The sequence below is a fragment of the Kogia breviceps genome, chromosome 3 (assembly GCF_026419965.1).
Source record: "Kogia breviceps isolate mKogBre1 chromosome 3, mKogBre1 haplotype 1, whole genome shotgun sequence".
NCBI classification, from domain to species: domain Eukaryota; kingdom Metazoa; phylum Chordata; class Mammalia; order Artiodactyla; family Physeteridae; genus Kogia; species Kogia breviceps.
In genome coordinates this window covers 61,239,199-61,311,287 of record NC_081312.1, presented here as the reverse complement: position 1 = coordinate 61,311,287, position 72,089 = coordinate 61,239,199, and the positions used below count along the sequence as shown (strand labels likewise).

The window sequence follows — 72,089 nt, the reverse complement described above, 5'->3', positions numbered from 1 at the left end:
GTCCTAGCCTCAACCCCTCCATGCTGAGCTTGGCTCTGATTCTGAGCTCTAGGTCTGGTAAACAGGTCTTTGTTTTTGTCCTAGTGTCTCAGTTTGCATTGCTGAATATCCCAGATCTTAGCCTTCCCAGGAATCTCTTTTTGCCCAAGTGCCTTGAAAACCAAGTGCAGCTGGAAAAAGAAAAGTACTTACAGTTATTATTACACATTTACCACTGAACAAGTGGTAGAACAAAAATAAATCTTTGTTCTATATATTTTGTTAAGGACAGTCTTAAGAAAAATGAGCTTTGTTTCCTAAGATGTATTGCATTATTATTATTTAGGTGAAAGAATAGGGTACATAAACATGGGTATGGAGTAACACAAAGGCCCACCTGTTAACGCTAACACTTTTTGTGGTACGTGGGCCTCTCACTGCTGTGGCCTCTCCCTTCGCGGAGCACAAGCTCCGAACGCGCAGGCTCAGCGGCCATGGCTCATGGGCTCAGCCGCTCTACTGCATGTGGGATCCTCCCGGACCGGGGCACGAACCCGTGTCCCCTGCATCGGCAGGCGGACTCTCAACCACTGCACCACCAGGGAAGCCCAACGCTAACACTTTAGAGCTCGGCTTCTGCTTGATGTTTTGAGCACTTCCTCCTCTTAGGGGATGAAGGACTGGGATCTGAGCTAAAGCTTTTTCTTCCTAAAATATTTCCCAGGCCAACTGCCCAGTTCTGAATTTCTTGTGTTTTAACTATAGTGTTTTTATTTTGAGATTTGTATTTTTATCTATTTTTTATCGGTACAAAGTATGGTACCAGATAGCTTGAACTTTGCCTAGCTACTGTCTTCCCAAATGTAAACAATATCCACTCTGCAATGCTTGCCTTTCCCCAGCTCCCCTTTCTCTTATGGAAATTGTGGGAACATTCTCTCCTTTGTTGCACTGTAAATCATAGTATTGTTCCATATAAGTCAAGAGAAGGAATATGAGTTACCTGTAATTTTGCTAGATCCATGATTGGCATTTATCTTGAAGATAAAATGAATATTTACTTTAGTAAGTTCTTTATCCATAACCAGAATACATTGTAATTTAGTCTTCTGACTTGACTGCTTGAGCAGAGTGGCAGATGCTCTCCTGCGGTTTTTTTGTCATAGGAACAAGATGATTTCACGCTCCAGCAGAAAGCACAGTGTATTAACTCACTTACTGGGGAGTCCAGGGGCTTTAAACTTGGCTGAATCCCAGGGCTTAAACCACATAGTGGGGCTTCTTACTCCCTCCTCTAGGTCCTATGTCTGTTCCTACTAGCTGCCGACATTCTCCTTCTTTCCTACAGATGAGCATCTTCTGAAGAAAATGCACACACCTTCCCCCTCCCCTGTTCACCATCTGTATTTAGCAGTCCAAGGGGAAGGGAACATCTTTCAACTTCTTTTTGCCAGCATCCATATATCAACTCCAAAGAACTCTGATTGGTCTCACTGGTCTACATGCTCACTCCCAGACCAGTTACTGGTTCTAGGAGAATAAGATATTGTAGTTCAATAGGATAGGCCTTTATCAAATGGCTATCTCTGGGCTAGAATGAAGTGATGAGGTCCTGAAACTAAACATGTTCACAGGGTGGGGTGGCAAGTTCCCAGAAGAATGTATGGTGGCCAGTCTTAGGAAGACTTACTTCTCTTTATTTCTGTGTTCCTAGAGGTAACTGTAGTACTTGACCAATAGTGGTAATCAGGGTTGGGTGAGTTGAATTAACTTGAATTGCATTACATTTTAGCTTTCCTTATTATATGGGTCATTATAGTATAGTGTGGCGGTCAAGAGCATCACTCTGGAGTGAACTGACTGGGTTTACATATCGGCTCTGTCTCAGTTTCCTCATCTGTAAAAAGGGTATAATAATGGTACCTGTCTTTTAGGGTCGTTTGGCCAGAGGAGTCAATACAATTAAAACACTTAACATAGTCTGTGGCATATAGTAAGCAGTCAAAAGAAAGTTACACATTATATTTGTACACTTTCATTGTGTGTGTATGTATATAAATATATACACAGAGACTTTCTTATATGTATGTGTGCATATATATATGTGTGTGTGTATATGTATGTGTATATTTGAGTGGATGAAAAACATGCATATGTTTTTTATTGGCATATTTATACCCTAGTAAAGTATCAGACTCTCTGCTAGATTCAGTGGATTCAAAGATGAAGAAGACATATCCCTTGCCCTGAAGGAGCTCATGAATATAGGCATTATGAATGTCATACACATACTCTAATCAAGCTAGAAATCTTTCCTGGGAAATGTTTGTTTGTCATATGTTAAAAAACCGTGACAGAAATGTCAAGTAAACTGGGTTCTAGACCTAGTTCTTCAATACTCCTTCAAGTTTACATTTTATAACTTTTCTGACAATTCAGTTACACTCAATGAACTTGGTTAAACATCTAAGAAAATACACCCATATGGAACAAGCCCAAGCATTAATACAAATGACTTATTTGTAAACTAAACTGAAAACGGGTAGGAGTGGGGTGGCAAGTTCCCCCAAAAAGTGTTATAGCCAGTCTTAGGAAAAAATTTATCTCTTTTTATTTTTGTGCTCCTAGAGCTACATATTAATAAATGTGTGTAGTAAACGTTGGTTGAGTTGAATTACACTGAATTTCTAGCCAGGACTGATTAGAAAGACCATTTAAAGCCATACATTTATACATATATATAATATAGTCTTGTCCCACCCACCTTCTCCAATTTTGGAGATTACCTTTTCTTAATTAAATAGCTTACTTATTTTCCAAACCTTCAGAACATGAGAAATTCTAAATTAGAATAAAAGTAACTTATATTTTCCATTTATAGAAGTATGTATCTGTATATGGTTTAATAAAGAGATTATCCATATATTCTCCATCCAGGATAAGTAGAGCATTTGTCAGTATTTTAGGTGTTTCCCTCTGTGTCCCTCCCCAATTATTGCATTCCCTCCTTATCCCCCACTATCCTGCCTTTTGCAATAAACATCCTCCTGGGTTCTTTACAGTTTTATCACATTAGCTTTGCTTGTTTGTGAGCACTGTGTAAATTGAAACTTATTTAATAGGTAGTTCTGTGACTTGCTCCTTTATTTTGGAGATTTGTTTGTGTTGTGCATATAGCTAGAGTTCATTGATTTTCACTGCCGTTTCGTTGTGAATATACCTTAATGTATTTATCTGTTGAACTGTTTTCTTTGTCAGTTATGTTAATTGAAGCTATCTTCTTCTTACTCTGTGTCTTGTATTTTCCCTCTCTTTACAGTATTTTGATGTACAGAAGTTCTTACTTTAATATGGTTGGTTGAAAAAGATATGGCTATAATTTGGGTATTTTGTGGATTGTTAAAATTTCTTACCCCAAATTCTTCAAAAATTATCTCATATTTTCTTCTAAAAGTTTTGTACTTGTGCCTTTTATTTTAGGTTTTAAATCTAACTAGAGCTGATTTTTCTCTATGTGTGTGTAGGGCAATGGGAAAGAGGTATGGATCCATATTCTTCCCCCATCTTGACCGCATATGGATAACCACTTGTCCCAGAATAATTTATAGTAAAATCCATCATTTACCCACCTGTTTGTAATGTGAGACCATTCTTCATCAATCATGGACATTTGAGTCTGTTTCTAGGCTCTGATTTAACATATTTTTGTCTATTTATTTGCCCCTGTGCCAAAACCATATTACCTTACCTACTATAGCTTTATACTAAGACTTGCTATCTGGGAGAACAAGTCCTCTACTTTGTTCTTCCTCAAGAGCATCACACAGAACCATATGTTTGTATAAAAGTCCTGGTCATGCAAAGTGCGTGTGCCAGCATCCACTGAGGCTGCCATCTCTTACACAACTAGGGTGGAACTCTAGGTTGGATGGCACAGAGCTCTGTCACTGGGCTGACTCCTTCCTCCTTTGAATGTCCTTGTTTTTCCTTCTCCTTCTATCTTGTACAGTGCATTTCTCTCGGCTTTATGAGCTTATTCATGACGAAACTTTATAGCATTTCCTATATAGAGAGAAATTGGGAGAAATTACTTCTAACGATGAAAGCCAATGTTTTCACAGTGAGAGAATCAACTGAAAAATCTTATTTATGGAAACTTACATTGACTTCGTTGCTTAAAAAAATAATGCCTGGATCTGTGGGTAAAGCCATTCATTAATCTTTTATGCACCTCCCTACCCCAATTTGGGGTTCCTTATGGTAGCCGGTGCTTATTCCTTAAGAGCTTTCACAGTGACAAAGCTCAGCCACACTGATCAGAACAACAAGAGTGAGGAATGGAGCGTGGAAATAGCACCAGCCAGGAAATCTGGTCACTGACCCTCCACTGACTTGGAGATGTTTGTTGGTCTCACTCCTACTCTATTTTTAGTTTCTTATCTAAAAAATGTCAATGGCTTGGGCAGTGTAAATTCTATGATTCTAGATACATCTGTAAAATTACAAGAGCTATAGAAAGGAATATTTCTTGTTCGATTTCCTTCATCTCTGATATTTTCTTCCCCTACTCTTTGCCTTACAGACATTTTTTGATTAATCTTTAAATTACGAGGCCAGAACTCTCTTACCGCACTTGATAGGTTTTTCCTATTTTTTTTTTTCTTTTTGCCTGGTTTTCTACACTTGTCAACCAGTGTGATTTAAAAAAAAATTTTTTTTTTAATTATAGGTATAGCCTGTAAACTCATTACTGCTATTTTTATTTTGTGTTGCTAAGAGACAGTCTGAGCAACATACACAAGACCTGAGCACTGCAGTTCAGGATTTCACAAACACAATCTTTCACAAAAGACTCATCGTTTCTTCCCCAACTTTTCAAATTTATTTTTAATAAAATATTTCCATGTTGATTGTAATATTTCCCTGTTAACAGTAGAACATGGTCGGCTATTCCTTGTTTCAGAATGAAACAAACCACAACAATCTCAGGCCATATTCTGTTAAAGGGAGGAACAAAAAAATCATCTGTATTAACTCTTTTAGGCAGACTGGGTACCATTAAATAAATGTTTACTCTAGCTTGGGAAATGTCACCTTGTTGATCTGAAAGAGCTCCTGTAACTCTGGAAGAAAAATGTATTCAACACATATGGGAACAAGGCCAGTATACCTTAAAATAAGGGCAAATGTAAGTTCACCTGAGGATGAATGAATGCCATCATGGATTTGAGTCCTAGTTCTTATTCTTCAATTTCTTACTAGTGTGTGTACGCATGGAAAACAAATAGGTGATTTCTTCCAAAACAACTTAAATGAAGGTAACCGAGGGCATGAACTTGCCTAAAGGTGGAGGTGCTGACCTATCCACCCGTCATCCAACTTTCTACATAAAGCCCTATTGTAATTTTCTAATGACCCCTTAGTGACCTTAAAATATTAATGAAGCTTCTGAAGGAACCTGACTCTCTCCCAGTGATTGATAACATAATCCAGTAAGTCTAACTTTTCTGAATGAGCAAATGAAGGTTACCTTTTTATGAGCTATTTATATACACAAACCAAAGCAGTGAAATTATCCTAAATTATTATTGATCAGTAAAAAGTGTACTGTACCAACTCCTGATCTCAAAGCTAAATGTCAATAAAGACTTCAGTTAGTAAATATTTTCATTATAAAATTGAATTTTATTGATGTCTTTTTTGCACAATCTATTTAATATTAAAATTTATAAATTGAGTCTACATATTTTAGTACCAGTAAAAAAAGCACAAAATGAATTCTCTGATTGCTATTGCCATATTTACAAAGACACCAAGAAGCATGGGGTAAGATTTGCTTTAAATGTGTGAATCCTATTGATTTCCCATTGGGTGTTTGCACATAAACAGCTAAATTATTTGGCAACTGCTTCTGGGGTTTCCTCTTTCCTCACTACCTACAGTAGATTATTCTTTAGCATTGTTCACTTTTCATCTACAGCCTGATTTAATGAAATCTTAAAAAGGGTAGTTTTCTCATTCATTCCAGATGAAAATGGTAGTGTAATTATTACCACTTTCAAATTTGTCTGGCTTTAACTTTCCTCATCTTTATAATCTGGTACATTCAAATGAAATTTTAATTATGCATAAAATTAATAAAGAGCAATTTATATTACCAGTGGGTGTCGACCGGTTGGCGATAAATAGAAGGCTGGATCCTTGATGATTTTTTTTTATAACAGGAAAAATAATTAAATGGCCATATCATCATTATCAAGGAGGAATTATTGAAGTATTGCTTCTTACACAAAAGCCTTTTGTTCAGCCATTTGAAGATGAAAATTGGAAACTTATGCATAAGTAATTGGGATGGGCGGCTGGTTCCTAGGTTTTATGCACCAAAATATCAATCATATAGCCTTTGTATGGGTGTAGGGCTTAAAATATGATGGGAAAAATATTGTGCAAGAAAGAATTAGAAGTACACAGCCCCGGCTCACCAGGAGGCTGTGTGTGAACATTGAAACAACATCAATACACACAGGTAGGGGAGAAATCTTTTAGGGTGAATTAGGTAAAAGGAAAAAACAGATGTCTGTTTCTTTGGGATTTCCAGACTGTGATGAAAAAATGGACTATGTCCACTGAGACAAGACTTGGTGAGCTACAATATCACATCTGTAGTAGAATCAAAGTTTACATTATATTCAAATACAAGGGGTAATACTTTTGTTTTCCTTTTATTTTCTTGTTATGGTTCTTCTATGCATTAGAAGATAGGACTTAAAAACCACAAATTTGAAAGATACAGTTCCAATTTTTAAACATTTTGCCATATGTGCAAGCATATGTATTACCCATTCTGTTTGAACCACTTTAAAGAAAAAGATAATTTGAGAAACACAGTAGTAAGTCAGACTTCTACCAATTGTTTTAAATTTTGGTATCTAGTCCAGGATGTCATACATTTATTCAGTCATGCCCTAGATATATGTTGAGCACTTATTAAATATCAGGCATGCATAGTAGGTTTATATGTATTTATTTCACTTAATTTAAATAACAACGAGCCAGCTAGCTAGGAACTTGTGTTCAAGTGTTAACAGAGCATAGAAAATCTCGTCCCATCTGTGACGGCATAAAACTTGAGAGCACAGTTGGCATTTATATTTTACTTGGAGGAGAGCATCAGAGAGTTCAGAAGATTTCCCCCCCTACCCAGTTTTTGAAATATGTCAAAGAAAGTATACCTCAATGAAAAACACCTACAATACTTATGGAGGAGGATAAAGTAAAAGCATTTGGTAAAAAAGCATTCTCCAACAGATACGAAACAATACTTGACCTTTGCTTTCTCCAAGTCATTAATTCTAAGGTTGCTGCCTCTGCTGGGTCATTTTTATTTCGCATTCACAAACACTCACCTGCTTGATCATTCCAGGCCTGTTTGGCAGGGCTGGAGGCATGGCACCTATGCTGAGGTGCTGGCAGAGGAGAAAGTGTTCAGTCCTCTAACTGCTGCTAGAGTAGACCTGAAACTCTCACCTAGAAGGTCTTTTTCTAGCTCTTCTATCAATCTCTTCCACCTTGACCATTCCTCAATCCAAATGTTAGCTCAGCCCAGTCTGTTTCTTCTATACACGGCTTCTGAGACTAGATTTTAGAGCCATTTTCCTCCATTCCAGGCCATTCTGGAAATTGTTGTTAACCTAATTTTACTTGAATGAAAATGGTGATGGGGTAGGAAGAGGAGTTGTTGCCTTTCTAATACATTTTCCCAGAAAGTTCTAAGTCCTCCTCCCCATCTTTGGGTGGTGGGGGAGGAGTGGTGGCAGGGGAGGGGTGTGGGGTGATGTCAATAAGGTGGGGGGTTGTGCACACATCATAGTAATCGGATGACAGTTTCACCTTTTCTGGCCTGGGCAGAAAGTCAGTTTTATTTTTCTAAGCCAGTGTAGCATATAGGAGAAGTTTTGGCCTCCATGTTTATTTAGAGCTCTTCACCTCGGACATGAGGCCTGGACTTCCTCAGTTGTTAGTGCTTATGGATGTTTTACCAATATTTGATTAGGGAATCTTAAAAAAAAAAAACAAAAACAAAAAAACAAGCCAGAGAAATGAGCAGAAAGACACACACACACACACACACACACACACACACCCCATCAGGTGGGCTAGGTATAAAAAAAATAAGAAAATAAAAAATTAAAAGTATTCAAGAAATCCCAGGAAAAAGAGAAAGCATTCCTTATGCATGTAGGAGCAGAGATTATCTCTGTTCCTGGAGCTTATGTGGCATGTGGATAAAGGTTTTGGGACAAGAGGAGTCTGAGAAGCGTATACATTTTACTGGTGAGTTCTTTACCGGTAGTCTGCTATGAATTAGCTGCATATCCCTAAATAATTCACTGCCCTGGTCTGAGTTTTCTTGTTTGTAAAAAGATGATGTGACCTTTAAGGTTTCTCCTAGCCTTACTAATAATGAGAATAATAATAACTCATAATAATAGCTATTATTTACTGAGAACCTACAGTATTTGATATAATTCTCCCAAGCAATAATCAATATCTCGATTAAAAGATGAAGAGATTGTGGTTCAGATGTCGAGTGCTTATCCACAGTTCTGTATTTTATATAAAAATATTTTAACAAGATGAAATTGTTAAGAGAAATGCATACCAACTAATAATTAGCAATGCATGAATTATTTGTATATTTAAAATTTGTTGCCTGATCTTATTTTAGTAAATGTTTATTTATGAACCTATTATTCAGCAAGCGTTAAAGTAGTAGGGTGTGAAGCACTAGACTAGAAAAATGAGATCTTCCCAGGAATGCTGGGCAGATCTCTCCACCTCTGTGAGCCATTTTCATCACCTCTGAACTAGAACAGAGTTTCTGAATACAGACTACAAAGATGGAGTCATGAAACTCCAGATATTATATGAAACACCATAAAAGTTTGTATATGCTTTGTGTTGATATATCTGATATTTTGAGGAGAGGGCCCCAAACATTTCCCAATGTCTAGGACAGTGATTTTTAACCAATAAAAGTTGAGCACCACTATTCCACATGATCTTGAAGGAACTTTCCTTCTCTGCCTTGGTGTTTAGGTATGCAGATTGTCTTGGTTCTCCATGATTTGCTTTCCATTTGTGAACTTTATTCTTCTGAGAATCATGGTTTTTTGTTTATTTGTATGTTTGTTTTCCAATTCTCTGTCTACAGTGGCCCACCTGAGGGGCACTATATCTGGTATTTCAGAAACATTCTTCTATGTCCTTCCATTGACACTCTTTTGAAACTCCACCTGAATTCTATCACAAAAACCGCAGGCCAAAGAAGTAAACAAGAACACATCAAATATCAAGTCTCCTACAAGGAAGAGTATATCCAACTCCACCTAGTCCTTGCTTCATAATGTAAGGATGCACTGTGGAACACAGTCTGAAGAAACCAGTTAACATGAATCATGTGTGAATCACTGTACCTGCTCCTCTTTTCTTTTCTTTTTTTTTTTTTGTGGTACGCAGGCCTCTCACTGTTGTGGCCTCTCCTGTTGTGGAGCGCCGGCTCAGTGGCCATGGCTCACGGTCCCAGACGCTCCTCTGCACGTGGGATCTTCCCGGACTGGGGCACGAACCCATGTCCCCTGCATCGGCAGGCGGACTCTCAAACACTGCGCCACCAGGGAAGCCCCCTGCTCCTCTTTTCAAAAGGACATATTGATGAATGAAACTCCTCAGATGGGAGGGTAGTATCCCTAGCATATTTGACAACCAGAGCAGATCAGTTTTCAACAAACATTCCTTTATATGGTGAAATGGTTCTCAGTAATAATTATGAAATGAAACATATGCTAATAATGCCAGAAAAGAAATATTCATTACAGTGAAAATAAATTAATTAAATATTAAGTCCAAAAAAGAGAAAGAAAAAAAAGTAATGGATTAATACTATTTAATTATATTAATGTCTTTTTTGAAAGAAAAAGGGGTAGAAACAGGGAAAAAAAAACACAAAACACTTCCAAAGGTTGAAATCCTCAAGATTAAGCAAGTGATTTGCACTTAGAATGACAGGATTGAAGAAACTCACATTTTATTTCTTTGGCTTTATGATCACTGTGAGATATCATTGCTAATTTCCAGTCTACTGTTTAAATACAGAAATATGTATCGATAGTACCACAGGGGTTGCAGACCCAAACTGAGCCTGAAGCAAGTTTAAATAATTCTGATCTCTGACAAACTTATTCTTGTATTGAAAATGTGTGGCCGAGACCTGGAGGAAAAGTATAATTGGAAATTCTCTGAACTAAATTCCATGTAGAATAGAGTTTTTATCAAATGATAAGTAATAAAATGTACCACTATGAACTTTGCAGATATATCAGTAAACTCAGTTGTAACTATAACAATTGTTTGAACATAAACCAACGCAGTAGTTTTTTCAATGCTGAGTATTTTATCACTGACAACACTTAGGACTGTTGGTGTGTGGTGATAATAAAAACAGAGGAGCGTTTTGTTGAGTTTATTACTTTTAAATTAACTACAGTCAGTTCACCCCTTTGATGCTGGCTTATCACCAGCATGGGCCAATACCTGTCCTTGATAGGACAGGAGAAGAAGGAATTACTTTCAGTTTTTAAAAATAATTTACCTTTACTTTAAAAAGAAACATATTATAATTATGTTACCAGACTGCCTTTTATGCTGCCCAGGATGCTAACTTATGAAAAGGTACCAAGCTTACTAAAGCTTTTCCAGAAGGATGGTCTATGAAAAGCATTTGACTTACTTCCGATGAATATATGGTAAATGTCCTCCAAGATCTTAGATTAGCTGATTTTGTAGCAATCAGTTCCTTCTGTTTAGGAAGGTATCAGATAGAAGTCACAACCATATCAAACACTGTTTCTGCAGCTTCTCTGAGCCACGACATCTCTAGAAGTAGACAGAAAATTACGCTTGTCATTCTCTTTTAGGAACAGAGTTAAAATGAAAATGTGTGTCACGTTGACCACTCTCTTCTGTTCCATTGATTTTATCCAGGCATTAGAGTTAAAAGGCAATAGAGGGGCTTCCCTGGTGATGCAATGGTTGAGAATCTGCCTGCTAATGCAGGGGATACCGTTTCGATCCCTGGTCTGGGAGGATCCCACATGCTGCAAGCAACTAGGCCCGTGAGCCACAACTACTGAGCCTGCGCATCTGGAGCCTGTGCTCCACAACAAGAGAGGCCAAGATAGTGAGAGGCCCGTGTACTGCGATGAAGAGTGGCCCCCGCTTGCCACAACTATAGAAAGCCCTCGCACAGAAACGAAGACTCAACACGGCAAAAATAAATAAACTCCTACCCCCCAACATCTAAAAAAAAAAAAAAAGAGCCAAAGCAGCCAAAAATAAATTAATTAATTTTTAAAAAAAGACAATAGAGAGCAGCTCCATTAATGGAAACTATGGTCTCACATTAGTTATATTTTCATTAAGCTTGTGGTAAGTAATTTAGTGTTGCTCCAGCATTTAAGCCAAAAGATATATTATTACCATGATTGTATATACTATACTGAGATAGTTTTGCCTCTGCCCGCACCAATCTCTCCTGCAAAAACAGAATTTCTACCACTGCATTAAAAACCAGAACATAGCTCTTGTTCTGACACTTTGAAAAAAGACCTTTTCAAGCTTTGCTTGGAGTAGGTTAAGACTTTGAAGACTCTGAAGACTTTGTGGGTTTGGGGAGTCTGAACTATTCAGATGCTTGCTCATTTTTTAAAATGGACACCTAGAAAAAAATACGCTAAAATATCTGGAATGTTTTAATAGTTTCAATTAATTAAACTTGTATAATCAAGAGGTGAATAATACAAACAATATGTATGTGTAAATTTGAAACACAATGCACTTAGTCTTTCTTTTTTGAGAGGTAAGATGGTCTATTTTGTTTGCAGAAAATGTGAGTTACATGCAAAAGGGTTTCCGAAAGCAAGCAGTTTAGGGAATATTGAGTTTTTTTAAGGCTAACAGTTTTTTTTCCCTCTAGTTTTACTCACAGCCTTCAATATGCTAATTTTCTTTCAATATGCTAATTACATCCAAGATGGGGATATGGTCTGATGTGTTTCCAAATTGCCTACAGAATTCTTTTTTTCACAACGTATCTTTTGGAACTTAGCATTCCATAGACCCTACCTTGAGAAACTCCTCATCTCTCTTCACCAGGTCTCAGATGGAACCCAGGGGAAAATGGCATGTTTTTGTCTCTGAGAGCTCTATCAGATTCCAAACCTTCTGCTTAGGAATGTGGGTCACATATTTTCCTGATACTACTAAGGGAGATTACCAGACATAATCTGCCTGTTAGGATCAGACATCTCTAACATGTTCCCTGAGGAAATGTGATGCCATGGGAAGAACATGAGCTTGAAATAGCATTTTAATGCCTTAATTATGACTGTCATATCATAGATGTGTAGTAACTATCAGTTAGATCCTCTCCCCAGTTATCTGTTTGAAAAATAAATATTTCTTTATGTTAAATTTGCTTCAAACGGAATAATATTGTGTAATCCTGGAAACTCACTAAATGCTATTTGGTTTTCAGGGGATGTGATTATATGAGCCTCTAACATGTAGTCCAGTTTAGATGAAGAAACATTAAAATGATTTGGTAATAAAACACTCTCATCTATAAGACAAGAGCAATCAGTGGATAGATATTTATTAATCAGTAATATTCATGGAAACTGCCAGTCCTGAGAGTGACTTCCAAGAGAGATTTTGAAAGAATAAATCACAGTTTGACTTAATCATCATTGTCTTGGATCATCCAATTATGCAAAATGAATTTGAAGCTAAGACATTTATAAGAAAAATCATGTTATTTAAAATTATGAGTGACTTACTTGATTTGATGCAAGGGCTTTATGTTTCTAGCTTTTACTCAAAATCTACGCTAAGGAATTTTGATGTGTATGAGATTTGAATTTTTCCAAAATTTAAGATGTATGCCCTGTAATTACTAGCGTTGTCAAACCCAGGTTCGTGTGCCTGATACAGTTAGGCCTAGCAAACCGAAACATAGAAATTTGGAGTAGATATTTCAGGGTCAAGGAAGGAGAATGGGGTGGCTCATGCTCAGAAGACCTGAGCTCCCTGATGGTTTTCAGGGAAGAGTTTCTATAGGTAAAATTTAGGGGGAGGTCTGCAGGGTGTGTGGCTTTCCTCTGATTGGTTGGTGGCGAGGTATCAGGGTGGTGTTCCGGGAATCTCAATTACCAGCCTTCTGGTTCCAGCCAGTGTGGGGTCCAAGTGCTTGAGCTCAGCCTGAAGTTACCATCCTCCACCTGGGTGGGGGCCTTAGCTCCTGCAGAACTCAGAGATACCTTGTTATGTATATAGCCTCAGGAGGAACCAGGACCCAGCTTTATGGTTGCACTATTGTTTCTTAACTGCTTCTCCTTTGTTTCTGCATTCCCTCCCTTCCAGTAATTAGTAACTTTGAATCTGTCCTTTGGAACTCGGGGAAGGTCTAGGAGGCTGAAGCCCTTTCCTACAAACAAGAAAGATGGGGGTGTGGGGAGGTGGACATGGAAAGACTTTTGCACCTGGGAAGGTGCCACAGGGTCTTGCTCGGTTTCAATCCCCCCTTTTCTTTGATTCTCCTCAATCTTGAGGAGAACAGGTGTTGGAGAAGAATGGTAATAATGTTTTGGATAGAGAGGTTAGTCATAAACTCAGCAGAGGAATTCGGTTTTAGGGGGACTCGGTTTCACTTGCATAAAACAGAGGGTGGGCTCTAATGGGAGGGAAGGAACATGGATTGTATATCTCCTATATATGAGGAACATAGATGTTTTAACTCTAACAGCAGCCTTATAGAGGGTCTATTATTATTCCAGTTTTACAACTTGGGCCCACAGATACTAAGTAAAACAACCAAGGTTACATAGTTATTAAGTCTGGACAAAGGATTGGGAACCTAAATCTGTTAGGCTCCAAAGTCCATATTCTTTCCATCAGTAAGTGGTCTTGAAGTAAGAGTAGGATTTTGTTTTATTTTTCATAGTATTTTAAAAACACAATAGTAAAGTTCCAAGTGGATTTAAAATTAGTCAATTTCCAAAAATGAATTTTTACAGGTGACTCTTAGGTAAAACCTGTCATACTAAGACTGTTATAGTTTAGATGGTAAGATCATGCTGCCATTGTTCTTTTCAATTCCCACACATTATGGACACTCAACACATATTTAAAAAACAATCCACAAACATTGCCCACAATGACTGGGCCCAGGTATTTTTAGGTTGTTATATAAAACACTCATTCATGAAGAGTCATGGCAGGTTTAAATTTGCTTAATGTTCACTCTAACTTTTTTCTCTGTCCTTCACATGGCATTTCCTTTTCTTTCATTGTATTTTTAAATCTCAGAAAAATGTATTTCTTTGAATTTAAGAACCTATATCTAGTGGCCTGAAAGTTTTATTATATGAACTAAAAAGGAGAGACAAGAATTATGCACAAGAACAAAAGGAATGTTTATTTAGTGAATCAGAAACAAATTAAGGTAGAGAACATAGAAAATAAATCAGCATTTTTACAGCATGTACAATGTTGCACACATATCTGTCACTTTGAAAAATAGCTCTTAAAATTTGCTAATAGTATTTCCAAATTGCTAAATTGATTGTAATTAAGTATGCAAGTAATAATTTAAAAACTGCTCATTTTGCAATGCTTACTTGAAGCAAAAAAGAGAAACCTATGCAGATCAAAGCATCTCCTAGCATGGGAGGAAGGACCAAGAATAAGATGCATTGTGTCTACTCTCTACCATCCTGACCTGAAAGAAATTGGTTTATAATTTCATTAAATAGAAATTAAAAGCATGTGTTCTGTAATTTATATACAAATACTAAATTAAACATTTATATGTGAAGCTAGGAAATATGTATAATTTCTAGAGAAGAAAATATACTGGGTGATTGAATTAAAATGAGAATGAAATATTACCACGTTTCATCAGTTCTAACTGACAAATTGTCTATATCAGAAAATATTTTGACATTTTAATGTAATATTTGAAGTCAAAGTTTAATACCAAAAACTGTGTGAAAAGATAAAATATAGAGTTAATTCTGATCTGTGTTACTAAAGGACTCAGATTGGTCTAAGATGTGGTAGGCAAATAATGCAGACTCTGTTTTACTCAAGATTTTCAGCTCTCTCCTGCAAAACTCTCACCACAACTAGTCAGTGGTAGCAAATTTAAGAAATGTCAGTTTTATTCTCTGTACTTGTACTTCCCTAGTGAAGGTCCCAATGTTGTTGAAAATCCCCATTCCTGAAAATGTTTGTCCCTATTCTCTTGATCTGCCCAAGGATCACCTTAGACAGGACTTCATCTTCAAGTTCCAATCAAGGGCTTACAGGCACACTCATCTGTGATCATTAAAGACTTCGGCACTTGGCTAAGTCTTCACCTCCCGGTACCCCTACAGTTTCACTGGCCCTGTAGACGAATGACTCTACAACCTCACCAGTGGTTTTGCTTTTATTCCACTCTAGTCACCCACAACCATACTATAGACAGTGCCATTTCCAAGTCTCTTACACTTCTGAAGTCTTAAACACTGGCATCCCCCTCTCTGGCAATAACCTTGTAGTCTTCCATTTGTTTCCTTTTTTTCTTACTCACATTATACCTATTCTTTGACCTCACTGAGACTTCTTATCTTTTCACTCTTTCTTTTCCTCCCAGTTAGTCAATTCCCTACCAGATTCACTTCTTTATGTAAAATAAAACCAAGACTTCATCATGCATAATTTTAATATTTTAGTTGGTAGCACTAGCAAATCCCTTATTCCCTCTTCTTTCATCTGGTGATACTATAACACTGGTTCAGTTCAAATTTCTAGTTTTTCTTTTCTTATATCTAGGCAGATAACCTCTAGAAAACAAGTCATACAAGAAGGTGGACTGATCATATCACAAATCTATGGTGTCCAACATTTGACTGGTATATTATATTAACTCCCTGTCTGATTAAACTTAAAACAACTATAATAAACCTTTGACTTCCTTCTCATGTTTCTGCCACACCAATTTCCTTCTAGTTTCAGTACAAACTATTGTTTCCAATTTCACATAAAAAATAGCAGTCATTAATAAGAAACTAAGCTTTTGGTGTTTCACTGACAAATTTATTTTAATCCACAGCCACATTCCAAGCCTGTTCCCGTTATCTGTGTTCTGGATCCTGTGCTCATTAGGAAGCGTTCTCTATCCCTACTGGTTCCTTTTTCTCAGCATCTAAATGTGGTCAGGTCCCTCCATAATATCTATCTTGCCATTTATAGTCAAGTTCTTTAAAACATTGGCCCACATTTACTGCCTCTAATTCCTTACTTTTCATTCACTCTTCAACTCAACTGAAATGTTGCTTCTGCCTATACCCATACCATTTTAGAGAAATTGCTTTTTTGTCATTTTCTTGATAATTGAATATATTTAAATCCTTGTCTCAGGTGATTTGTCACTGACCTAAAATGGTAGTGTTCTTTACAATTCTCTTCTTGGCTGACTTCTCATTCTGTCCACTTTCCCTAGGTAACTCATTGTCTTTCATAGCTTCAACTGTTAGATATATGCTAGAAGTTTACAAATATATATCTCCTTTCCTCTGAGCTACAGTCTACATATCAATCTATCTACTAGACAACTTTTCTTGAAAAGTTGAACATACAAGGACTTTCATGTTCAAATGAAACATACAATCTTCTCTCTAGATCAATTATTTTTAATATTTCCTATAACTAGATTACTAGTTAACTGAGTGATTGGATTAATAAAATCCTGTTTCCTTCATGTGGTCTTGAAAACTAGAACCCACACTCCTCTCTATTCTCTGAACTCTTTTTGTAATAGAGTATTAATGTTCTTCAATTTACAGTGACTATCATTCAATCCAAGATTTGATCATTTATTATTTTTAAATAATATTATTATATGTATATACATAATATTATTTTATAAATGCTTTATATGTTGAAATCTTGACTCTCCACTAAAGCAGCAAACTCCTCAAATTTAGGAACAATATCTAAAATTATATCTTTATTTTTTGTATAATTTAGGTATTAAGTAAGTGCCTAAGATGTATTTTCATATAAAAAAATGAAATGGGGCCTCCCTGGTGGCGCAGTGGTTGGGAGTCCGCCTGCTGATGCAGGGGGCATGGGTTCGTGCCCCAGTCTGGGAGGATCCCACATGCCGCGGAGCGGCTGGGGCCGTGAGCCATGGCCTCTGAGCCTGCTCCCTCCGGAGCCTGTGCTCCACAGAGGGAGAGGCCGCAGCAGTGAGAGGCCCGTGTACCGAAAAAAAAAAAAAAAAAGAAATGATGTATTAATGGCTCATAGAAGATAAGCAATGAGCTTGGATAAATCAAGTAAATCTGTTCCTGGACAATTTCATCTGTCACTGAGATACTGGTTTCTAATAAGTGAATCAAAACTTATTTATTCACTGATGCATTCTTTCTTTGTTTATTTTATTTTTTTTTAACATCTTTATTGGAGTATGGAGAAAAGATGAACATAAAGGATAAGCAGATGATAAATGTCAGCAGAGAAATTGAAACTCTAAATTCAATTTCTAGAATTTACAAGCATATATCTCAAATGAAAAATTTACTGGATTGGCTTAATAAGAAATTGGAGACTGTAAAGAATAGGTCATTGAACTTGAAGACAGATCATAAAAATTATCCAATCCAAAAAATGTAGAGCAAAAAGACTTGCAATTAAATTAACAGGGTCTTAGGGACCTGTGGGACAAGAGCAAGCAATCTAACAAATGTGTAACTGGAGTCCCAGAAGGAAAGGAGAAAGTTAATAGAGCAGAAACAATACATGAATAATGACCATAAATTTCCAAAACTTGGTAAAAACATTGACTTACAGATCCAAAAACTTAGGAAACCTCAAGTAGAATAAACATAAAGCTAACCATACCCTGGCACGTCCTAATCAAACTGCTGATAAAGAGAAAATATTAAAAGTAGTCAGAAAAAATACACATTACATACAGGCAGACACAGATAAAAATGATGGCTGAGAAATCAGAAAAATGCAGACCAAGAGAAAGTAGAATAATATCTTTAAAAAACTGAAAGGAAAAAAGAAAGAAAAAAACATTAAATAGGATTCTACACACGGTAGAAATGTCCCTCACAATAAGAGTAAAAGACATTTTCAGAGGAGTGAAAACAACAAATTTCATCTCAGCACACCTGCACTATAAGAAATGCTAAGGCTAATGGGAAGTGATACCATATGGAACCATGAATCAATAGGAGGGAATGAAGAGCTAAAATGGTAAATACTAAATACTATTTACCATTTTTTACTAAAAATGGTAAATATGTGGATCCATATAAATAGTTATCTTTCTCTCCTCTTCATTCCTTTAAAAGATTATTAACTGCTCAAAATAAAAATAAATGTATGTGGTCAAATTTATATAATATGAAGAAGTAAAATATATGGTAACAATTGTACAAAGAACTGTGGAATAAATGGAATTGTACTCTGATAGGATTCTCATGTATTACATGAAGTGGGACAATATTAGCTGTAAGAACACTATATTAAGTTGTGAATGCATAGTCTTTAGTGAAATAACTAAAAATCAGTAATACAAAGAGGTTCATTAAGAGTCACATCTCAGACCTAACAAATCTGCCTCGAGATTGTCTTGAAGATACTCTCTGGCAGGTCAAATCAGAGTGCCTTAATGAAGTGATCAGGTTGAACCAGGTACCATGATGGTAGTGCTTTATCATGAAATAGCTGATACGGCTTCCTGGCCTCAGATTGTGTATGGCTTCCCATACAAAAATGGTTGTAACTTTCTTATTTATTTCTGCTAACTGCCATTCTTTTTGCTTCCTGAGAGTGAGAACCATGTCCAAAATAACTTAGAATGAAAAAGTGTCTCTTCTTTGAAGAAAAAGAATTATTGACAATTTCTTTAATCCTTACATTATGTTCTGTGGGAAAACCAAAAAAGTGACCCTAGATGGAGATTGAATAATAGACTTAATGGTATGTTCTAGGTAACTACATGGATTTAACACTATTGTTAGCATAAGAAAACTTAGGGGAATGGTAATCCTTTCTCCTTCTACAGTGATTTTTCTAATACCTTGAAATATTTTATACTCTGATTGCATAAGGGTATTTTACATCCTTTATAACTATTTTTAAAAACGGCAAGCTTCACCTTCTGAAGTGCTATGCTTGTTGACAGAATTCAAGCCTGGGACTTATAACATCAAAAGAAGTTCTGATATCTCCGTTTAACTCTAGCTTTTTATTCACATTCTTTTATGTTTTCTTTTCCAGCCATTCTTTCATTTTTCCAGTGGTAATGAGAGAGATGATTGGTTAGAATAAGTTTGTTAGTCAAACAAATAAGCTGACACCTGCCTTTGAGAGCAGTTTTAATCTTCCTTTGTGCTGAGGTAAATCAGATGCCTGTCAAGCCACGAAACGCTTTACAAATTCATTCATTTTCTCTCCTAGTAAAATATGCACTGGTTTAGGCCTCAAGACCACACTGTAGAGAACTGTGTCCTTCTGAAATCAAATAAATCCTTGAATGCATTGTCATTCAAGGAGTAGAGAAGGGATGCTTTAAAGCAATATTCTTCTGGAGACTTTCCCACTGATAAAAGGAAAACTTTTGCACATTTGCAGGAACAAGAGAAGTTGAAAGATTCATGTTCCTCAAAAAGAATAAGTAAAATCACATTTCACAGACCAAGGCATTTGAGGTTATTACATTGTACAGATCCACATCAAACATAGAGGGATGCATTTACTCTTTTGTTCATCCAACATGAAGACATTGCATATTGCCTGGATTCTGACCTCAAGGGTCTTACCTCCATTGTAGGAGACATACACATCTACAAATACTTATAATACAATGTGAAAAATCAATCATTAGTATAATCCCCTGTGTACTAAAGAATTTAACCTTGCCAAAAGGGAGATCTGGCCTTTTCTCTTGGTTGGCTTCTGGAGATGTTCTCTAAACCCTTGGAATATCATGCCAGGTAAGAGTGTCTTTACCTGCTGGCAAGTCAGATAAATAGCACTGGCGTTTAGGGTGGAGGCTTTGGGTCACACAGTATTAGCTTGATTTCCTGAGGGGCTGGAGCTGGAGATAAGCCACTGATCAGTCAACTAAGCTTAAGTGATGAAGCCCCCATAAAAACTCTGGACACCAAGGCTTGAGTGAATGTCCCTGGCTGGCAACGTTCCATGCTATCATCAGATATCAGTACTGGGAAAATAAAGCTGTCCATGACTGAATGGGGAGAAAACAACTGGAAGCTCCGAGCTTGGTACTTTCGTGGATTTTGCCCTAGATACTTCTTCCCTAGGTTGATTTTAATCTATATCCTTGTAATAAACCATAATTGTGATGATAGCAGCTTTCAGTAAGTTCTGTGAGTCTTCTGGTGAATTATCAAAACTGAGGGTGGTTTTGGGAACTCCGTGAACTTGCCATTGGTCTCAGAAGTGAGGATGGTCTTGTGGACTGTGTTCCCTCTAATACCACATCCCCTATATCCTCAATGTCTTCCGAGATCTTCACACTGCTCTGACTTGAACCTGGCTTTCTTCTAAGAACACTTCTTCTTCTGGAGCCTTCTCAAATAGTGGCTGTTTCTCTCCCACTTTAATGTCTGGACATAGAGATAGGATAGGTGCTCTCCATTCTCCTCGTTGCCATTATGGACTATTCTCCTAGCTGCTTCAAGAAAACCTCCACTTTGAATCTCATGCTGTCACTTTCTGCCACCCACTACCCTTCAATGTTACAATCATTTACTTCCCCATGCCCTAGATTGCCCTCCCCTCATGCTACAGTTGACCCTTGAACAATGCCGGGGTTAGGGGCACCAGCCCTCCTTGCAGTCAAAAATCCAGTATAACTAATAGTCGGCCCTCTGTTTACATGGTTCCTCCATGGTCCCAGTTCCATATCCAAGGATTCAACCAACTGCAGATCCTCTAGAACTGTAGTTTTTACTATTGAAAAAACAAAATCCCAGTATAAGTGGACCTGTGCAGTTCAAACCTGTGTTGTTCAAGTGTCAGCTGTAATTACTTTACCTGTTTGGTGAATGTGTGACTTTTGTTAGAGAAGTAGCAACCTGAACAAAATCCAGACCCTGATCTGCACCAGTCAAGACCCCTGTCCAATCCAGGTTCTCCCCACCCTGAGTTGATGCTTCCATAGATCTAAGGCCTATTTTCTCTAATGTGATTTTTATTGAGTTCTTTGAGGTAGTTTGATCACATAACACACCAAAGTTTTGGTTTTATATAACTCTGCATTCTTTTTGACTCCTTAGTCATTTCATGAGATATATCAGTGGTCAAAGACCATTCCTAGGAATATATTTACAACCCATTCATTTTTTGGTTACACTTCAGACAGTTATTAAACCCTGCTATGTGCCCAGGAATGTGATTTTTTTTACTTAAGATTCAAAGATAAAAGAAATTATACTTGTCTTCCGTAAAATCACTGCCCAATCCGGGGCAGGGCAGGAACTTAAATATACATTGTAGCACAAAGTGATACTAAAGCTATCGGACTAAAGCTATTGGAGCACAAAGGAGGAAGTTCTGATGGAATCTGTTGGTGGTGGGGAAGTCAAAATCCCATGCAGAGTCACTGTGGGAAATGAAGGAAGGTTAAGGCTTTTTTGCCTTTGACTTTGAAAGAACACTTAGTGCTGTCAATTGGAGCACAGCCAAAGGAGATGAGCCTAAAAGCGGGGAAGGAGTGAAATCATGTTAGTCAACGAAAATGGAGCCTTAAGCCTGAGAAAGAGAATTGGTGTGGAAATGATAATTGGGTTCAAATGTGGGAAGTGCTGTCTTTCAGGAAGATGAATGTGATTCTTAGCAGCCCCAGACTGCAAAATTTAGAAATTATCAGAAGTATCAGATTTCAAATCATCTGGAGAAGTTTTGTCTCCCTTGGAGTGTCCTAAAATGCAACAACTGCTTCAGGAGGTAATGAGACCTCTGTCACTGGAGAGGCTCAGGGATGATTTGGACATGTCTTTCAAGGGATGTTGTAAGGAGGATCAACTGATCATTTAGTGATTGGACTAGATGGCTTTTATAGCAGCTTCTGTTTCTGAGGTTCTACACTTCTGTGTCTCTCTTGGCTGTCTGTCATCTGGCACAACCCAGGAAGTAAATGAGGGTGGGGAATATTACTCTTCCAGAGGTACACACTTAGTTTACACAGCCTTTCCTTTCCTCTGTGGCATTTCTTCCCTAATCTACACAGAGCATATGCAATCAGCAAATTTAAAATGTAGAGTTATTTTAATGCAGTAGAAGAAAATGTCAGCATAAGTAAGATAGAGTAGGTAGGTTTTAAGTTCATAGCCTAACATTATTTAATTAGCTTGGCAGGGATTTAAAGAATTAAACAGCCTCTTGCAGACAATTCCTTTTCACCCTCTCTTATTCACTGGGCTCCTCTATCTGTATCACCAGGGTTCTGAGTGCTGACAATAGAATCCTCTCTGGCTGGTCTAAGGAGAAAATGGATTTATTTAAATAGTACAAGCAGGTATTTTATATACAATATTTAAAAAATAAAAGATTATCAAAACTCACCCTCTTCACACAGGTGCAATACACTTGCAGAATGTTCTTAGTTTCTTAGTTTCTTGGGGCAAGTCACTACAACTTGGTGGTTTATAACCACAGAAATTTCTTCTCTTACAGTTCTGGAGGCCAAAAGTCCAAAATTAAGATATTCCAGAGCCATGCTCCCTCTGAAGCCTACAGGGGAGAATCGATCCTTGCCTCTTCCAGCTTCTGGTGGTTCCTGGTGTTCCTTGGCTTGTGGCAGTATCACTCCAGTCTCCACCTCTGTCTTTACATGGCCACCTTGCCTGTGTATCTCTCTCTGTCCTCGCCTTTTCTTAAAGAGCACTAGTCATTGGATTTAGGGCCCACCTGAAATGAGGATGAATTCATCTCAAAATCCTTACTGATTACATCTGCAAAGACCCTTTTTCCAAATAAGATCACATTCTGAGGTCTTGGGTGGACCTCAATTTTGGTTAAACTCTATTCAAGCCAGTATTCTTGCCATAAATGAAACTGGGGTCCACACTGAAGACCCTGAATTTCTCTCTCAAGAGCATCTCAAGAGCTTTATTCTGGGGCTTCCATTGGCCCTCTTCCCTATTATTCCATTATTCTTCCATGTTTATGTGAAAAACATATCCTCCTTTGAGATATGTATCCTGGATATTCCTTCTTTTTTCCTTTCTTAGCTATTAAAAGATAGACATTTCCAGGATAGATTTAAAACACCAATGGCAAAATTAGCTGTATATTATTTATGAGAGTGTGGTGGTTTTGGACTATGTCAATTTAGCTGAGCTATGACTATTGCTGTAGGTTCTCAGGGTACAATGAGCTAAGTGAAGCAGCAGCCATTACTCTCTGAAGGTCCTGGAGGTTAGATGTAGGGAGAGAAGAGGCAACAGCTGTCCCTACCCTGATGCACGAGTTCTTAAGTTCCTGCTCTTACAACTGGATGGGTCTGGTTTCAGGAGTCCTGCTTAGTGACTTTCCCAACTTCCTCCAACTCTCTCCCTCAGACTGCTATATTCCCAGCTTCCCCCACCATTGTGGAAGGTTTTAGAGCTATAATAAACCCTTTAGTCTGTAATATTTATAGAGATTCTACTTCCCTGATTAAATCCTGATTAAATCTGATTAAATTCAGATACAGATAGAAACACAACAGCATTTCCCAGTAGCATGTAGATTACATAAAGCAGACTTTTTGGGGGGTTTTTTGTTCATTGCTGTGACCTTAGAACAGTACCTGGCATAAACTAACTGGTCAGTGCATTAAATTTATCATAAGCAGAGTTCAGGAGAAGGTGGTGATGGAGGTTTGAAAATGTTGAGTTGGATATGCACTTAGACCATCTAAGTGAAGGTGTCTAATAGGTAGCCGGTACTCAGGAAATGCCTGGGGTAGGGATAGATATGTGAGTCATCAGCCTGAAGGTAAAGTTGAAGCTGTGATAATGCATGAGATTGCTCCTGGAGAGTGGACAGAGGGAGAAGGTGCTAGAGTGTAGAACCCCAGGGAATATCAACTTAAGTGACATGCAGAGAGGTAAGAGGAAAATTAGGCAAGAGAATGTCAAGGAAACATTGGTAGGATAAATCATTAAGAAGGAGAGAATGTCAACATTGTCGTATGCAACTGGAAAGTCCCTAATATAAGGTCTGAAATGTTTCATTATATCTAGCAAAAGGAGAACAGTGATGACCTTAATAAGAGCAGCTTGATGATAGAAAACGAGTAGCAAGTGCTGATTGTTCTTCCTAAAGTGTTGGCCCTGAATGGAAGGAAGGAGATATGGTGCAAATAAAGGGACACAGAGGGGCAATGGAGGGTTGTTGTTGTTGTTGTTTTTAATGAAAAGCACAGTCTTTTAGAACAGCACACATGTTTGTGTGTGTGTGTATAATTAAATATTGCATCTATTGGAATATAGACAACTGAATTGAAATCTGTTATTTACTAGCTGTGGGATGTTGGGCAAGTTACAAAAATCTTTTTATGCCTCAGTTTCCTCATATGTTAAATGGAGAGATTCGTGTCCCTACTTCATATTCTTGTGAGAATTAACAAGATTTAACTTAATTAAACAAAATTTAATAAAATGAAATAAGAGAAAATCCTTGGCACCATGCCAAATGCCTAAGATCAGTACATGTTATTGGCTGAGATATTTGCTGATGCTAAGGAGGAAAAGCGAAGAGACAGTCCACCACAAAAAAGGGAAAGGGGACAACTTGTGAAGGAATTCCCTGAGGAAGCTGGAGGGCAAGAGATCCAAAGCAAAGTGGGGAATTTGCTTAAGAAAAGGATATGTTTTCCCCCAAGATTAGAGGGAAGGAGAGAAAGATGAGTTTGGATGTTAATAAGTTTGTGCGGGGTGTGTGGGGGGAGAGACTTCCCTGGCGGTCCAGTGGTAGGACTCCTTCCTTCCATTGCAGGGGGCACGGGTTCGATCCCTGGTTGGGGAACTAAGATCCCGCAAGCCCCGTGGCATGGCCAAAAAACAAAAAACTTTGGGGAATAGAGTGAATGAACATGAGGGATTTTCTACCTCATGGATGAGCTCTGTTTTTTCTGTGAAACATCAGAGGTCCAGCGAGAGAGAATTAAGGAAAGACGGAATGAAGTAGGGTACTTGAAAGGAGTGGTACTGATTTTAAGTAGCAGTTGTGGGGAATAGGAAAGGTGACTGTGTAGGGATAGATCAGAGTCTTGTCAGGCAAGGTTATGAGTCCAGTTTGAGATGAAAAGCGATTTTCAGTAGTAACAATCCCACGCTGTTGAGGAATTTCTCTAGCTGCCATTCAGCAGCTTGGGTTTAGAGATGGAGAACATGGATAGGATTGGTCAGCGGTGGCGATTTTGCTGGGCAACTGCAGAAGATGAACAGGGAAACAAGGACGTTGAGAGTGTTAGTAAGAAAGAATCTGGAGTAGTGCATCCCGCGTCTAGTCAGAATAGGGAAAACTGTAAAGTCATGAGGGTCTGACGCTGGAAGTTCTGACCTGAAGAACATACATGGTAAGACAAGACATGAACTATCTGGGAGAGCTGATGCTTGTGTTTAGGACACAGATTTTTCTAAAGTTGGAGAGAAATCCTTCCTGCCATTTCTGGTGCTTCCTTTCCTTTGAGGTTGTGTCAAGCTCCAAGGGTATTTCACACCCAGATCTGAAGTATCTGGAGACTCTTCTGGACCTTGGTTGTCGGTCTACATTTGTTGCAGCTCAATCATCCAGGGACCAGCTTTCACAGTCCACTATTCTGCTGCTCCCATGCTTGTTCCAGGTACAGAACTCATGGATGAGACTGGTAGCCCTGGGTCTACACTCAAGCCTCCCTGCTGGGGGATGTGGCCAATGACTTCAGGGTCCTGCCATACTTGTAGAGTTCTGCCAGGGAGCAAAGTCGAGAGGCTCTTTATCTTCGGAACCCACAGACCTCTCCCTTGCCCTGACCCCATCAAGTTGCCAGGGAGCTCCTTTTATTCTGGAGGAATATTTCTTCTCAAAACATATTCTCTCAGTTGGCCTAAGCCCTACAGAATAAAAGCCTGGAAACCAGCCAATACCACACTGAGGCAAGAACCTAACAGTGTGTTGCCTATTGAGGTGGGGAAATAAAGGGATAAAACATTAATTCAAATCTAAAAAGAAAAGAAACAACAACAAAAACCACTCACATAATATTTTAAAGGATGCACTTAGTTTGCTTAGTTTGTTTACTATATTGCATGGGAAAAAGGATATATATATATATATATATATATATATATATATTTTTTTTTTTTTTTTTCTGCTCAAGAGTATGAAAAAATTCATTCACTGGGAGAAATGACTGAGTCATTTGTATGCAGCAGAAATTCACCTCTGAAAATGGCAGAAAGGGAAGCGTCTGTACTAGAACCAGAACCAGTGGTCTTTTTATCCTGTTTCTCAATTCCAGGAAAAAAAAATATCCACAAAACTGCAGTTGTTAAACTGGGCATTAAGGACACCTCCATATGTTAGTAGGGGTTAATCAAACTTTGGAGAAGACATTGCATCTCAAATCCTGTTACAGAGTTCTTTCTAGAGATCATCTATTTGAAAAAATTAACTGCAATTTTGATAGCACCATGTTGTTGCTGCTTGATACAGACAAGTGATTTGACGGAGCACAATGGTGTTGGTTATCCAGATTTCTGCCATAATATCATGTCTCCCCAAATAAACTGTTTCAAAAATATCCCTTATATACATTTTTTCATTTCTTCTTTTATCATTCTTATAGAGAACTACAGTGTCAAAGCCTGCCCTGAGGGGCCAAATCAAGGTATTATGCATCAGTGGAAACCAGGAATTACTGACAGTGTACATAGTGGCAGTGGCCTGAGATTACTCTGTCATCTATGTCATCTAATTCTCCTCTAGAGACACAAGGTCTTATCCCATCCACACCCAGCTCCCCTCCCCAGACACACTCGGACACCTCGTGTATTCTCTGACAAGACAGAGCAATATTTCGTCAGTTCTCCCTAGCCACTCAACCCTGGTTTTAATATAGCTGGAATATCTTGAGTAGCTTTATCAAGATGTAAACCTTATCATCAAGGCTTAGTTCAAAATTTAAGTTGTTCCAGCTGTCAGCCAAAATACAACTATGTCAAATCCAGAACTTCTCTGTTGAAGTTCTCAATGTTAAAATCTCCCTCTGGTGGATTTTAAGAGCATGTGTTCTCACGAAGAGATTTGGATAGAATTTTCCAAGAAAATAAATAGGTGCTAAAATTTTGCAGGTGTGAAAATCGGATCTGTGAATCCCTAAGTTTAGAGGTGATCACATAGCAATTAAACTTTTACCATCAAAAAAAAAAAACAAAAGAATTCCAGTGCTAAAGTAGAATTGTTTTGGACAAGTGTGAATATTGAACTATACAATTTTGTTCTCTTATGTGACTACCCCAAGTGAGTTAAGGCATTTTTATTAACTGAAAATGCTGATTTCCCACTTAATTGTTTAGTGAAGAGAAGCATGACGTTTCAGTTAGGAAAGAATGTGCCGTTATCTGAATGAATCTGGCATCTGTATATTTTCAGCTTTATTACGGTTGTCAGTCAAATCAATCAAGGTCCAAGAGCCAAGCCCTTAGACCACTTGAAATGTACATGCGCTTGCTTTAAGGAAGAAACACTTATTTATTTTTAAATTGATTTTGTTTCAGCAGCAATCCCTCTCCCTGTCCTGGGAATACATTTTGGCTGTAATTTTGTGGAGTCAGTACAAATTTCAAAGCAGCTTCTAGTGCTTCCCCTCTATCAAGTGACTCTGCTGACCCAGTGCTTGGTATACACTTGTCTGAGGTAGGGCAAAAGTAAGCCATGGCAAGAACACAGGAATAAAGCAGGGGAAAAAAACTACACAGAAATTCTCATGCAAAACAAAGTGCTAAGCTGCCTAACAGTGCTGACCATTACACGTTTAGAACTGAAAAATGGTAGTCAGCAGTTACTGAAAAATGCATTTTCTTTGGCACAGATACATCAATGGCTCAGTCTTAAACTGTCTGTAATAATGTTTTATTAAGGCTAATTTTTTTCAAAACACATTATTATAAATTTCTAACCAAGGGCACATTTGTTTTTTTCAAATGATTAGGCAATACAAATAAAGGGGAAAAATGAAGTAATTGTTGGACTCATTGAGGAAAACATAAATAACAAAAATGACAGATTTGCCTTTTATGTAACTTCTTTACATCCAAAACCATCTTTCTATTGAGTGAGTTCTGTAAGAGATAAGACCACAGAAGTGTGGAATGGTTGTTAAGAGGGTAAGCCCTCTTCTAGATTGCTAAACAAATCTGAGCTCTGATGTTTTTAGCTGTGTGACCTGAGCATCTTATCTAACCTCTCTGTGCTTTGATTTCTTCAACTGCAAAATGAGGGTAGTAAGTAGAAACTTCCTCCTAGTGTGGTTGGAAGTTAAATACGACAAAACTGAGTGGAAAGTCTTAATACACATGGATCTCATAAATTTTTGGTTCACTTTCAGATATTAACAGTCTCATTTTCAGACATTATAAAAAGCAGTTCTTTCTAAATTGAAACTTTAATTTCTGATTCAATTTAAAGCTCCCTGTCCCTGGACCAGCTTCAGCTTGACCCATGCTTGGATTCTACAGTAAGGAAGAGGTGAGTGGTTGGATTCTTTATTATTTCTTCTTTTAAAAAATTTTTAACTTGAAGTATAGTTGATGTACAGTATTATATAAGTTACAGATGTACAACATAGTGATTCACAGTTTTTAAAGGTTATACTCCATTTATAGTTAATATAAAATATTGGCTATATTCCCTGTGTTGCACAATATATCCTCGCAGCTTATTGGAGTCTATTATTTCTCTACATTATTTTCCCTCACTCCCTTTTTCTGCCTTTGGTGCCTGTGAGGGAGAGGGAAGAGCCTTAAGGGACAGGAAGGCTCTTCCTTGACTGGCAATTATAACTGCATGGGTGACCTCTGGGAGTGGCTCTTTCTCTTGTGGAATTCCTTGGTAGGTTCTTCAGCATCACCCCCATGCCTTTCTAGAGACTTCCTCTGTGCCCTTCTCTGGGCCAGCAACCTCTGCCAGCTGGTCTTGCTCCGCCCTCAGCCCCTCCCCCTGGCACACAAACTTACTGCTGAAGTCATCTCATTCCGCCAGGCGACCTGAGTCCCTCCTGGTGCTCCCACCTGTCTGCCTGCTGTACTATCCGTTCCAGCTCACGGGAAACACCGCCTCTGCCCCACTTTGAGCTTTTACCAATTGTAGTCTTTCCTCTTCACTCGGTCATCAGAAGTTCCCGCAGGTCTCTTGCTCACCTTTGAATTTTCCAAATGAGAATCAGGCACCAGTCTCTGTGTCTTACCAACCTCAGGGGACATCTGACAAGCTCTCCAAGTGGTGTTATAGAAGCCCCCATGCTTTATTGACTGGGTAGGAAGTCACTTTCCATCTTCCATGGGAGGGAAAATACACAACACTCTGACAACTCTCTCTAAGGAAATCATCTCTCTCAATCTTCCTTTCTACTCTTAAATATAGACTGCAAGTGGGTGATGGGTTGAGAGAGGTGGACCAGCACCTGTTTAGAATTTGAAAACATTTTCTGGGAATCCCCTGGTGGTCCAATGGTTAGGACTCCCCGTGTTTCTACTGTGGGGGGATGGGGGGAGCACAGCCCAGGTTCCATCCCAACTACAATTATCTGCTTGGGGTCTTGGAGGTCTTACTGGAAATTGAGACAAAAAGAAAGGTTATAGTAAAAGACTGCCTATGTAACAACGGGGTTATTTGAAGCAATGAATACAGTGGTGTGTTCAAATCCTTATGATGTGGATGGGCTGGATTGACTATGGCATGATGTTGATAGAAGTGAGTAACATTTTAGAGTTATTTTAGCTGAATGTGTGACATGTACTAAAAGCCTGTGGTAGAACACAGTTCACAGAGCTGAATTATGAAACTGTGTAGGCAGGAGGGAAAAGAAAGGATAGGTAACATGCACAGAGTAACTGCTCAGTAAATATTTCTTAAACTGAATAAGTGCGTGCTAGACCTACTGTATTACGTTCTTGAGCAAGAGGCAAAACCAACATTTTTAAGTTCTTTTGACTGATTAAAAAATAATGTTACATTGTAATTCATACTTTAGACATTATTTTATATGGGTATCCCCTGCATACTGAAAGTTCGATTTATGCCACATCCCTTTTATGAAAGACCTACGTTAGTAACTGTTTTTTGCTAAGGGAAAGAAATCCGAAGAGGATTTTTGCTTCTATGAAACAAGGCAAGAAGTAAAAATAGCATTCGGCGTTTGTTTTGCAATGAATGATTATAGAGGCACCACGCAGCTGAAGTAGGGAGAGAGGCATAGCCAAGGTCCTTCCCCAGAACTACATTCAACATCTCAGCATCAAGCACCATAGCTGTGAACAGTGTCTGTGAGCATCTGTGTCTTATCTTGATTTATTTTGCGCATCTGTTAGCAAAATGCGTCCTAAGGTAATTGCTTCTTTGCTTTATGCCACTTCTGCTTGTGAAAGGTTTCAAAGGAATGCTCTACTTCCAGATAGCAGGGGAATCCTGTGATACTAAATACTTATATAATGCTTACCACATGCGAGACACAGCTCTAAACACTTTTGAACATATTTAGTTCTTTTAACAATCCTGTCAGGTAGATGCATTATACTTCACAAAAGAAGGAACGGAGGCACAAACAGGTCAAATAATCTGCACAAGGTTAAATTCATGGAAAATATGTAACTTAAACTCAAAAGTTTGGCAGTAGACAACTATACCATGCTTTCACAAACAGCACGATTTTGTGATTTACATGACAATAGCGATTCCAAGAGGTGGGCATAGCAGACTCAAGCACACTGAAGAGACCACATGGCCATGGGGCTAAAGGGGTTTCTGGAAGAAAGTAGACTACTCCAGCTCCTGTTTTAGTTCCTTCTGTCACCTTCTGCTGGATACATTTTGTTTGCTATTTAATTTGCATCACATGTTAATTTCTAGAATAAATTTATTACTGTTCTTCTGAAAGCAAAAATAATTAAGGAGAAAATAAATCAGCGAATGCCCCATTAAATAGAGCAGACACTTTATGGCCTGGAGTCTTCTCTTTTTTTAAAATGAAAAAAAAAAAGCTTTTATTACTTTTATTTAAAAGCAATACACACTCATGGCTGAAAAGTGAGAAAATCTCTATGTACAAAAGGGAGATGTCATCCATTACACAGCTGCCTCATGATAACCACTTTTAATATCTTAGTAACTGCCCTTTCAGACCTATGCAGACATATGCTCGTTTGGGGGGGGGTGTGTGGGGGGGGGGTGTGGGGGGGGGGGGCTGTATTTAATGGGCTCATATAGCTTTGAAATAGACTTTTCACACAGCAATGTTTTGAATATGTTTCTGTGTCTATAAAAATTCATCAGCAACATCAGTTTTAGAGTTTAATTACTGTTCTGTTGTATTAAATACAAGAAATATGCCACCTTTGCCCCATCCAGTTTTCCAGTTTTTCACTGTTAAAAGTGTGACAGGCTGTTGTTTACTGGCAAATTTGCGACCCAGATGTTAACCACATTTCCATAACACCTCACCCCTTATCGTTCTTCCAAGGGCCTGAACCACCTTTTGTGCTGTTACTTCTTTGCTTCAAGGGTTATTTATGTAATAGTTTGCTTTGTGACTAGAGGAGGAGCAACATTTCATTTTGAAATGAGGAAGGGCCAAGGGAACGGGCAGAAAAGGAAACAATGGCTGGTACCGTATCTTCTCTCCATATTCTCAGTGGCCTGGGTCGAACATCCGTGCTCAGAGTTCTCCCAAAGACCCAACTGTTTTGTTTGGTTGGCTTACCTTGAGGGTTATAAATCAAGCTTAGAATCGATTAATAAAATATGCCCTATCATCCTACCTTCGTTAGGACCTGGCGAAATTTGAATGTAGACTCCGGCACGTCTCACGAGCTCTGCACTGGAACCTGCCCACTTCCGTTCCCACCCCTGGCTCTGTCCTGCACGGTGGGCAGCCTCATGTACATGAGTAGAGACACCCTGGCCCCCTCAGCCAAGCTTGCTCCTCCTCTGCCTCACCCCCACCCCCACCCCCACCGCCGCCAGTCATCATTTGGCCTCCCCTCCAGCCTCGAGGTGTCTGTATCTGCTTTGCCGACGGCCACGCTGGTCCTGGAAGTGGGCTTGGGACCCCTGGCCAGGGAGTCACAGGGGCTGTGCTCTCTAGGAGGTGCTGAGTCAACTGAATCATTAATTATTTACATCTGAGACTTTGTTAATTCGAGTTTTGCACTACCACCAATGAGAGAAACACGTGATGATTGAAAATCAGAATTTTGTTTTGACCCAGAATTGCTGTAGTAGACGGTTGCATATAAAGTGTGATTACAGAAGACAATGCTAAGCCCACGTGTCCTACAACATGCCAGAACCTTCCCTTTCCCACCAAGCCCCTTCCCCAACTAGCCTGCCTTCCTCTTTCCAGTCCCTACTGTCAAATATACTCATTTGCACACAGTTCTGGTCCGAAGCAGATCCTCGTTTTCATCTGTTTTTAAGTCTTGGCCGTGAGGAACCAGCAGCACGCCATCACCCAGCTCATGGATGAGCTCAGGTGTTCCCGTGCTGTTCCCTGGTAGATAATCCAGAGCACGGATGGTTGTGCCTCACCACTCAGGAAGGAGTTTTCCCAATTCACTGAGAAGAAAAAGAAATGCATTGTTCAAGTGTTCTCAGTTTCAGAACTGGCTTTTACACATGTTGAACTCCTGGCCTTTTCCTCCCTTATCTGCTTACAGGTGCCAGTGTAACATGGAGCATAGCCCCAGAGGAGAAACCTTGCAAAGGCAGCACTCTACAGAGGCTGTTGTTTCCCTAATCTACTTTCCTAGGGCTCAGAAAGCTCAACTGAAATAGTCAGCGGGATCCACCAGGTTCAAAGAGCAGTCTAGATGAGATCTAAAGGTGTTCTCTAAATTATCATGACGTTAGGAAGCAAAAAATAAATAAAAAGGAGGGAGGCAGGGATGTAACTGAAGTGTGCCTGGCACCCCTGCTTCACACGTGCTGCTATAACTGAAGTTACAGTACTCCTTAACCTTCACATCCTCCAGGGCTGCCCTTGCATCATCACGTTCCCTGCCCTTTTGATCTAATCTAGGTCAAATACACCCACCCCTCTAGCACTCTCTGGTCTCTTGCCCCTACTTGTCTCCTTAGAACTTACCACTAAATGCAGTTCGTTACCCATGTGTCCATCTGTTGACTCTCTTTCTGCCTCACTAGAATTTCACTGGAAACTAGTTCATCTTTGCAACTGCATCTCCAATGCCTAGAACAGTGCCTGCCACACAGTGGGCACTCAATAAATATTTGTTAAATTAATGAACAGATTACTCAGTTTTGATAAAAAAACACAGCATTATTCATACATAATGGAATTCTGACATTAATTTCCAGTTCTTTCTCACTAAGAAATGGGGACCATAAGTGACGATATACAATTATGTAATTATGTCAGTATTCTACTATAGTCTGAATATTACTTCTATGAATTTTTTTAAAAAAATTATAGGATATAGTATCAGAAACCAGTGTTCTGGCTAATTGCATGAGCAGTGAAATTTCAGTTCACCCAGGCAGCTGTCAAAGAATGGTGACTTGCTGATCAGGCCAGGTGGTCCCACCTGGACTGTGCAATCTTCTCACCTGCTTCTCCCAATAGGAAAGGAGGGGTAGGCATTCTCGCTGCTTCCTCAAGGTCAAAGTGAAGTACCATCCCTTCCCCACCCCTGCCCCAGCAACTGCCTAAATAAAGGAGAGAGCAGAGGCAGGGCATAGTGTAGGTGGTGAGGCTGCCAGCCCTCAGGAGGAGGGAGGGAGCAGGCGATCCAGCCATTCCCTTCCTGGACCACTCTCGGTGGTTCTGAGTCCACCACTCACAGCCCATTCTTCCTGCTTCCAGCAGAAGACAAACATGTAAGCAACGCAGACATGCCACTGACCAATTCCAACCTAATTGTGGAAAAAAGAGAAAAGACCAGCGTTTAAGTTGCTTCCTGTCATCTAAGTAAAGCAGTGTTTTGGCTGATGGAGCATGTGCCTAGGCTCCTGTCTCAACATGGCAGGTGTTATGATGGCTACATAGATTTAAATCTCTCTCTAATTATATGCCTTTTGTTTTTAAATTAAGAATAAAATGTTTTATATCTTAAAGAAGGCTATATAGCTTTCACCTACAAAATGGCTTTACTTTCCACACCTGGCCCTTTGCTGGCTTTGGGTTGTTTCTTAACTGGTGAAGCTGACTGACAGATACAGCCCACTCCAAAGGAACAGCCCTCTCTCAAAGAATGGGTGATTTGTTGTAAATGTTTAGACACTCTGCTCAAAAATCAAACATCAATCAAAAGAAACAAAATTATGATTTTGGGCCTTTGAAAGCATTTTTTTTGGTAGTTTCTGCTAAAAAGAAAAATGCCCCCAAAGTGCATTGAAACCAATGCAACCAATCTTGAAATGCTTGACTAACAAAGACTACATTACAGAAGAATGTATTACTGGGTGGGACTACTCAAAATAATACAGGTAACGTGTGGCTGCTTTTGTTTTATTTTCATTTATCCATCAATACTAATGAAAACTTTTCTGTGTTGAATTCTTGTTCTTAGAAATATCATTTAGTAGTAGAGAATCCATAGAGATAAATGGGAGTTGTTGCACCGTGTGTGTTTTTTGAAAGCACAAAAAAAGATGCTGTCCTGCTGTTTCACAGAGAGGCGATAGGAAAATCAGTGAGCTAGGGCAGGTTTGCTGAGATTGGTGATGAACTGAACCACGCGCCATCAGGGCTGTTGTGAAGCAATGGGGCATCATTGGGAAATGAGGTCCAGGATTGTTCCTTAGCCCTATAGCTACTTTGGCACTCTGGTGACTTTCTTATTAGGCTGTCATCATGTTAACTGCTTAATGACAGACGGCCCTTGAGTGACATATACCTCTGCTGTGGGTCATATTGCTGAGCGGTGCCCACCCCTCATAGCCAGTTTGGTCCCATCTTCCAAGACAGTTGTGTGTAAACACAACTCTGATGATGCCAGTGCAGAGTATGTTCTAGGAAGCGTTCCCTTTAATCTTTGGCCCCAGCCAGCGCTTTACCACTGACATGGATAAAAGGAGCTCATTTGAGGCTCACCATAGGCTCCAACTGGTAAAAAACACATTAGTAATGATTTTGACAGAAGCAGAGTTTGAGTTTCTGATAATTACTATTTCACCAAACCAACTGGGACATAGGGCTGCAATGAGAAAGAAATGAACTTCCACGTATAATGGTTTTCACACTGCATGATACTATTAAATAACCATCAGTAGCTACTAAAGTATGTACTACCCATTTTCCAGAACCCTTTCTCTGCCAGTAAATTTAAGACCAAGAATGATCAATGAATGAGTCATCAGCATGATCACTGTTGATATAGGATATGCTGATTGAAATTATTCAGAAGATTGAAATGTATAAGGAATTATTACAGATGGTGATATTACACAGATATTAAAGCTCTTCTTGCAAGAGGCCCAAAGTTTATTTCTTTGTGTCTAAATTTTATGGGTTAGAAAAAAGAACGTACTATCCATGGGATGCCTTGGGAAAATAGAACAAGCAGGTATTGGGCAATTTTCCAGCTTCCGTGCTAGGTGTTGTGGATATAAAGATAAATAAAATGTAGCCCCTGTTCTGGACAAGCTTACAGATTTAGAAGTGGGGACAGACAAGTACACACACACACACAAATCACAGCAGTGTGACAAACACAGTAATCAAAGTGTACACCTGGTACATGGTAGCACAGGGGAGTGTAGCTTGTAGGAGAGAATTGAGGTGGGGGAAGAAAATCAGTCTGCTTCAGAATCTGCAGCTTCCTAAATTAGGACTTTCATTCTCCCCTTCTTGAAAGCCATCTTCTTTCTTCTCTCATATGGAGAAATATTGAGGCCATAGAGGCATAGGAAAGATAGTAACAGAAGAAGAGAGAAATGAGGGACAGCTAACTGTCTTGGAGAAAACAAGCTTATTTTAAGCTTTTCAAGGCTTTAGATACATAATTAACTACATTAGCATTCTTGTTTCTTTAAGAAATGCTTATATTAAATTGAGGTCTGAGAGGAAGGCAGATTCCTCACTGGGATCCTGCCCTTAAGATAAATTCTAAAACAGCTGCAACTCCAATCATATGTTGTTTGGCCCAGAAACATGCTGCCTTTTTCTTGGTTGTTTTCCTTTGTTCATGGATTAGTTCACAGATACAATGTTAAGAAATACATGGCTGAAAGATTTGACAACACTGCATGGCTCATATCCATCTCAATCTCTCTTTTTATTGAAGAAAAATTCACATGACATAAAGTTCATAATCTTAACCATTTCGAAGTGTACAATTCAGTGGCTTTTAGTACATTCACAGCATTGTGCAACCACCACCACTATCTAATTCCAGAAATTTTCATAACCCCCCAAAACAACCCCATACCCATGAAGCACTAGTTTCCCATTCCCTCTCCTCCTCAACCCCTGCCAACCTCTAAGCTGCTCTGTCTCTATGGATTTGGCTGTTCTGGATGTTTCATATAAATGGAATCATGCAATATGTGACTTTTGTGTCTGGCTTCTTTCACTCTGCGTAATGTTTTCAAGGTTTGTCTGTGTTGTAGTGCTTTTTGAAACTTCATTCCTGTTTATGGATGGATCATAAAAAGATGTACCACATTTTGTTTATCCATTCATCAGTTGATGGCTATTTGGATTGCTGATCTCTTTGGCTACTATGAATAGTCCTGTTATGAAGATTCATGGACAAGGTTTTGTTCAAATACATATTTTGGTTTTGGGGAGTAAATACCTAGGAGTGGAATTGCTGGGTCATATGGCGATTCTGTTTAACTTTTTGAGGAATCATCAAATATTCTAAAGTTGCTGCATCATTTTTTATGCCCACCAGCAACATATAAGGGTTCTAATTTCTCCATATGCTTAACATTTGTTACTTTTCTTTTCCTTAAAAAAAAATTACTATAGCCACCCTAGTGGATGTAAAGTAGCATCTCATTGTCAATCTCTTCTCATGGATTAAAAATTCATCATAGAAACCACTTCACAAAGAAACAAAAAAGCATGCTCACATCAGGTCTTAAGTTTTCTTCTTTTGTATATGAGGCTACCAGTAAATTGAGAGGAGATTTCCCTAAGATGAGCTGCAGAATAAACATATGAGATCCTGAACAACAGAGCTGTGCTTTACTGGCTCCCATCACCCACTCCCCCTGGAGCAACCATGATCAAAGCCAAGGCATCTAGATGATGACTGTTGAAATGTCACCCCCCTGAGGAATAGCCAGGTGTCTTTAGTCAGTGACTGGCAAAGAGGCATTTAAATCATTACGAGGCTTGGCTTGTTAAAAGCTCTGCTGGGGAAAAAGAAGCCGGTTTTTTAAAAACCTGATGAACATTCATTTTTTTTCTCCATATGCACTGTATTTTTTTAAGGAAAATGAAATACAACTAACCACGAATTCCACATCCTACTTAAGATAAAGTAATTTGTTGAGATAAAGCAATGGGTTAAGCAGCTTGGGTCTTAGGAAATTTCAGATTTCTTCCCAGCACATTTCTCATTAATAATTCAGTGTCCATTGCACACATTCCTATGACAGTCTGTCATCTTTTCTTTTATCTCTGATTGCTATAATCAACACACTACAAAAGTTATTCTTTTGCTTTGAGGAGCATTTCGTTTTGAGAAATAAAGCACATACATGCAAATGATACCCAGATAAAGCGAGGGGAAAATAGAAATTTTACTTTTTTTTTCTTCCCATTTCTGCATCCATTTCTGCATTCTGGACTGTCTGGTACAAATATCCTCGATGAGGAATTTAGTTTCTGTTTAGGTTTGCCTCTCCTTAGTGCAAACTGTATTGATGGGAGGGAAGCTGAGACGCACAGCACAGTGGGTGCCGCCTGGCTGAGAGGAAGAACTAACAAAAACTGACACAAAGCTTAGGCTTGAAAGAGGCCCCGAAGCACTAGGCTGCTGAAGGTCAGTCTTCCTGGGAACCTGCATGGTTCAGACAAAGACTTGAAGGGATCTTGAAAAGAACTGGGGAGCTGGATGGAATGATTCTCCTTTGGACTGGAAGGATTGGAAAGCCAAAGGGAGCCCAGACTAGGGATGGTGGAAAGTCCTAGAGATCCTTAAAAATCATGATCATTGAACTTTTTTTTTTTTTTTAAACACAGTAACTGTTCAGTTCCTAAATGAAGTCAGTGAGCTTTAGGCATGCCTACCCTGATTTTTGTGTCTTAAAAGTTTAGGCACGTGGCACACATCCAGGGGCCTCAGAAAAGGCTGCAATCTTAAGTATTTCACGGAGAGACTCGAAGGTCATCCTGATGTCCCTGGAGTTGGTGACAGGTTTGATCACCTGCCGGCCCCGACTGGCATCCCTGCTCTCCCAGGCCTATACACTCTCCTCCCCCGGGGCCCACCAATTCTCCCGGGTACAAAGTACATCAGGGATGCGGGCAGAGCCTTTCCAAGCGGCGCAGCCTTTTCTATACCCGGCCTTTTCTATACCCGGCGAACACCTAGATGGATTTCCAATACCGCGCCTGGCACGTTTGGGAGGGGAGGGGGCGGGGAGAGGGAGGCGGAGGGAGCCTCGGGCTCCTTCTGTGCCCCCAGGCGCGCGTCCTCCTTTCTAAAGTCGATTTTCCTCTGGGGAGACGCAGGCGGCTCTGGGCACTACAAGCTGTATTAAGAGATTCGCAGTGGTTTTCTCAGGCCTCCGAACACTCCCTCCCTCGAAGAGCTTGCCTGCGGGGTTGTAACGCAGGAGTCCCTACCGCACAGTTGCTGTCCTTCTTCCTAACGTTCGCGGCGTAGGGTCAGTTTCCGCGACCCTTCAGAGTAAATCTGAGTGGGCGCCTGTGCTGGGGTCCCGCCCATGGAAAGGAGTGGGACCGCTCGAAGAACGTCACCGCGCTGCCAGACCGCACAGGCACTTTGCACGGGCCATCTACGCGTCGGTCTGGAGGTAGCGTGCCCTGGGTAAGGACTTCGGCAGCGGTTCTCAGGGGGCAGGGCAGGCGGGGGCGGGAGGTGAGAGTTTGGGGCCCCGGACGACTGGACAGGAGTGGGTCCCCCAGGGTGGGGCGGCAACTGAGGGAAACGGAGATGAACTCCAGACATCCGTGCCTCGGGTCTGCTTCAGTCTTTGCTTTGGATAGAAGCAGGGTGGGATGGGACAGAATCTCCACCTTTGTTTCCCATCCACCCTCCAGGAAAGCGGAGAAACTCCCCAGGTCCCTCTGAAGGATGGGTAAAGGGGTGCTGCAGGGGGACCCCAGAAGCAGCTGCTCGAGTCGATCGGAGCTCAAAACTGGGAAGGAAAAAATTGGGCGAGGGGTGATAAGCCACCTATATCGCCTACCTCCCTCTCTTTCTCCGCCCCCGTCCCCCATGTTCGTAGCTGCTGACGCGCGGGTGGTGCCTATTAAATCATTCACCAGCCCACAGCCGCGGCAGTTAATGGCTGTGCCGCGCGGGGCCGTAGTCTCCCGGCCTCTCCTCTCCACGTTCGCGTGTGCCCAGGTGCCCTGGAGCGGCGAGCGGCTGCGCGCAGGCAGTCGCTGGGCGATGCGCTCCGCCGGCGCTGCGGGAGCCGCGCTCCCTGCAGTCTCTGAGCGCTTCCCCGCAGGCGCCCAGCGGCTGTGAGCTGCGGGCGGGCGGCCGGGGTGCCAAGTGACAGCGCAAGCGGCGGGGGCGCCAGGAGAACGCCCCAAGCCCCGGCAGCCCCATCGGCCCCCATCAGCTGGGATGTTCCCCAATGGCACCGCCTCCTCTCCCTCCTCCTCTAGCCCCAGCCCAGGCAGCTGTGGCGAAGGCGGCGGCAGCAGGGACCCCGGGGCCGGAGCTGCAGACGGGATGGAGGAGCCGGGGCGAAATGCGTCCCAGAACGGGACCTTGAGCGAGGGCCAGGGCAGCGCTATCCTCATCTCTTTCATCTACTCCGTGGTGTGCCTGGTGGGGCTGTGTGGGAACTCCATGGTCATCTACGTGATCCTGCGCTACGCCAAGATGAAGACGGCCACCAACATCTACATCCTCAACCTGGCCGTCGCCGACGAGCTGCTCTTGCTCAGCGTGCCCTTTTTGGTCACCTCCACGTTGCTTCGCCACTGGCCCTTCGGCGCGCTGCTCTGCCGCCTCGTGCTCAGCGTGGACGCGGTCAACATGTTCACCAGCATCTACTGTCTTACCGTGCTTAGCGTGGACCGCTACGTGGCCGTGGTGCACCCCATCAAGGCAGCACGCTACCGCCGGCCCTCCGTGGCCAAGGTGGTGAACCTGGGCGTGTGGGTGCTATCGCTGCTCGTCATCCTGCCCATCGTGGTCTTCTCGCGCACGGCGGCCAACAGTGACGGCACGGTGGCCTGCAACATGCTCATGCCCGAGCCCGCCCAGCGCTGGCTGGTGGGCTTCGTGTTGTACACTTTCCTCATGGGCTTTCTGCTGCCCGTCGGGGCCATCTGCCTGTGCTACGTGCTCATCATCGCCAAAATGCGCATGGTGGCCCTAAAGGCCGGCTGGCAACAGCGCAAGCGCTCAGAGCGCAAGATCACCCTGATGGTGATGATGGTGGTGATGGTGTTTGTCATCTGCTGGATGCCTTTCTATGTGGTGCAGCTAGTCAACGTGTTCGCAGAGCAGGACGACGCCACGGTGAGCCAGCTGTCGGTCATCCTCGGCTATGCCAACAGCTGCGCCAACCCCATCCTCTATGGCTTCCTTTCAGACAACTTCAAGCGCTCTTTCCAGCGCATCCTTTGCCTCAGCTGGATGGACAACGCCGCCGAGGAGCCAGTCGACTACTACGCCACGGCCCTCAAGAGCCGCGCCTACAGTGTGGAGGACTTCCAGCCTGAGAACCTGGAGTCCGGCGGCGTCTTCCGTAATGGCACCTGCACGTCCCGGATCACTACTCTCTGAGCCCCGGCCAAGCAGGGGCTTTGTACCAAGAGAAGGGGAGGATGAGGAGAAAGGAAGGCCGGGTGCGAGAGGTGAAAGTATCCCAGGAGTCAGGGTGCAATGGGAAAAGTGGGGCTAGGACACTGTGCGCTTCTGGTGGAGACCCGGGAAAGGCGTGCGGCAAAGGTGGAATTGGACGCTTTGCTTATAAACTGGGAAGACTAGCGGGCCCCTTTCTCCTCTTTCGCTTCTTCCTCCCCTTCGATTGTACTTCTGCATCCCTCTTTGCCCCTCCCTTGGCAATTTCGGTCTTTCTTTCCGTCCCGTCCTACCGGTGCAGATCGTGAACTTATTAACGTCGCCAGCTGAGCCTGACCCTCAGCCCCGCCAGCCGTCGTTTCTGTTTAAGCTGAGCCACGGTTACCGCCACGGGTTTCCCTCGGGAAAACTCAGCTGGCCCTCAGCCGCGCCCGGCAGGGCCCCTCGGTCGCCGGATTCTGCTTGATGCCTCTAGCGGAGTCTCGAGAACCACCACTCTCCCTTTCTGCAGCCCAACTTCAAAGAAAGTCAGACTTGAGAAGGATCTCGGCAGCTGGCCCTTTCTCCCACCCTCGGGTGAAGGAAGGTGCGCGCTTCGACGAGCCCCTCCGCCCCTCCCACTCCACCCAGAGCGGAGCCAGGTGCTTAGTAAAAATCGGTCCCGCGCTTCGAACCCCAGGCATCCTTATCCAAAGCCCACTTTGGAGCAAAAAAGGAGCTGAGAACAAGCGACTAGGGGTTTTTTAAAGATTCCGGGCTTTGGTGGGGGAGGAGGGCTTGTAATGGAAGCCCCTCTCCCGCCCGGCTGACAAACGGCTCTTTTAGTTTCAAAGACCAAGAGCTAGGCACTCCCGGGGCGCTGGTCTGCATTAGGCCAGGAAGGACAGGGCGCACTTTCCCTGGGGGCCGCCCGAGAGCTTGGCTGCAGCTCCACTAGGCTTTCTCCTTCACCCAAGCTTCTGGAGGTGCACATCCAAGAGTAACGATAGGCACCGGGCCGGGACCTCAGGTGACGGCTTCCCAGTCTCGGCCGATCCCGACCGCGTCGCCGCCACCTGCAGAGAGGGTGCGGCCTGCCCGACCCCTGAGGGCTGCTGCCTTTCAAGCGGTGCCTAATAGGTTATTTTCTTGCTTAACATATTTATTTATTTATTCGTGGTGTTTGAAAATATGAGTCTCTGCTTTCCTTTTCTCCACTTGCCTAGCCCAGGGCCTCTTCTTCGGGACACTGGCGATGGGGCGGGCGCGGAGGTAGCAGTGGGGAAAGCTCTCTCCCCCGCGGTCCCGTCCAAGCCTCTCCTTTGTGCTAGGCCCTCTTTTCTTATCCTTTCTTCTAGCCTTTCTATTTTTGCTTGTGTTCAGTGAAGTTTGGAGGGTTTTTCGTACTTTTCTTATGTAGTCTCCTGTTTGTCTTATAATAAATAACGTGGGTTAGGCTTCTCCCATGCAGAGTGGTAAGTCCCGAACTCCTAGCTTTCAACATCGCCCTACATATGATTTGAATATATATTATATTCAAATAATATATACTGTATCCAAATCATAATATACTCACATACTATATATATTTGTTTATCTTGCTCCCTTACATGAGTCCGTGAAACAATTGCCAAATACAGTCACTAACAGTGGCAGGTGAGAGACTGGCTACAACACTTTCAGATATGAGGGTTCAAGCAGCCCTCAAACTTAGAACTCGGAAATCTGATTCAGACTTTCATCGGTGCCGAGGATGCCCCTGCTTATGTCCCTGCTTCCTCTAGGTTCCAGCATAGGTGATTCTAACATACAATCTAGTTAGTTAACATCATCACCTCTTTTGAAGACATTGAAAGTAGAGTAATTTGTGTCTGTGTTTAATCTGACCACTTCATTGGAAACCTGAGCAGGGCAAGGACCAATAATTTTACTTCTTTGTGTTTCCTGTATTGCTTTAGGATGCTGGCTTGTACATAGTAGGCCCTAAATACATGTTTGTTGGTTAGTTGTCTAAGTAAACCAGAGTGTATTGCAACAGAGAGTTCTCAGCACCTGGGGTTCTCAGGTTCCCTCACTGACATGATACACAATGGTTGAAATCACCATGGAAAAATATGTTTTGTGTATATTTGTTTCAAGAACATTGTGCTTTCCTGAAAGCAGCAGCCAATAGTTAAAATGTCCCTAATGTTTGGTTTAATGAACAAATATGCTTTTGATCATAAATTTGAAAGTTTAGATCTGTCATTTTAAAATAATGCATATTATTACTCCTTTGGAAAATAGATTTTTAATAGTTAAGAACAGTGAAATTTACAAATAAAAATCTTGATCACTATCCTCTTTTGAGGACACAGATTTAGTGCTCTTAACCTGTTACCACTGTAATATTAACTAAATAAACAAATGTATTATGTTGCTGCAAGTTGTCTGACTTTGCCATTGGAATTTTCCTGTTTCAACAGATTACTTAAAACACACACAAACTGGCTTGGTTGCTCCTTCATAGATTTTAAGAAGAAAGATTTTGATTACCTTTGGAATTTTTACCAAGATTGAAGTTATAATTTGATTTTTTCTGGTAAAGAAAAGTCTGTTAGTTCAAAGAGAGAGAGAAAAAAAGAAAAAAAAAACAGAGTCAGTATGAATAGGAAGTACTCTATGGTTTGCTGTTGTTACCAAACTAACTAGATGATATCATAGTCTTTCACAGATTAAATTACTGTCTGTCCTCATTTATGACCTCAGACTTCGTTGTGGGAGCTAAGTAATTGCTAATTTACATCCCAGGGAGAGGTAATGGAAAAAAAAAGTGATGATCTAAAGATGTTTCAGATGGCAATAGGTAAAGGGAATATAAAAATCAGATTTCAACATAAAAGAAGAAAAATATTTTATGCTTTGTTCAATGATGCCCATTTCCATCCCTGGAAGAATTTAAGAAGGTACTAAAGGAGTTTTGTTTTTTTGTTTTTTTTAAACAGACTTTATTTTTTTAGAGTGATTTTATTTTCACAGCAAAATAAGGAGAAAGGAGTATTTTCCAAGCAGTGATTCCAGAAGCAGGGTGGGGGGACTGTGGCCTTCAAATACCTTCAAATGCCTTGTAACTGTACATTATCTTATATTACATTATATTATGATATATATAATATATTATATATAATGTACAGTATATATTATATATAATATAATGTACAATATATACATTATATACATTATATATAATATATATAATATAATATATATAATATAATATATATTACATTATACTGTACATTATATTATATTATAGTTCTGTACATTATCTCAGCTGGACTTGTTTTTATTACTTTTAAAAGCTATAGCAAGGTGGCAAATTGAACTCATAACTTTGATGTGCAGAGAAAACATTTTGTTCTTTTGGTTTTAACTAATCTGAACATCATTCCAAGCCCCTTGCAACTGGTTAGCTGGGAGGAAAAATTAAATAAATGTTCAGACATCCAACTGAGCTGATAATTTAAATAGCCATTTTCAAAAAAATTCAACTGTCTCTCGGCTGCCCTCCCTTTCCCCTTTTATCATCTCTAAAATGGCTTTAGAGTGAATATTGGGAGAGACTTTGTGTCCCAATGGAGGAAGGGACGAGGTGGGGTCCTTGGAAAAGCAGCTCTGTCTGCCCTTGGCTCTCTGGGAACTGGTCGTTTGTCATCTGGATGATTCCTGGTTGCAGTTTGTTGAAATCAGCAGCTTCTGGAGCCTGTGATCTGACTTCTCAGCTTGGTGAGTGCTGCGCCACAGCTCCTGTGCGCTGCAACCCTCTCAGAGTCTTCTGGGGGTTCTCATACGGCCCACCAGCCTGGGGTCTACCCCTGCCTCTGAAAGCAGTGACCTGGCCCTGCCGCAGCAGGCAGCCCTGTGGCGAGCCTCTTGGCTCGGTGACCACAGGGGGTCTAGGGTAGCTCTGGACTGGTGACCCTCAGGAGCTCTTCTGGCTGATAACTTTTTCTGTGGCTCTGTCTCAGGTCTTTTGTATCTCTCCTTACCTTTGTCAACCTCACTCATGAAAAACATTCCACATACCCTGCATCCATGTTACGCTAGAGGAAAAGCATAGGACTTGAGTCCTTTAGTCTTAGCCTTTGATGTGTGAAGGCAGGAAAAAAAGAATTTAGAAATCTCTCTGCAACCCCTATCCCCCCTGCCTCACCTGATTCCCAAGCCTTTCTGCACTGCCTAGAAGTTGGAAACAAGCTCTCTCTTATGCTTAGGCGATGAGCCTCACCTCGGTGTGAGAGACAGCAATGAAACATTTATGGAGGAAGGTAAAATGTATCAGTTTAATGTCCTTGCTCTCTCTCTTACTGGGGACCTCTGTGTTCTCAGAATGGAATTTCTGAGGCCATCTTCTCCCTCCAAGAATGGCCCAAGAAAGGATCACGTTTGAAAATTTTTGATGCCTCATCCAATTTAACGCTGACCATTGAAAAATGCTGAATGTATGGTTTGGGCCTGAGGAAAAAGGCAAGGAGTTCTCCTGGAAAATATTATGGAAGATACATTTTTTTTAAATTGTGATATATTCCCAACATATTTTAAACAAATAATAGAGATGTTATATTTATATCAATCTTCTAAAAAACACTTTGGTAGTAGGTTTATGTCTTGCAAATTTTGCTGATTCCCTTCTCCACTCTAGCATGCCACATCAGAGAGGTTAGGTCCTTAACTATAATGATTCATAGACAGTTGCATAATTGTTACAGTAGTGTGTGCTTTAAAAACAAGGTATTGCAAAGTCTGTGCTGCTGTCTTGCTGCACCATACACCTCTGAGCCCATGAGAACCTCTGCCACATACTCAGATGGATATCTTGCTTTTCATTCAGCACATTTCATTTGTTGGTGTTAAAAGAAGGCAGAGAGGTTCAACATTGTTACATGGCTTCCCAAGATGGAGGCAGGTGCCCATATAATGTTATAAGTGATTATTTACTGCTTTGCTGAATATCTGGAGACAGGGTACTGTATTGAGTGTGCTCCTGAGAGAACTGCCTTAAGGATGATCAGATACATCCAGCTTCTGATTTCACCCATAAGGAAAAGGAAGGTGCTCCTGCAATGATGACACAGCTTGTGAACAGAAGCAACCAGTTCAAACTAAAATATCAAAACACCTGCTTGTCAAACTGTTGGGTAGAGAAAAGCATCATCTAAAAAGGAGATATAATTTTATCTAAAAGCCCTTTGGTAAAATGTTCGCTTTGATGATAAACTTAACTATTGTCAAAACATATATCAAATGCAATCTTCTTGGCCTAAAGCTGGAAATATTATACTTATTTATGGCTGAGACTACAGGCATGCTTCTAAAATTCTTTGGAATAATAATGAGCTTAAGACTCTAAAAACAAATACCTCTTTAAGCCAGACTGATTCAAGTCTTCAGTTTTGAGTGGACAAGATGTATAAAATGAAATGAGATGTGGCCATCAGCTAACATACTATCTCTGCAGTGGAATTCAACTCTACGCCCCTCCTCAGCACCTACATGCCGGGACCAGACACAGACCATGACCTCCAGTGCTCCCAGCTTTAAAAATTTAAGGAAGATTTACTATATATCAGACTCCATTTGGAGGAAGACTTATTATGGAGATGCTGTAGAATAGCATGTACAGAAAAAGTTCTGACTTTCACAATAATAATACCCGTATCAAAAGACAACTAATACTTCATTTAAATTTAAAGAGAGAGAGAGAGAGAGAGAGAGAGAGAGAGAAATCTGAGACAAGATAGGCAAGCAGGAAAATATTTTACAATAACACATGCAACTTGCATGACTATTCTAGGAAAGGCTGTCCAAATATTGATGAACAGTAACTCTCAATAGTGTTCTTTCTGTCTCTATAACCCTTGAACAATTCATTAATCTAGCTAATATTATCAGCAGTGGCAACCTGTCTATTCAAAGTCAATAATTAAACATTCTCCTTCATGTCCAATGAGCCACTGTAACTAGCAAAATCAACCAGATGTCTGCAGGTCTATTTCAAAAGACCCTCAAGTCTCCCTATATGAAACTCGGTGTGGAATCTGAACTTAAACACACACAAGGTAATTAATTAAGCAAAAAGGGATTTCTTAGGTAATAATTGGTGAAACAGAACTTCAGACCTCTGCCCCCAACCTTCTTTCCCTTTTAAGTTCCCATTTCCTAACTCTCCTCCCCCCAGCCTGGGACTCTTTGTTTTCTGACTTTTCCCACTTCTCCCAATAGAGCTTTTCTCAGAATTTCTTTTGATTTGTAGTTTACATCACTGACTAGGCTTCAGGTGTTATTTTCCAGAAGCAAAGCTTTTTAATAAGGACATAGTATCAGAAGGTCAGGCAGCAGTATCCGTGAAATTATGTTTCTAAAGCAAACATTTCTTAACAAGTGGTCTATAGCCCTGCATCAGAATCACCCAAGAACTTAAAAAATGTATGTTCTCTATGCTCCACCTTAGAGATTTTGATTCATTAGGTCTGGGGTGAGCCTTGGTATTTCTAAAGTACTTTAAAGTAGCGATTTAACTGTTAAGAGCGTGGAGTCAGCCATCAGCAAACTGGCTCTGCTTTCTTCATTAGGTGATACTGGGCGAGGTAATCTCCATGACGCACATTCATCTGTAAGATCAGGGTAATAATACCTCCATTATAGGGCTATTGTGATGAGATGATGCATGTCAAACGCCAAGCCAGTCAGAACTCTTAGTTGTGAATGAATGAAAACCTAATTAGCTCACATAACTGAACATTCTTGAGGAAGATTTGGCTTCACAGTGTACTTGATCTGTAACTCGGTACGATCTTTTTTTTTTTTTCAGTCTCCTTTTCTCATCTCTGATTTTCTCAATCTTGGCTCTATTTTCAGATTGGCTATTCCTGTGTAATTACAGACAGCTGCAGAAAACTGAAACATGACATTTTTCCAGGTTCAAATTTCAGGGGAAATAGTAAAAATGATTCTCCCTAATTAGACTGTCTGAGATCTTGTATTTGTTGGGAGGCATCCCTCCATGTGTCTCGCACCCTCCATGCACCCTGCTGGGTATGCCAAGAATATGAGGCACTGACGACTTTTTACCTAGATTATTTCTCAAGGTTGTGTTTGCAGCAAGCAATTTTGAGCAAGGACAAAGAGAAGGCTTGATTACTGCTTACTATAAATTAGTGGTTTTCCCAAGATCAGTGTCCCTCAGCTGTGACACAGACCCATTGCTGCACACTATCCATCTGGGCTCACACTGCCTCACCCCCATGAGAATCAGGGGCAGATGGAACTAAGGCAAATCATGTTGCTTACTGGCTGCACAGTTCTTTGTCTCTGACTCAGAAATCTTGTGTCTTCTGCTGGCATCAATGAAATAGCAACAGACCAATTTATTAGCTTGTAAGTAGAGTAAAATCAAATTCCAGATCCTGATAGTATCTACCACTGAATCCATTAGCCAAGCCTGGGGGTTACGGTTGGCTGGGCTTGCGTGATATACTCTACTTTTGGAGCTGGGAGTGTCAACTCCACCCAGAAGTGGTAGGGGTAGTGGAACAGATCCCAAGAAGAAAAGTTATATACAATTACCCAGAGTAGATAATGAAGGGTATGTTATGTGGCAAAAATAAAATTAAATAAGAATCATCTACAAATGTCAGGCACAGATTCAGGAGCCATATATATATGTCAGATTCTATTTTAATTAGTGTATCTGCAGAGGAAGTAGAAAATTAAAGTGATTCAGGTTTTAAAATTCTTCTATTTGATCTAGCCATATATTTAAGTATTAAATAAGTATTAAATACTTTAATATACAAAACTTTACATCATTTCTTTAAATGTAAGAACATATGAAAGTTTAGCAAAATTTATTTTTATTTATGTAATAAAATGATAAATAAAATTAGTGATATTATTTATTTGGGAAATTCAAAATATCTCACAAATTATACTTATGGATTCCACAGGACGTTAAGAAAATGAATCACCCTGTGCAGCAAATTCTACATCTTTAAAATGAGGATGATTAGACATCAGTCCAGATTAGTAACAATTTATTACATTCCGATAAGATTAGTGACATTAAATACATTTTAAAATAAGGTCATAAAGACATTTTTATGTTATATAAAGTGTACAGTTAAGCATATTGAGATGGCATTGAGATCAGGAACACATATGAACAACATGAAGTGATATACAAAGGTTTGTATATCATATACTAAAATATAGCTCAAGCTATATCTTATCATCAGCAATTGGGAAAATGTTTGCTGTAAATACAGTTTTAAATAATAGAAATAAGATAGCCCACCGCAGCCTGAAGCAGGAAACAATGATTAGTAAAATAATATCCAGATATTTGGATTTCCTTCTGTTTTACTGTGGCTTATAAATACCTCTGTGTGCCACTTATCTGGGGCCTGAAATATCATCATGAAGATAACCAACTCCCATGAATTAGACTGACAGTTTCAGTTCCCCTCGATTTTATAGCAGTTACATAAAACTGTCAGTAACCGGAGTTTAAAATATAGCAGCAGGGCAGGCAGGGAAGAAAAGAGAAGTCATATTTATTCAGTATCTACTTTGTAAGATACATTTTGCCAGATGCTTTTACATGCTATCTCATTTGGCCTTCACCAAAATTCCTATGAACTAGAAATCTCTATTTCTCTTACAAAGCAAGTAAAGAGAGAGAGAGAAACACACGAAAAACATAAAAACCCCCGCCCTCCCCCCCCACTTTTCTAGCATGCTAAAGTTGGTAGTTGATAGAACCAGGACTAAAAGGGACACCTATTGGCTCCAACATGATCCTTCTACCCTATAGTTAAAGTCTTTTTAAATGGCAGGCAGATTCCATTCCACAAACTACACAGAAACGGAAAGTCTGACTAGCACCTCAAGCTTTACAAACCATAGTGACCAAAATCAGATCAACACACTACTCACGGTCCATACCTAAGGAAAAAAAAATGAAATAAATTATTGGTGAATACTAAAGAAACTGTAATATTCCTCACAGAGACAATCAGTTTGTCTGCAAGAAACACCAGTTTCACCTCTAAGTCGAATGCGGCCGTGTCAAGAACCGCTCCAGACAGGAGACACCATAGCACAGTGACTAAGAGGGTGGGGTGAGAAATCAGAACGCCTAGTTTAGAGTCCTGGCTTTGAAAATCACTGACTGTGTCACTATGGGCAGGTTATTTACCCACTCATGCTTCATATATCTTAATTAAAAAATAAGAATAAAAATAATTTCTGCCCCATAATGTTAGCAAAGTGACAGTAAGTCTTTTCATCAGTTTTTACATATTTCAATACTCCTTTTCATTTATGTAACTATCAGAGACATAGTGATAGTTCAAGAACAAGGAAAACCAGAAACAGTTTTCTTTTCACTTATGAAGATACAGTAAACATGTTTCAAGTATTAGGAATTAAATAATTAAGAAACATTAAAATAATGATCAGATACTACAACTTTAATGGCCATTAGAACGGGACAAAACCCCAGAGTTTAGAAGGCAAAATTCTAGATGAGCAACGTTAATTCAGTCCCATAAACTACTATAAACAGCTTTTAGGACATTAGTAACAGTTGGGATTTTTTTTCCCTCTCTATTTAAACTAGTAAGTTGTTCTGCTGTAACAGTAGTGTAAAGTGATTGAAAAGCATTAAACTAAATCTTTTTACCTAGTACTCTGCCAATTAAGAGGTCATGTCACTTGGCAGGATACCAATTAAATAGAATACCCTGAGTTAGTCAAATGAATAGAGTCTAGTTAAGGAGAGATGAGAAACTCAGAAAAAAAAATTCTTCCCAAATATTAAAAACTGATTTATTAAAATAGAAAACAACTTATTTGCTTGTATTTTTTTCTTGTAAATTATCTCGAATCCATAAGCAGGAGGAGTAGTATGCAAAACAAAGAGGTAAATATGCAAAGCACAATTTCAAACGGCTGTGGACGCTTTTAAGCTGGGGTCTGCCAAGGTTTTTTTGGGTTTTTTAATGAGTGCTCTCTCACCTGCAGCCACATCACTCACCCCATTTGCAAACCAAGGCTGGGTCTATAAAGAATAAAATTGACTGCATCCATTCCTCTGAGAGCTAATCCTTTTCCTATGGCAATATCTTCTCCAAAGTGAGAATCTCTAGAATCATCACCACCAATATCCGGTTACATTCCATTTCAAAATGAAATAAAACCAACTCCACTCTAACTTAAATATATATTCAATTTTTCCTATTGTTCCCCCCACCCCGGACAAAAGCACAGGGGAAACCAAGGGGAAGCATTTGGCAAGCCAAGTGATGGGTTTTTGCAAAGATGGTGAACAGCATGAGGAGGACAAAGGTCAACCAGGATTTGCTTGGGCAAGAACTAGTTCTTGCTCTCTCTTCCTAAAGCACTGATGGCAGGAACCTGGTTTCCCAGTTGTATTCCATTAGTCAGTCTATAGACTCCCTATGGGTTATTCATTTTCAATTCCTCAGTGCCTACCCTGCCATCTGAAAGGTCACAGTACCCAGCAGTTAGGAGCAGGAACTGTGGAGCTCGGCCACTTAATAGTTCAGGTAAATGACTTCACATCATCACCTTAGCTTTAGTTTCCTCATCTGTAAAATAGGGGAAATAGTAGAACCTACATCATAGGGTTGTTATGAAGGTTAAATAAGTTAATATTTGTAAAGTACTCAGAACAATACTTGGCAAATGGTGAGTTTTCTAACATTCAGCAAAATACCATTACATTAAATTGATGGATTTATTAAGACAAGGCAAAGCCTTGAAGTCACTGATTTTGGTACTGGGGCCATTACTTACATCCTGAGTGTTTCTCTCCCTGCCTTTAGTCTTTTGGAGTCTTCCCCCACATAAGCATCTCACTCTCACAGGTCAACTAACTTTTCTAAAGTAAAAGTTGTTATTGACTTACTATGAATTCCTTAATCCCAAGTGTGGAGGCTTTCTAATGGGAGATAATAACAGTGGTTCCTTAAACTGGCTGCACATCAAACACACTTAGGAAGACTTTTAAAAACATATAATCCTAATGCCTAGCTTAGGAAACTCTTGAAAATAAAGCCCAAGCATCATTTGGAAACAAGGTTTCCACAGGATTCTGATATAGGTGGTTTCACTAACTGGTATTGAATCTCAACTATAGATTTAAAAGACTTCAGAAAGGAAAGCATTGTATTTCTAGTGAAGAAATTTTGAGTGCTGTGATTAGTCTATTAGTGGTGGAGGTGTATTTTGCAGTATGGGACCTTCTTTGGTCCTTCAAATTGCACCATACCACCATCAGAATTGCCTGGCACTCCAGTGGCTCTTCAGAAGCCTTCTGTAAATCTCCTAAGTACAAGAGTATTGTTGTCAACCCCTCTTTCACTGGTATCATTTTCAAGGGTGATGGAAAATATTCATCCTGACATTCTTCTTGTTTGATATTCTTCCTGCAAGACACTTCTCTTCATGGGAACCAGATTTTGTAAATGTGTAAGTTTCTGTAGCTTTCCTTTCCATATCCTTCAATACTCCCTCGGGTCTTGGTTCATGCCCCATCAGTTATTTAAATTACAAAAAGTGTATAGATGGCGAGGAGTAAGACATGGAGATCACCATCCTCCCCACAAATATATCAGAAATACATCTACATGTGGATCAACTCCTACAGAACACCTACTGAATGCTGGCAGAAAACCTCAGACTTCCCAAAACAAGAGACGCTCTCAGGTGACCTACACACAGAGGCGGGGCCAATCCAAAGCTGAACCCCAGGAGCTTGTGAACAAAGAAGAGAAAGGGAAAGCTCTCCCAACAACCTCAGGAGCAGTGGATTAAATCTCCACAATCAATTTGATATACCCTGCATCTGTGGAATACATGAATAGACAATGAATCATCCCAAAATTGAGGTGGTAGACTTTGGGAGCAACTGTAGACTTGGGCTTTGCTGTATGAGACTGACGTGTTTCTGGTTTTATGTTTATCTTAGTTTAGTATTTAGAGTTTATTATCATTGGTAGATTTGTTTATTGATTTGGTTGCTCTCTTCCTTTTTTTTGTTATATATATATATTTGTCCTTTTTCTCTTCTGGTAAGTGTGTATGTGTATGCTTCTTTGTATGATTTTCTCTGTATAGCTTTGCTTTTACCATTTGTCTTAGGGGTCTATCTGTCCGTTTTTGTTTTTTTGTTTTTTAATATAGTTTTTAGCACTTCTTATTATAGGTGGATTTGTTTTTGGTTTGGTTGCTCTCTTCTTTCTTTATTCTTATTACTTTTAAATTTTTTTTAATTTTAATAATTAAAAAATTTATTTTAAAAATTTTATTTATTTTTCTTTTCTTCTTTCTTTCTCTCTCTCTTTCCCTCTCTCCCTCCCCCCCTCTCTTTCTTTCTTTCTTTTCTTTCTTTCTCTCTCTCTCTCTCTCTCTCTCTCTCTCTCTCTCTCTCTCTCTCTCTCTCTCCTTCTTTCCTTTTCTCCCTTTTCTTCTGAGCCGTGTGGCTGATGGTCTTGGTGCTCCAGCCAGGTGTCAGGCCTGTGCCTCTGAGGTGGGAGAGCCGAGTTCAGGACATTGGTCCACCAGGGACCTCCCGGCTCCATTTAATATCAAACAGCAAAAGCTCCCCCAGAGATCTCCATCTCAACACTAAGACACAGCTCTACTCAACGACCAACAAGCCACAGTGCTGGACACCCTATGCCAAACAACTAGCAAGACAGGAACACAAACCCACCCATTAGCAGACAGGCTGCCTAAAATCATAATATGGTCACAGACACCCCAAAACACACCACTGGACGTGATGCTCCCCAACAGAAAGACAAGATCCAGCCTCATCCACCAGAACACAGGCACCAGTCCCCTCCAACAGGAACCCTAACCCACTGAACCAACCTTAGCCACTGGGGGCAAACACCAAAAACAACAGGAACTACGAACCAGCAACCTGCAAAAAGGAGACCCCAAACACAGTAAGTTAAGCAAAATCAGAAGACAGAAAAACACACAGCAGATGAAGGAGCAAGGCAAGAACCCACCAGACCAAACAAATGAAGAGGAAATAGGCAGTCTACCTGAAAAAGAATTCAGAGTAATGATAGTAAAGATGATCCAAAATCTTGGAAATAGACTGGAGAAAATACAAGAAACGTTTAATGAAGACAGAAGAACTAAAGAGCAAAGAAACAATAATGAACAACACAAGAAATGAAATTTAAAATTCTCTAGAAGGAATCAATAGCAGAATAACTGAGGCAGAAGAACGGATAAGTGACCTGGAAGATAAAATAGCGGAAATAACTACTGCAGAGCAGAATAAAGACAAAAGAATGAAAAGAATTGAGGACAGTCTTAGAGACTTCTGGGACAATATTAAATGCACCAACTTTCGAATTATAGGGGTCCCAGAAGAAGAAGAGAAAAAGAAAGGACTGAGAAAATATTTGAAGAGATTATAGTTGAAAACTCCCCTGATATGGGAAAGGAAATAGTCAATCAAGTACAGGAAGCACAGAGAGTCCCATACAGGATAAATACAGGTAGAAACATGCCAAGACACATATTAATCAAACTATCAAAAATTAAACACCAAGAAAAAATAATAAAAGCAGCAAGGGAAAAACAGCAATAACATACAAGGGAATCCCCATAAGGTTAACAGCTGATCTTCCAGCAGAAACTCTGCAAGCCAGAAGGGAGTGGCAAGACATATTCAGTGATGAAAGGGAAAAATCTATAACCAAGATTACTCTACCCAGCAAGGATCTCATTCAGATGTGACAGAGAAATTAAAACCTTTAAAGATAAGCAAAAGCTAAGAGAATTCAGCACCACCAAACCAGCTTTACAACAAATGCTAAAGGAACTTCTTTAGGCAGGAAACACAAGAGGAGGAAAAGACCTACAATAACAAACCCCAAACAATTAAGAAAACGGTAATAGGAACATACATATACATAATTACCTTAAATGTAAATGGATTAAATGCTCCCACTAAAAGACACAGATTGGCTGAATGGATACAAAAGCAAGACCCATATATATGCTATATACAAGAGACTTACTTCAGACCTAGGGACACATACAGACTGAAAGTGTATACTACCCAAAGTGAGAGGATGGAAAAAGATATAAATGCAAATGGAAATCAAAAGAAAGCTGGAGTAGCAATTCTCATATCAGACAAAATAGACTTTAAAATAAAGACTATTACAAGAGACAAAGAAGGACACTACATAATGGTCAAGGGATCTATCCAAGAAGAAGATATAACAATTGTAAATATTTATGCACCCAAAACAGAAGCACCTCAATACATTAGGCAAATGCTAACAGCCATAAAGGGGGAAATCGACAGTAACACAATCATAGTAGGGGAATTTAACACCCCACTTTCACCAATGGACAGATCATCGAAAATGAAAATAAATAAGGAAACACAAGCTTTAAATGATATATTAAACAAGATGGACTTAATTGATATTTATAGGCTATTCCATCCATAAATAACAGAATACACTTTCTTCTCAAGTGCTTATGGAACATTCTCCAGGAGAGATCATATCTTGGGTCACAAATCAAGCTGGTAAATTTAAGAAAATTGAAATCATATTAAGTGTCTTTTCAGACCAAAATGCTATGAGACTAGATATCAAATACAGGAATGAAATCTGTAAAAAATACAAATACATGGAGGCTAAACAATACACTACTAAATAACCAAGAGATCACTCAAGAAATCAAAGAGGAAATCAAAAAAATACCTAGAAACAAATGACAATGAAAACACAATGACCCAAAACCTATTTGATGCAGCAAAAGCAGTTCTAAGAGGGAAGTTTGTAGCAATACAGTCCTACCTCAAGAAACAAGAAACATCTCAAATAAACAACCTAACTTACACCTAAAGCAATTAGAGAAAGAAGAACAAAAAAACCCCCAAAGTTAGAAGGAACATAAGGATCAGATCAGAAATAAATGAAAAAGAAATGAAGGAAACAATAGCAAAGATCAATAAAACTAAAATGTGGTTCTTTGAGAAGATAAACAAAATTGATAAAACATTAGCCAGACTCATCAAGAAAAAAGGGAGAAGACTCAAATCAATAGAATTAGAAATGAAAAAGGAGAAGTAACAACTGACACTGCAGAAATACAAAGGGTCATGAGAGATGACTACAAGCAATTCTATGCCAATAAAATGGACAACCTGGAAGCAATGGACAAATTTGTAGAAAAGCACACCCTTCCTAGACTGAACCAGGAAGAAATAGAAAATCAAAACAGACCAATCATAGGCACTGAAATTGAAACTGTGATTCAAAATCTTCCAACAAACAAAAGCCCAGGACCAGATGGCTTCACAGGCGAATTCTATCAAACATTTAGAGAAGACCTAACACCTCTCCTTCTCAAACTCTTCCAAAATGTAGCAGAGAGGAACACTCCCAAACTCATTCTATGAGACCACCATCACCCTGATACCAAAACCAGACAAAGATGTCACCAAGAAAGAAAACTACTACCGAATATCACTGATGAACATAGATGCAAAAATCCTCAACAAAATACTAGCAAACAGAATCGAATAGCACATTAAAAGGATCATACACCATGATCAAGTTGGGTTTATCCCAGGAATGCAAAGATTCTTCAGTATACGCAAACCAATCAATGTGATAAACCATATTAACAAATTGAAGGAGAAAAACCATATGATCATCTCAATAGATGCAGAAAAAACTTTTGACAAAATTCAACACCCATTTATGATAAAAACCCTCCAGAAAGTAGGCATAGAGGGAACATATCTCAACATAATAAAGGCCATATATGACAAACCCACAGCAAACATCATTCTCAATGGTGAAAAACTGAAACCATTTCCTCTAAGATCATGAACAAGACAAGGTTGCCCACCCTCACCCCTATTATTCAACATAGTTTTGGAAGTTTTAGCCACAACAATCAGAGAAGAAATAAAAGGAATCCAAATCAGAAAAGGAGAAGTAAATCTGTCACTGTTTGCAGATGACACGATACCATACATAGAGAATCCTAAAGATGCTACCAGAAAACTACTAGAGCTAATCAATGAATTTGGTAAAGTAGCAGGATACAAAATTAATGCACAGAAATCTCTTGCAATCCTTTAAAGTAATGATGAAAAATCTGAAAGAGAAATTAAGGAAACACTCATTATTTACCATTGCAACAAAAAGAATAAAACACCTAGGAATAAACCTACCTAAGGAGACAAAAACCTGTATGTAGAAAACTACACTGATGAAAGAAACTAAAGATGATAGAAACAGATGGAGAGATATACCATGTTCTTGGATTGGAAGAAACAACATTGTGAAAATGACTATAGTACCCAAAGCAGTCTACAGATTCAATGCAATCCCTATCAAACTACCAATGGCATTTTTCACAGAACTAGAACAAAAAATTGCACAATTTGTATGGAAACGCAAAAGACCCCGAATAGCCAGGGCACTCTTGAGAAGAAAAAACCGAGCGGGAGGAATCAGGCTCCCGGATTTTAAACTATTCTCCAAAGCTACAGTAATCAAGATAGTATGGTACAGGCACAAAACCAGAAATATAGATCAACGGAACAGGATAGAATGCCCAGAGATAAACCCATGCACATATGGTCACCTTATCTTTGATAAAGGAGGTAAGAATATACAATGGAAAAAAGACAACCTCTTCAATAAGTGGTGCTGGGAAAACTGGACAGCTACATGTAAAAGAATGAAATTAGAACACTTCCTAATACCATACACACAAAAAAACTCAAAATGGATTAAAGACCTAAATGTAGACACTATAAAACTGTTAGAGGAAAACAGCAGAATAATGTATGATATAAATCACAGCAAAATCCTTTCTGACCCACCTCCTATAGAAATGGAAATAAAAACAAAAATAAGCAAATGGGACCAAATGAAACTTAAAAACTTTTGCACAGCAAAAGAAAACATAAATAAGACGAAAAGAGAGCCCTCAGAATGGGAGGAAATATTTGCAAATGAAGCAACTGATAAAGCATTAAGCTCCAAAATTTACAAGCAGCTCATGCAGCTCAATATCAAAAAACCAAACATCCCAATCCAAACATGGGCAGAAGACTTAAATAGACATTTCTCCAAATAAGATAAACAGATTGCCAACAAACACATGAAAGGATGCTCAACATCATTAATCATTAGAGAAATGCAAATCAAAAGTACAATGAGATATCATCTCCAACCAGTCAGAATGGCCATCATCAAAAAATCTACAAACAATAAATGCTGGAGAGGGTGTGGAGAAAAGGGAACCCTCTTGCCCTGTTGGTGGGAATGTAAATTGACACAGCCACTATGGAGAACAATATGGAGGTTCCTTAAAAAAACAAAAATAGAACTACCATATGACCCAACAATCCCACTTCTGGGCATATACCCTGGTAAAACCATAATTCAAAAAAAGTCATGTACCAAAATGTTCATTGCAGCATTATTTACAATAGCCAGGACATGGAAGCAACCTAAGTGTCCATCAACAGATGAATGGATAAAGAGGATGTGGCACCTATATACAATGGAATATTACTGATACATAAAAGAAACGAAATGGAGTTATTTGAAGTGAGGTGGATGGACCTAGAGTCTGTCATACAAAGTGAAGTAAGTCAGAAGGAGAAAAACAAATACCATATGTAACACATATATATGGAATCAAAAAAAAATGGTTATGAACAACCTAGGGGCAAGACAGGAATAAAGACACAGACCTACTAGAGAATGGACTTGAGGATATGGGGAGGGGGAAGGGTAAGCTGGGACAAAGTGAGAGAGTGGCATGGACATATACACACTACCAAATGTAAAATAGATAGCTAGTGGGAAGCAGCCACATAGCACAGGGAGATCAGCTAGGTGGTTTGTGACCACCTAGAGGGGTGGGATAGGGAGGGTGGGAGGGAGGGAGACACAAGAGGGAAGAGATATGGGAACTTATGTATATGTATAACTGATTCACTTTGTTATAAAGCAGGAACTAACACACCATTATAAAGCAATTATACTCCAATAAAGATGTTTAAAAAAAAAAGTAACATTCTTGATCATAACCTGTTCCACTGCATCTTTTTCTAGTTCTCTCATGTGATTAGCATATGCAATACAAAAGCCCTGAATGAAAGGAGAGTATGTTTCTTCAATATTTTAGCTCATTAACCATTATTAAAATGGAGACTCTGCTGGGGCCTGAGGAGGTTGTAATTGTGACTGGTGGGAACAGTATGGTGCTGATGACAGTGACTATTATCTCCATTATCCTTATTATGACCTCCTGGCTATAGTTGAAGCAGCTACAAAGAAGGGGTTTATTAGCGTTCAGATAAGAAATCATAGGGTCTCACTTGATAGTTAAAGCAACGATTAAAAAAATGAAATGGACTAATGACTTGGAAAAAAAACAAATGACAGATATGACTATAAAGGGAGAGTGTAGAGGTTTACATTTAATATACCAAAACAATATTTAGCCAAGGTATAAAAGTATAGTAGCTCAACAGCCAAGAATAACTCAAAGAAATGTATTGTTTCATTTGTTTCCCATAAGCTGCATAAAACTAGAAAAAATAAATATTCATCAATAGTTTGAAACAGAAGACATTTTGCAAAGAACTTTCTAGGAATAGGAAAAGCTTTATTTTTGGGTCAAAGGTATTACAGAAGGAAAACCAATGCTTAAGAGTCCAATTTCACTGAATTTATTTGTCCTAGTCTTTAGTAACACATAATAAGATTTTTTAGTACTGGGAATAGTTTTTTTTTTTTTTTTCAAAACACACTATTTACTCCCATTTACTTTCATATTTTATCACCACTTGAAAGCTATGTCTGAGCTGGAAAACACATATTTTAATATTATGTCCAGTAAGTTAAAGACTCAAATAATATTCTTAGAAATCAAAGATTAGTGATAACATGACTTTGTAAATAACCTGATTCTGCATCTTTGTTTCAACTGCTTGTCCCCAATGTTTTATTTCTTTTACAAAAATGGCAAATTTTAGATAGCAAAATTGCAATTGCGTATCCTTAAATTAGTATCGTTTGAAACGATTGTATTCACTTTATTTCCTCACTGGAGTAATGCCCTATATGTGGATTAACATCCCTAGACAAGTAATATTGGTTAATAATACTATGCATAGCTGAGGTGTTATAAAAAAAAGTTCCATTAAAGTGTTTTTCTGGGCTTCCCCGGTGGCGCAGTGATTGAGAGTCCACCTGCCGTTGCAGGGGCCGCGGGTTCGTGCCCCGGTCCGGGAGGATCCCACATGCCACAGAGCGGCTGGACCCGTGAGCCATGGCCGCTGGGCCTGTGCGTCCGGAGCCTGTGCTCCGCGACGGGAGAGGCCGCGGCAGTGAGAGGCCCGCGTACCACAAAAAAAAAAAAAAAAAAAAAAAAAAAAAAAGTGTTTTTCTTTTACCTTGAGATTTGCTTTTAATGAAACCAGCATGAGTCATCATCTATATTGGCCAGAAAAGGCCTGTCTTTGTTCTTTAGGGTGGAATATCACTTGTCCTGTTTATAGTACTCAGTCAGCAATTCTTTGGCATGAAAATGAGATGTTGAGAAATACACATTTATTTCACATATTAAGCAAGATATTTGGCAGGACCTAGTGTTGTTCTATTTATTGAGCAAATTCTCTATAGGATCTGGTTTTTACAAGGGCACATGAGTCTTTAGGTTATCATGAAAAATTGCTCTAAATTTCGTGAATTGTGTAATTAATGACTGACAGATTAGCTGATTTACTCTTTGGTTGAAGGAAAACTAAATTAAAAATGAAAATTAAATTAAAAATTAAAAACTAAATTAAAAATTTACTCACGTTTTCTAGATTCCCATTTCTAGAATTTATTTTCCATCTCAGTGTCCAGAGTTAGAGAAAATGATTAGTCAAAGTTATAAATAAAAGAAAGTATTAGCATAATTTATGGAAAAATATATAATAATACTCTTTGTGTTAAACAATGCTACAGAAAATAATCTAGAATTGTATTTAAATGACTCATATTTAAGTTTAAATCTTAACATTTAAGTTTTAATCTGAGGCAGACAAAATCATCCTGTGGCATATTTGTCTATGATTTAATTAGAAGCCCCTCCACTTTTAGTATTAGTTACTGCCTTTGAAGAGCTTTTCTTTTTTTGAGAGTGGGTCTTGACCTATAGAGGATTAGTATTACAGTTCCTAAGTTAGTATGTGAAAATGGAGATTGAAGTAAATGCAGTGGTTTCTAAAGCTTTATTGAATTCTAGACCTTTTTTGAGTTTAAATTTAAAAGAAAGCCAATCTTATTTTGTGGATGAGTGGAGAAATTTCCATCCACATGGCATCAGATGCTTTGACAAACAGAAATGCAAACATGATACAGTTGTTAGTGAAAAAATACTAGCTTTTACTGTGTAAGCCAATATTAATTTTCTCATTCACACGAGAAATATTTTTAGTTGCCTAGAACCTTGAACAAGACAGATAAGTTCCCTACTTTCATGGAATTTATATTCAAGTGGGATGAGACAGACAATAAACAAATATAAATATATTAAGAGCTATTGTGAGGATAAAACAAGGTGATATGAGACAGAGCTTCTGGGAGACTAAAATCGACTTGTCAGAAAATGCACTTCTCAGGGGCTGCTGTTTAAGATGAGACTTAAATGTCGTGTAGGAGATTGAAGGAAAGGGCATTCCCAGCTGAGGGCCTAATAAGGGAATGATGTATTCAGGGAACACACTGGCGATTGAGCAGAAGAGGATGAGCAGGAAAGAAGTGGCCAGTGAGGAAGGAGGAGAAGCAGGAGAGGAAAGTATCTCTGTGAAGACCAGTGGTCACCCATGCCACATGCTTATGAGAAGCCCAGTAAGATATGGATGATCAATTGACCATTACATTTGACAGAACATACGTTGCTGCTGACCTAATGTAGCACAGTTTCAGAGGAATGGGAATAAAGACCCATTGGCGTGGGCTGAGGAAACAAAGGAATGAAGAGCAAATGGAGACAACAACTTCAGTCCACCCTTCTGGAACGTTTTTCTCCAAAGAGGAGCTGAGAAATATGGCAGGATCGAGAGGAAGGAATCAAGAGAATGTGTTTACACTAGTGGGAATGATTAAGTTCAGAAGGATAAACTGATGAAAAGAAGGAATATTGAAGGAAGAGAGTCCTGGAGCAGCAAAGGCACAGGCTGGACAGCATGTGCCCAAGTCCTGGCTTTGGTGGAAGCCGGCACACTCATCTCTTACAAAGGCAGGCATGAGAAAATGGGTGCACAGAGGGTGGGCTGCGTCTCAGAATAGAGATGGGTGGTAGGAAAACTGGGACAGAGTCTCATCTCGGAGAGTGGGAAGTGAGCAGCCACTAAAGTGTAGAGATAACCAAGCAGTACGGAAAACCTGGTACAGATGTGTGATCATGAGTTTAAACTGGAATCGGCCAGCAGAAAGTACATGCTTTTCTGCAGACTTGTTCAGCTGCCAGTGTGGAATAAGAGCTAGTGGGACAACCAGAGTTAGAGTTTTTTGGGGGGAAAGTGAAATGGAAGAAAAAGAGGGCAAGAGAGTTAACTTTCTTAAAGTACACAGATATAGTATGATATAGTTGAATAAGGAATAAAGAAAATTGAGAGAGATCATGAAGAATGAACAAAAGTAAAGGTTGATAATTTGGAGAACTTGGTGTGATCACAGCACAGCTGGAGTGGGAATGAGAGAGAATGAAGGGCAGTAAGGTTAAAGAACTGGATATAGACAACTGGGGGACAGTACAGTTGTCAGTGACGACAAGGGCCAGGGTATACCTGCAGGAGTGGGTAACGTTGTAAGATGGGGAAAAGGACACTGAAGGTGAGGAGGGTCTAGGAGCTGTGCAGCCGTGTGAGTGATGGGTTTTTCTCAAGGATATTGAAGACACCAATAAAAATGATAGCTAGAGGAGTAGAGAAGATGGCACAGTCACATACCAAAATCTTCTATGAATAAATGAAGTGACCAGGAGGTTAGGAGATGGCAGCTACAAGAAAGGTGAGATAGTCTGACTTGAACTGCAAAGATGGCTGAAGGTTTAAAGGAGGGAGAAGTTACACAAAAGCACAAAGAGAACAGAGACACCAACCTCACTGCTGAACCCCAAGGGTTATCTGTATTAATGTCCAAATTATTCTCTTTATACCTAAATAAGTGGTATCATGTGGACAACATAATACCTGTCCCGTCAACAGCCATAGCTAGAAAGGGATAGGATTCATTAGACTTTAACCCTCATGTTTCATTTTTATTCTATTACATAAAGATACTTAACCTCACCCATGCACAGAGGTACTCTGGAGGATAACTAGCTATGAAAAATAGAAGTGTGTGAAATTATAATATATGCAACTCCATTATTCATTTTAAGATTTGTCTTGTATGAAATAAACTTTGACATCGTAGGATATTTCACTGGAGGGGATAGAGAATTGTGATATAATGACTAGAAAATACAAGAGTAGGAAGAAGTTGTATTCTCATAGGTAATAAGATTGCATATTTACAATTTCCTTTTCCTTCTCAAACTGTGAGCATAATAGCTTAACACTAAAGAATGAACCTTCTCTTTGGCTGCGTGAAGCTAATAATGCAAAATAATCAGCATATCTGGGGTACACTTTACAGGAACAACTTATAATTCACACTTCTTCCAGTTCTTTTGACAAATGTATTGGCTCTGTTGACTCCCTATGATAGATCCATTTCTATCTGTCTTTTTAAATTATGTATCTCACAAGGAGGATAAGCAGAAAACATATTATACAACATAACTGTTTGTTTATTCATTTCACGTTCATGATTGCTTGAGCCACAGATTACATACGATTCAAACCAGTAACATATGTCTCTGCCTGACAGAGGACATTTCTCATCTTTTGAGTCTGGGTTGCATCTTCAGCAGCAGGTGTTGTGAAACTAAGTGAAATGGAACAAGCTTCTAAATTCACTTCTCAGGTTCAGCATACTTCAGAGTGTCTCATGGGACCAGAAATAAAAGCAACAGCTTTGTCTTTCTATTCTAAACCATGAAAGTCTAGCTTACTTCCAGACTCTATAAGCTTAGATATAACTCATTTTAATGTGATGTTTCTTCTTTTGATCAGAGGCCAGCTACCTGGCTCACCTTTCCCGTCCTTTGCCCCAACCCTCTCCTCTGCACACATTTGATCCTGTTGGATCACAGAGGTATGGGAGCAAAACCCCAAGTGATTGTTCATACATCCTCGCCTTTCCTGGTGCTTGGAATGCTCTTAGTGTCTTTCAGCCTCTGGAACGTTTCAACACATCCCTCAATGTTCAGGTAAAGCATCACCTCCCTTATGATGCCTTTTCAGTCTACTGCATTCACCTCTCTCCCAGTTAGTCATTCCCTTGCCTTTCTTTCTATGTGCATTTGAACATCAGTTACTGTTAGGGTGGCCATAAAACACATTGTACAAACCAGGGCATTTTTGAGAGAAAAGGGGTCCATTGTTAATAATTACCCTGGGACACCAGGCATAAACTATGACCGTCCTGGCTAACCAGGATGTGTGGTCACCCTAATTACAGCATTATGGCATTGCACTGTGGAACCATCCTCTTCCTGCAATCAGATTGTGAGGGCAAGACTGTTTTGCACCTCATGCAATGGCCAGTGAAATTTAAATACTTGGTGGATATCTACTGCCTTACTATCACCTTTCTTCTAATGCAGGTGTCTTTAGGGAATCACCGTGCCATGTTCTTTGTACTCTTCTAATCCTCACCCATGTCATTTGGATGGAGCTGAACCTACCCCCTCCCCACCCTTTGCTTCCTGTAGATAAGGGCATGACTCAGGTTCCATGGGTCAAAGTGACACAAGTCACTGGCCAGCCCCTATCTGTCAGTGATTGGTTCAGATCTGCACATGGTGGTCTAATTAGAGCCAAACTTATGGGCTTTATTCATACTGCGAAGGGGAAACTCAATTTCCACTTTGGTTTCTATACTGTGACCCTGGAACTGCCATGGGATCCCTCACCTCTAAGGAGAGCTACTCATGAGAATGCAGGGAACACTGAAGAAAACAGAGACAAGAATGGATCCCCCAGGAAACCACTGGAGCTTTTGTCTCCAGTGTTGCCTGAAGCTGGATTTGTTTACCCTGTACTTTTGAGTTGCATGGACCCATACATTCCCTTTTCGTTGAAGTCAGTTTGCGTTGTGTTTCTGTCCTTTGCAGAAAAAAATTTTTTTTTTTCGTGACTGATGAGGCCTGGGCGATTGGAGGCACTCAGTAAGTACTGGTGAATGAGTTGATTGAATGGAGTAAGGATTACTAGTGGGAGGCTTCACGACTGGGAATGACCAGATAACTCTTCCCCTCCTGCAGCTCCCAAGAGCCTATTGCCAAGTTACCTGTCCTTCAGGTAGCGGTGCTTCCTTCATGGAGAGCTCCTGAGGCAGTCAACACAGGCTCTCACTTTTGTTTGTTTCTTTGTTTTTCTACTTTAAAGGCCTTTTTTTTTTTTTTTTGCCATTGGTGACTTGGTAGTAATTTGGTGACAGCTAGGTAACTAACTAGAGGTTTGAAATACACCATCAAGATAAAACCATTTCTCCCAGACAAATTAGGAGTTTGGGATTAATATATACACACTATATATAAAGTAGGTAAACAACAAGGTCCACAGGGAACTATACCCAGTATCTTGTAATAACCTATAATGGAAAAGAATCTGAAAAACAATATATATATATATATATATACATAACTGAATCACTTTGCTGTACACTTGAAACTAACACAACATTGTAAATTAACTATACTTCAACAATAATAATAATAATAAACCCATCTTCTCATTAATCATTCTCCCACCCCTTCTTTTACCAAGACAAAGGGGCTTTTTCCAAGCACACACATTTCAGACAGCGAATTTGGTCTCATTTGCCCAATAAACACTGCTCACATCCCCTCTAATCTAAAAGGCCTTGTATAATGATATATATTAAGAAAATATTTTAGAGATCCCAGATACCAAGCCCTATGAAACAGTTTATGAAGGGGAGGCCATGGATACTGCCATAATCGTTATGTAAACAGCCCTTGCCCCGGATGACAGCTCACCAAGGAGACCCCACTGTGCTCAGCACCATGGTGAATGCAAATTAGATCACTTATTAGTCAGCCAGTTTGTTTTGGATCCTGGGGAAAATGAACTGGAGTGGAGCTGCCTGATAAGATTTGACTAGAGAATCCATATCTCAAATGTATTTTTCTGAGGGCTGGAAGTGGGTGGAGCATAAAGAATGCGATTTGGGGGCTTCCCTGGTGGTGCAGTGGTTGGGAGTCCGCCTGCCGGTGCGGGGAACACGGGTTCGTGTCCCGGTCCGGGAGGATCCCACGTGCCGCGGAGCGGCTGGGCCCGTGAGCCTTGGCCCCTGGGCCTGTGTGTCCAGAGCCTGTGCTCTGCGACAGGAGAGGCCGCGGTGGTGAGAGGCCCGCGTACCGAAAAAATTAAAAAAAAAAAAAAAGAATACCATTTTGGTGAAACAACTATAAACATCTATTTGGAATTAACGGTATTTGGGGGACCCTTGGATAAAAATTCATTTTTACTCTTTTGAACCAAGCACTAAATAGCGTTAACATGAATGCACAGAATGACAGGTTAATGTCATCTCACCAACCATCAGTTATTAACCAACTTGGTTCTAATGACCCACTTAGGTATCAAGAGCTCTTCCCAGTGATGATTGTGACACAGGAGCTCTGGGGCTACACTCCAGAGGCCCAAAGGACACCCTCTCCCTTTTCCTCTGTGGCTTTGCCCACGCAGCTTGTATTACTTCATGGGGGTATTGATCATCCATGCCTCCAAATCTATTCTCCACACAGCTAAGTAATTTTTTGCATCATAAATTAGAGCATATTTTTCCCCAGTTTAAATCTATTCACTGGATTTTCATACTCTCAGAATAAAATCCAAGCTCCTTGGCATATTCTATAATGCCCTGCCTGCCTGGTCCCTCTATATGCAAATCACACCACCCATGGTCTTACTCACTAAACTCCAGCCAGAGCCTTCTTTTAACGTCTCAGATGTGCTGTGTTCATTTCAGCCTCAAGGCCTTTGCATATGCTGTTCCCGCTGCCTGGAAGGTTGCCATGCCCACCCCCACCGCCCTACTTCCCAAGTATCCCCCTCCATTTTTTCTTGCTTTAAAGCTCTTACTGCATTTGGTAATTGCACATTCATGTGCTTGTTTATTTAATATCTCACCTCACTAGAGTGTAAGCTTTGGGAAGGCAAGTGGGGACGTGACCTATTTTATCACTCTGTTCACTGGCACACGGAAGGTATTCCATCAATATTTGTTGAAATATGATAAAATAAAATCATGCGATGGCATAGAGTTCATATGCCACTTGGCTCAGGAACACCTTCCCCATTCTTAGTGACCTGCAAGAGCGCTGTCCTCTCTTCTCTAGTCCTAGGTACAAACCCGCCCCCCAAAGGCTTTTTAAAATCATAAATATTAGAGCTAAAAGATACACTGGAGATATTAGCTCACAGATGGGAACCTCAGGTTTATAAAGCTGAAGTGACTTACCTTGGGAGGGGTCATTTCTTCACTCCTCTTGCTTCTTTGATGAGGGAATTTTTCCTAAGCACTCCTGGCTGCTGATTGATACTTCCCACTTGGAGGCACAGCGAGTTGATTCTGAGTTTGGAGAGGAACTAGGTGTGTGGGTTCAGCCCTCAGCCCCTCTTTTGCGTAGGGCTCTGTCCCAGGGCATGCACATTCTGCATTGCTCCTCCTCCCCAACCCAAGTATGCAGGGTTAGGCTCTGCTGTGAAGGGCCTGCAGCTGTGCTTCTGACTGGGGGTCATGGGGCAGGGGTTGTCTAATTCTGGGTGCCGTATTTGCAGGGCCATGGTGCCTACACATTTAAGCTCTGTTCTCAAGTCTATCTTTTATTAGTTTAAAACGAAATAATTTTCTGATTCCTCTTTCTGCTTGACTTGGTTCAAAACTGGGTGAGTTTCGTCCTCTCGTATCTCAACACCAAAGCCCCACAGTTGGTCAGAGTTAAGGACTAGAATTCGAAGCTTCCCAAGATACAGCTCTGATTTCCAGGTGTCAAGTGCACACCTTAGCCAGCGCCATCACATCTCCCTTCCCAGCCACACTGGAACTGCCTCTCCCACTGTCAGCTCCCCTGTCCCAGTGCTGCAGGGGCAAGACTGTCCTCGGATCCGTGCTGTCCCTGCACTGATCTTGCTTAAAGACATATTTATAATGATTTCACCATGAACATGTTTTGAGTTGAATGAAGTAAATGTTCATAGAGCCAACGTAATAGAAAAATTGGGTAATGATCAGATTAAAATAAATTAAATATAAATATCTCATTATGAGTTACTCAGGTTATAAATACATTTTTTATCATCATGTTCATTTTTACTCTTCCCCAAATTATTTTCTCAATTCTCTAATTCTGGGTTTTGTTTTAGGTTGTTTCATGCAGCCTCTTTAAAGCTATCATTTCACTCTGACATTTATCTGGATATGAGATCAGGCTATTAGTCCTCTTATGGTGGATGCATATTTCAGTTAATCATGAGTAAGAAGAGAATTGTATTCTGCTTTATTATTGCTATAAAGTTAATACTTTTAATATAATATTTCTAATGGACCAACAGGTAGAGCTTTTCCATGTTTAAATGGAGTATGAAAAAACTGTTGGGTATAATTATGACCTTAATTGTTGAAACAAATACCTTCCCTAGTCATCCTGGAAACAGAGGGGAAAAGAAAATTACTTATGAGGAAAAAGCAAAAGAAACACGTATCTTCATTGAGAATCCTTAACCACTCTCTATTGTTCCAACTTAAACACAAAGCAAAATAAATAATAATAATAATAATAATAATATAAATAAACTAGAACTTAGCAAACAACACTGTCTCCCATGAAGTCATGCTCTTTTTCTCTTTGGTTTAAAAGGTTAAAGCCATTTCACATTGCGCATTTGGAGGAGCAATGGGGCAATGGATGTTTTCACTGAAGTATTACTTCCTTCTCCATTAGAAGACAGACCTTCCAAACATTTTTCTGTTTCAAGGTGTTATATGTCCTTCTCAGTTTGGAGGCTATGTGCTGTATTTCAGAGATTCTACTGACTTTGGTATAGCTGGATATAGAGTTTTGATTTCTCATATTTTGGTTTCTTCTTCTTATCAATCAGCCAACAACTATCTACAAAAGAATACCCTCTGAATGTAGAAATATGCTAGATCTTGAAGAAACCACACCAAAAAATGTCTTCTGTGTTTTAGTTCCTGTTAGCTCAAAGTTTATTATTGGGTTGGAAACAACCAGATGTGTGTTGATATTCCTTTTGTCTATTTTAATGCCACAGTGCTATTGCCTTATACAAACCCTAACTCCAGTCAAGGCCATTGTCTCTCTAGACTCTTCCTGGATTAGTTGGAGTTTAGACTGGTCGATACATGTATGTGTCTCAGCCTTCAGAAAGCAGAGATTAAGTCTATGACATGCAATTTCATTTTGTGTTAAGTGTAACAGACATAACAATATTTACCGGTATCCAGTTCTTTTCTATTTATGGGCACACGGAAGGTTACACTTCTTTACTTTCTGTGACGAGGCACAGCCATGTGACCAGTGTTGACCAATGTGATAGGAGCCAGTGTGACATGAGTCACCTGAGTGCTGAGGTTTTCACTGCTGGGGCTTGATTCTCCATCCCTTGTTCCCCTTGCCACGATGACCACAAAACACATTGATGTGGAGATGTGACGGGATGGAAACCTGCGGGAATCCTGAATGAATGTGAAGAAGTCCCCTGGGCTTGCAGCAGACTTTTGTGAGCAAGAAATAAAACTGTGCTGTTTATTCCACAACATACCCTATCCTATTCTGAATTTTACAGCAGATGATGTGGACACTGTACACATTCTTTCTGCTCACATTTTATGGATGAGAACATTAAGTGCATGGATAGTCCTGGTTCAAGGGCTAGCAGGGCTGTGTATGCTCCATCGCTATGGAAACAACAGGAGCAGATGTGTGTGTGCGGGGGGCAGTGGGACCCACTTCCTTGCCTGACATTCCAGTGCTGCGCTCGCTTGGAATGCCCTCCTCCCACTTCCCAGTCTGTGCACCGCCCACACATCCTCCAAAGCACAGCCTTCTGCAAAGGCCTCAACATTCTAATATCTCTCTCCTCTAAATTCTGATTGCTCGATGTTTATAACCTCTTATTATGTGAGTCATTCATTTAAAAAGGGTTATGGACTATTTACCCACCTCTAGGCATTGTGCTGGGTCTCTACTGGCAGTGTAATCTCTAACTCCCAGATGTGAAGTTTCCACCTGCTCAGGACGGTGCCCTATCCAATGACATGGTTAATAAATACTCTCTGGTTGAATATATGAATAAGTCAGCAATATGATGGTATGTGCGTAAATGTTAAGTAGCAGCACACTATTGGCAGACTCAAGAAGGGAGAAAATCCTGAGGTAGTCTGTAGGATGTATGAGGACAGGGATCATGTCTGTCTTGGATTCTGCCTTATCTCCAGTGCCGATCACTGGGCCTGGCACAAAGTACGTGCTTAATAGGTTTTTGTTCTTTTCCTAGAGAACTGTGAGGCAGGCCTGATGGATGTCTTGAGGGATCTTGGGACATAAGATTAGACCAGTACATAGGGTGGGACCAGATTTTTGAGAAGTCAGTCATGGATTTTTGGGTTTTCGTGGGCTAGAAAATGAGAAGCATAAGCTGTTTTTGTTTTTGTTTTTAAAAGCGGAGCCATAGAAAGATTAAACTTGTTTGCCAAGTGAGTTTAGATATAAATATTAAAGATGAGTAAGTGAGGACTATGGTGATGAAAACCTAGGGATGGCAATGGTGGACCTCAACACAAAAGGGCAAATCTAATCGTCAAGTCAAAGGGAGGATCAACAGGAATGGGTGACAGAGAATATAAAGGTGAAAGAAAAAAAATGGATTGAAAAAGAGCAACTGACGGTTCCAGCCGGGAATTCTGGAATGAGAGTTGTGTCATTAAAGAGATCAATGTTCCAAAAGGCACCTGTGCCGAGCTGAATTTGAGGCGTGTTGTATCTGCGCCAGGGGAGGAAATCGAAGTGGGGAGCTGAGCAGGCAGCAGGGCCCCGAGAGCAGGTGTTGTCAGTATGAAGATACAGCCTCAGGACCCACGTTCTGGGGTCAGGCAAGACCTGAACAGACCTCTGCTCAGCTTTGATATTTTCCAGCACATGTTACGGGATATGCAGGACAAGTCCTCAATACAATTGACAAGTGGGCCTTGCCCTCTTGTGGACTCTTCCTGTGTCAGTGGAGCTCCTGGACTGTCTGTAAGGGCTAATGTATAATAATGGAGTGGAAGATGCCAGATCATCCAAAGGGAGGGCAAGGTAGAGGAGAGCTGGAGGGCTAGAGAATGGTAGTAGGAGTGCATCCCTGAGAGAATGGCGTGGTTGGAAGTGCAGAGGGCTAGAGCAGAGGCACATAGGCAACGTCTAAAGAGATAAAAGATGTGTGTATCTGTGTGTGTACATGGGTGTACATAGTCAAATGCATATGTATTCAGAAAAGATCAGCAAATGTGTCTCCGTCCACCAGCTCTGCCCTTTAGCTGC

At 40.0% G+C, this 72,089-nt stretch overlaps 1 protein-coding gene across 2 annotated transcripts; it reads left to right on the top strand.

Moving 5' to 3' along the window:
* Positions 1-38,987: 38,987 nt before the first annotated feature.
* SSTR1 (somatostatin receptor 1) lies at positions 38,988-43,696 on the top strand. Of its 2 annotated transcripts, XM_067028560.1 has the most exons (2): positions 38,988-39,335; positions 40,145-43,696. In XM_067028560.1, the coding sequence occupies exons 1-2, from the start codon at positions 39,232-39,234 to the stop codon at positions 41,274-41,276; spliced, it is 1,236 nt and encodes a 411-aa protein (XP_066884661.1). In that variant the 5' UTR covers positions 38,988-39,231; the 3' UTR covers positions 41,277-43,696. The 2 variants fall into 2 exon arrangements, with proteins under 2 accessions (XP_066884661.1, XP_058912958.1); XM_059056975.2 differs by lacking the exon at positions 38,988-39,335 and having other exon boundaries at positions 40,004-43,690.
* Positions 43,697-72,089: the final 28,393 nt, after the last annotated feature.

Excerpts from the sequence above, each read along its gene's own strand:
- SSTR1 (XM_067028560.1), top strand. The coding sequence starts at position 39,232 with ATGGAAAGGAGTGGGACCGCTCGAAGAACGTCACCGCGCTGCCAGACC. Across the intron at positions 39,336-40,144 it reads CTGGAGGTAGCGTGCCCTGG|CCCCAGCCCAGGCAGCTGTG; the intron begins GTAAGGACTTCG and ends CTCCTCCTCTAG.